At 40.5% G+C, this 72,089-nt stretch overlaps 1 long non-coding RNA gene across 1 annotated transcript; it reads right to left on the bottom strand.

Moving 5' to 3' along the window:
- Positions 1–24,215: 24,215 nt before the first annotated feature.
- Positions 24,216–36,213, bottom strand: LOC122457605. Its single transcript, XR_006277236.1, has 3 exons — positions 35,942–36,213; positions 30,678–30,682; positions 24,216–24,227 (listed from the first exon to the last, which is right to left on the bottom strand). It is a non-coding gene; the product is annotated as an uncharacterized LOC122457605 (long non-coding RNA).
- Between the last annotated feature and the right edge of the window lie 35,876 nt (positions 36,214–72,089).

Here is a 72,089-nt window from a genome sequence, read left to right on the forward strand (position 1 = left end):
ACAATTATTGTATTTTTGTCTGATATAAATTAATAGGTCAAGTACCACTTATTGAGTTTTGAGGCATTCATTAACATTTTAAAATTACCACATGGCACATTAATTAGATTATCAGTCACTTATTAGAAGTTCTGACATTTAATAAGAATTTTAATTTAATTTGCTATAGATGCCTTTTCAAAAGACAAAATTGATACAAATAGTCTTACCCAGTTTAACATGTTATCTGCTGTTCTGTCGTTGTGATTAGCACAACTACAGTTATTTAATTTATATGTAACCAATGACAAGTTATTAAAGCAAATGGATAATGTGCATTTTAAATCCTATCACAGAGGTGATGCATGAACACTTTTATATTCAAATCAGGAAAATGAATAGTATTTCTGCCTCTTTTGGCTCTCTTTCAATGTAAGGTTTGAAGATAAACCCTGCTCTGCTTCTGCTGTTCTGTCTTGATGACAGAAGTACAAACATCCCAGAATTTGTAAGTGTTGATTGCTGGTTTCAATCATCTCTTTAATAATACATTCTTGTTCTTCTTTGATAGTTCTGTGTATAGCCATTCCCTATCGTCATGAATCCTGGCACGAGGCAGTTCACTGGTGTGACCTCAATCTTGACCTAATTGCACTTATTATCAGTCAAGTTTTATAATACTAACAAGGTGCTTAGGCTGACATAAAAGGCCTACAGGGTGCCCAAACTTTGCAACTCTAATGCCCACATTGGCAGCTTGACAAGAACCAGAGGGCTACACTTCATCTGCACGTACATTTACATATGTTTCCCCAATAATAAATGCATAAAACCATAAGTTTCTCTTCTGCTTGTCTCTTTGCTAAACAAAAGCAAGTTTATTCATCAGAACTCTCTTTCTTCTCTATGGTATATACTCTCACAACACTTCAGTATAATTATCCCCCTTTTGGGGGGCATGGATCAGCGTTCACGTCGCACTCCCTATCAGTAACTGGGCCAGGCCAGGGAAGCTAATGCTCCAACCCGCAGACCACATTCGGTGATGAATCCTAGTTACGTGCCAGCTGAGCCGTGTTGTGCAGAAGAAGAAGAAGAAAATCCCACTTTTTTCAGATAGGCAACTGAAGCACAGAGAGGCGAAGTGACTTGACCAGGGAAAATTTGTGACAGAGTAGGGAACTGAATCCACATTCCCCACAGCCTAAGCAAGCACCCTAACTGCAGGACTATCCTTCCTCTTCAGACTACCATCTCTCTTCACTAAAGGGAGAGTGAACAGGCAGCTGTTGGCTGCATTTTAGGACAGCCCAGGCCACAATTAGCTTTTCAAACATATTTTGAACTCCCCATCCCTATGCAAACAAGGACAAAGCCTGTGTTTGAATCTCCTTACTGGAGAGAAGAAGAGGTCAACTAATATGGGCCTCTAAATCTTCCCTCCTGTAATATCATTCAAGGTGTTTGCTCTTTCAACTACCTTGCATCTACTTGGAGGAAATTCATTGCCATGACATCCCTACTTTTCCCTTATTTAAGTCTACACTTAAGGCTAATTAGTTTTCACTGACTTTTCACTGACATTAGCTAATTATTAACTCTGCAGGATAGATTAAATTTTAATTTTAATGTAATTCTAAAACATCATGAGCTACCTCAGCATGATAAGATGCTATAAAAGTTTTAACTGTTGTTATAAGTTGGCCACCTGTTCAAAACGTTAAAAAACTACACATTTAAATCAATCATACTGTGCTTGATGCACCGTCCAAGGCTAATGTTGATAAATTATATGCTATACTCTAGATTGATTCATTATTCTTTTTTATGGTAAATACATTGGACTTTATTTTGCAGAGTCATTTTAGACTGCAGTGTCATTTTTCAAATTCCTATATATTCTTCAATGTATGTTTTCCTTTTGCAACATTATATGGGCCACACAAAGCATTTAATGCACAGTCCAAAGTAAGGGGCATGTTGGATAAATACTATCTCAGCAGCAGTATCTGGAAGTATTGTGGAACACTGGAAGGACTAGTTTCATATAGTCCTAGTATGAATACAAAAATGTTCTTGTTCTTTAAATATTTAAAATGCACATTATCCATTGGCTTTAATACAACTCTGGGACAGGTCATTCTTTCTGCTGCTGTTCTAAATTGCACTGGGGCCAAACTCAGGTTAGAATCATGGAGATACAAAGATGGTTTTGCCTCCTCTTCATATCCTGCACCAAAAGAAAGCTCAGCCAAACCCAAGATTTGGGTCAATATCTTTTTAAAAAGAAGGGTTCAGGCAATACGCAAAGAAACCATGTACAAGGAAGGAAAAAAGCAGTATTACCAGTACCTCTCACCCTATTTTTTAAATCAGTTTTTAAAACACATAGGGGTAATAGTGGGAGGGTGGGAGGACCTGAGCACATTCAGTTATCTACAGTAGGTGGTCCCAGCACAGGCCCCACTTCCTTGTATGTTCAAGAGAGGTGCTCTGCCCTTTGTGGGCCTTCTTAAGTCTGATCAGATGGGGGATCAAAATGAAAATCATAAACCCCATTATATTTGGAGATACTCCCTCCCTGTTGCCCCTAGAAGGGGGCATGAAGAGGGCATGAAGTCTACAGTGCTGCCCACAATCCAGCACCAACAAAGAGAGGGGTTGGGGAAATCCCTCTGGCTGAGCCTCTAGGTCAGGCGTAGCCTTTCCATCTCACTCTGGAAGACCGCTGTACTCTCCTCAGGGTCAGTGTGAAAGTCTCCCTGGATAGGAATTCCCTCTACAGCTTCAAGAGTCACTCCTGTAGTGTGTCACTTAGGGCAATCCTGTTCCTTCCCCACCCTGATGACTGCAATTTCCTCCCTTTTAAAGTCAGCCTTCCTATCATACAAGATTGACAGGACTAGAGGGGCAAGGTTAGCCCTACCAGCAGGGCCCCTCTGACATCTACCTTCTCCGTGTGGGTTCTATATACCCTATCATGCATGGGATAATATTTTTCTAGAATACTGAAGTCAATGGACTTAGGTTCCTAAGTCAGTTAGGCCATGTCTACACTAAGAAAAATGTTTTCAACATGTCAGCATACACCATTTTTTCTACACTAAACCTGGCCTTGGATGATTTTGAAAAATGTATTCCAACGCTTTTAAAAAATGTAATTATTGTGTGTTCCCTTCTAGTACTTGCAAGTCTTTCAGTAACTAGCTTAGCCATATGACTAGGAAACACTATCTGGCAATATTCCAATAGGTAGTGTGACAGGGCAAGGCCAGATGGCTATAGGAAAGTAGCAAGAAACAGGCATGGTAGCCCCCGGTAAATCTCTGTTACCATGGTAACCAAATGGCAGTTGCTCCAGGTTAATCAAGACACCTGGGGCCAATTAAGATCCTTCCAGAAAGCAGTGGAGACAGCTGGGTTGATTGGGACACCTGAAGCCAATCAGGGGCTGTCTGAAACTAGTTAAAAGCCTCCCACTTAGTTAGGTGGGGGGCATGTGTCAGGAGCTGTAGAAGGGAGCCATACTGCTGGAGAAATGGAGCAATACAAACCTTATCAGGCACAAGAAAGGAGGCCCTGAGTTAAGGGTGATGTAGATATTGAGGAAGTGAGGGCTGCTGTGGGGAAGTGGCCCAGGGAATCACACTCATCCTGTTTCCAAAAAGTCAGCTAACAAGAGCTGCTACTAACAGGGTCCCTGGGCTGGAGCCCAGAGTAGAGGTTGGGCCTGGGCTCCCCCTTCCCTTCCCCAACTAATCACTAAGACTGGGAGACAACAGAGACTGTGCTGGGGAGGATAGCTTCTCCTTACCTCCCTTATGATGAAAATGGCTTACGATGAAAATGGCTCAGTAGGCTGTGACCCTTGAGAGAACGGCAACGTGGAGGGTCACAGTGAGCCTCTGAGGCTAGCGTAATCCGCCAGGAAGCATGGGACCTACTGAGACAAGGTTAGAGCTTTGTCACAGTAGGTATGGTGTATTTCTAGCTCAATCTTTGTCCACAAAGCAATGGGGTGTAAATTACAAGAGATATCACAAAAATGGAATTATGAAAGCTGACATACAATGTGAACTGCCTAATTTGAATTCTAACAAATATGAATTCATGAATAAAATTCTCATTAGAAAATAAGAACATGAAACGGGGGGGAGGGGGAGGGGGGGTGGAGAAGACCAAGGTAACAAGAACATTCTCAAAATAAACACTCATAATAACATAATCATCAATGGTAATTAATATGTGAGACCAGGTCCAGTAGAAACACAGCTACAAAAGATAATTTCCATATTTTTTCTTCAGGATAGCTGGAACTAAGGACCATTATAAAGCCTTACCTCCTTCTGCTCCAAGTGCAAGGTGCATTTCTTCAACCTATCTTCTCTAATACAAATGCATAGCAGTGTGTACATATAAGAAATTAAAAAGAAAAAAGCCTTTACAAACAAAGCTCTACACTGCACACACAACTCTCCCTGGGGGGAGAGGATGAGACAACTAATGAACGAAACATGACAGATGTAAGTCACAACTGCTTAATGCACAGGAAGGTACTCAGATACTGGTGGTGAGGGCAGTATAAACAACATAAGAACCTGGATAGGATAGGATTGATTCAAAGTATTGCTGCATCTGAAATGTTTTATACAGATTTAACACATTTACAGGTTTATGGCTATTTAAATTATTCCAGGCACAGATTTTGTGATGTGACAGTGACAGAATTTAAGACACAGTTTTGTTGCTAAGTAACCATAACAAGATAGCCTATGTAATATTAAATGTTGATTATTGAACATCCTTGAGACATAATGAACAAAGGTATCAAAACTATAGTCTATGTTATATTAAAGACCTGGTGAAACTCTTAATTAATTTTGTAGCAAAGCCAATCTGTAGTGAAAAATACCCAAGGTAAATCCAACCTAAGGAGGTGAAAGGCCAGAGAAGCTAGTTATGTGCTTGATTAAATGTATACAGACAAGTAATTCCAGAACATAAGCAAAGGTATAAAAGGATATTAACCAGATATGATTCAAGTGAATTGATTCAAGTGAATTTATATTACTTGTATAATGGACTTATTCGATAAATTTATAAAGTCATCAGGGTATGAATATGGAGAGACTTTACACATAACACCAGAAAGCTTCAAAATGAATGTTTCAAAGAGGAGAAACTACAACATAAGAAAAAGCAAAGGATTGCATCATGTTAGTTGGGGTTGTTACAGAATGCTGTGAGGCCTACTGAACTCCTAATTAATTACACAGACTAGGGAGCTGTGGATGCCAAAATAGGGCATATCCAGGAAAATCCAGCAGATGCTTCCATTTGTTAATTGAATTGTAAAATCCTAAAAATAGAATTTGTATAATTTAACACAATAGTATGTGCAAATTTGTGACCTCGGGTTTTGAGAATTAAAGCTAGCAGTTTTATGTTTTATGTCAGTTGAAATGTCCTGATTCTTTATTGGACTGTGAAAAGATTATGCATGAAGCATCACTTGTGTTCCATTGGAGTCCACAGAAACTCTTCTCATGAAGTGGAATTGGTATTCTAATTGGCTGCAATTGCCATTTTATAAAAGGAAACCAGGCAATGGACCACCCATCAAAGATGAATAAAAGAATCCTTCAGTTAATGGCTTTCCCCAGGACAGGATAGGAGATCAAGAATTAGTCTACTTTGCTGAAAACTAAGGGTCTCTTCCACTGATAACAAAGATTTCTCAAGATAAAGAAGAAAGACTGATAATAAGGTGTTTCAGTCTCTAAGGGAAGACAGTGCTGATATCAGAACAAGAAGACTACTATAATAATGGCATTTTGAGCTCAATTTTGAAAGAGACCATGCAAACCAAGATGGAAAAATCTACCTAACTGCCAGATCCATCTGAGGAGTTGCAAATACTTTTACATGCATATTTCCTTTCTCCCAATTCATGTTTGGTTATTTTACTTTACTGCTTCTCAAAAAGTACATACCCAAGTTATAAAAAAAAGTTGAATATGAATTAATTAAAGAACACCTACTTGTGTTTCATCAAAAAGTTTCATCCCAAGGAACTATAGATAAATCTTGAGGAAAAAAAATACAGTGTTGAGACTGAAACATTTATTACACTTTTAGCAAAGCACTGTTTAGGAAAAATCATGTTTACATGCAGAGAAATGATATCTGAAAAATCTGTAGGCATTCTTGCATTTTATCACATAACACAGCATTTGTAGTGTTGCATGAAACTGACAGCTTCTCATGGAAAAAGAGGCTTGAATTAATTGATTTTACATTATAAGCAAAAGCGTCATCATTAACATTTTTGGGTAGGACAACATAAAAGCAAACTAATATTAAGTTTACAAATTAATTGTGGTTACACCTACTGATGAGTTTTAATATATATATATATATATATATATATATATATATATATATATATATATTACAAGTCACTTTGAGCCATTAAATGGATATTTTTGGTTTAATGTGTGACATTTGTGTGTGGCTGTGTGAAAATTGCTTTAGCAAGGAATTAGCTGGGAAGGTATTTATGAATTAAAATAATATGTCAAGTAATATTGACATATTATTATGTCATTATATGACATTTCTAAATGTCAAGTTTTAGGATTGTGTTTGGTTGAATTGCCACAGATAGCCCAATCTCTTAATTGACCAAACTTGAATGGAAAATTGAGAATGGATCTCTCTTAAGAATTGAGAGATCCATGCCAGTGCCAAAATCACCTTCCTGGAATAATGCAGAATAAAGAAAAAGTTCCTTTTACCTGTCAATTTCTCTCAACCATAAAATCCATAACCACTAGTCCTCATCATAGAGATGTAGCCTTCCACTTCCAGAAGGGTGGATTTACAGAGTTGTTTATCAGGGTGGACATGCAGACAGATACCTCTACCAAGAATTCTCCAGAACAATCATTTCCAGTCCTGCTACCAGCAGCTCCAACGAGATGTGCTGAGGGAGGGCAGAATCTCTCCCAAAACAAACTACCCAAAGGCCCCTCCCTGAGGGAAGGGAGGACCTGCTGCAGAGACAACGTGAGAGGGAAGCATTCCCCTCTCATATGAACTCTGGACTGGATTGAGCCCCTTTATTTTTGTTTGGTCTACCAGAGCAGGGGAAAGCCTGGACTGAGCTGGCCCAGGAGAAGAATCATAGAATCACAGAATCTCAGGGTTGGAAGGGATCTCAGGAGGTCATCTAGTTCAACCCCCTGCTCAATGCAGGACCAATCCCCAACTAAATCATCCCAGCCAGGGCTTTGTCAAGCCTGACCTTCAAAACCTTGAAGGAAGGAGATTCCACCACCTCCCAAGGTAACCCATTCCGGTGTTTCACCACCCTCCTAGTGAAAAAGTTTTTCCTCATAGCCAACCTAAACCTCCCCCATTGCAACTTGAGACCATTACTCCTTGTTCTGTCATCTGGTACCAGTGAGAACAGTCTAGACCCATCCTCTCTGGAACCCCCTTTCAGGTAGTTGAGAGCAGCTATCAAATCCCCCCTCATTTTTCTCTTTTGCAGACTAAATAATCCCAGTTCCTTCAGCCTCTCCTCATAAGTCATGTGCTCCAGCCCCCTAATCATTTTTGTTGCCCTCCGCTGGACTCTTTTCAATTTTTCCACATCCTTCTTGTAGTGTGGGGCCCAAAACTGAACCCAGTACTCCAGATGAGGCCTCACCAATGCTGAATAGAGGGGAATGATCACGTCCCTCGATCTGCTGGCAATGCTCCTACTTATACAGCCCAAAATGACATTAGCCTTCTTGGCAACAAGGGCACATTGTTAACTCATATCCAGTTTCTTGTCCACTGTAGCCCCTAGGTCCTTTTTTGCAGAACTGCTGCCTAGCCACTCAGTCCCCAGTCTGTAGCAGTGCATGGGATTCTTCCATCTTAAGTGCAGGACTCTGCACTTGTCCTTGTTGAACCTCATCAGCTTTTTTTGGCCCAATCCTCCAATTTGTCTAGGTCCCTCTGTATCCTATCCCTACCCTCCAGCATATCTATCACTCCTCCCAGTTTAGCATCATCTGCAGTAGCCCTCACGCTGATTCACCCTAGACTGCAACATTGGGACACTTGCAGGGGGGTGATAGGAAGTGGCCCAGGAAGGGCGTACCTTAATCCTCCCCGGCTGGCAGAGATAGTCCTCAAAGGGCCCTGGTTCAGAGCCTGGTGAAGTGGGAGGGCCTGGCTCCCCTATCAATAACCCCTCTGCAAGTCACCTGCCTAACCCCTAACCACTAGGCAGTGCTTTGCTACCAACCAACACTGAGAAAGGGCCATCACAAGTACCCAGCACAATAGGGCTCCAAATGCTGACTGACAGTTTAGACACTCCTGAAATAATAAATAATGATAAAAATCATGTTTACATCCTATGTTCAACTCATATGATTGAACTTTATACAATTTATCACAACCCATTTTTATGGAATTTCTTATTTATTTTTAAATTCAGTTAATAAAACAATTATTTATAAATTTTGAATCTGTACTTTTAATCTCATGGTATCTGAAATTCAGTGAGAAACTTGGTATTGATAATAGATCAATTAAAATGAATGAATGAATCAGTGTGACACACTTCACACTAACGTAGTTAAGTATAAATTTTATGTGGGCCAGCCTCACTCCTTTGTGCAAAGCAACTTTTGTATAATACTGATAATCCCATTTTTGTGATTAGATTTAATTTTGTTAGGATAACCACAGTTTTTTTAATAAAAAGAAAAGGAGTATTTGTGGCACCTTAGAGACTAACAAATTTATTAGAGCATAAGCTTTCATGAGCTACAGCTCACTTCATGGGATGCAAATGCATCCGATGAAGTGAGCTGTAGCTCACGAAAGCTTATGCTCAAATAAATTTGTTAGTCTCTAAGGTGCCACAAGTACTCCTTTTCTTTTTGCGAATACAGACTAACACAGCTGCTACTCTGAAACCAGTTTTTTTAATGTTATATTATATCATTTGGGAATCTTTATCACTCCTGAAACTATATATGGATCTCACAAACTGAGAATAAATTTTTAAATTCCAGGTAGACTTAGCTTGCAGGGACTCCTGTCAGAGATCTGAGGAGGAAACTGTTTCTTCTAGTGAGTCAGTTTCTTGTAGTGGCCTGTTACAGTGTGTCAAATGGTAATGTCTAGAAATATCACACTCATTTCTGAAATGTTTTCACGTGTATTCCAGAGCCAGAGGAAAACTGCAAAAATAAAACTGCAATTTTCTAGTACTTCTTAGTGTAGGTGATGGGCAGAAATAGCAAATAAATTATCAGCATATCTGAGGTATACCACAGCTGGATTCCCAAGAAAGAAATGAAAAATACTGTCTTTGATCCCTATTTTAAAAAGGCATGCATGTAAAAGAACCACTCCATTTCCCATGATCACATGCATGAGAGGGAGTCGGTGTTAAACACAAACCAACTAAATGAAAGAATAATTTCCACTACTGTTAATTTAGGAAATCTTTTAGGGCTAGATTCACAAAGGAACTGAAGCAAATTCCCAAAATCTTAATTCCCAAAATCAGGCACCACTGGTTTTCCCAACACCAAATGATGTAGGCACCTAAACTCACTTAATGCCTTAAGTTTTCGCAGTAAAAGCTCTCTAGGCATCTATGTTTCTGCACTGCAGATCCACTCTAGACTTCCGGATAACTACATCCCAATGTGATGCACAAACCAGGGGAAGAGGCATTGCTCTGCCTGACTTCTGTGCATCCCCTCAGTGAGTTCAGGGCCTAAGTTTGAGGTGGAAGGGGGCACCTATCTCTGCTTAGGATTGTCAGCTGTGAACCCTCTTTGGCATCAGGCACCTAAGGCACTTCATGCAAGAAACTGGGAGAGAGCTTTGAAGAGGGACTGGATTCTGGATCTTCCACATCCAGGAGGAGGACTCTAATCACCCAGGTTATGGAGTCATTGACATTTGTTCTTTCCTTTTCTCTGGACTAATGACTCTAATTATTTAATCCTAAATGAACATCATCAATAGGACAGACTGTTGGAACCGCACATTGGAATAGCCCATCGCTCAATGGTGAGGGCATTCACCTGAGTGGGGTCAATCCCTATTCTAATCTCTTCGCTCTCCCGCTCTGGTGAAGAGGGAACTTGAACTGGGGGGTCTCTCACATCCCAGGTCAATACCTTAACCACTGAGCTAAGAGTTATCAGGGAGAGGCTATTTTCACACCACCCCCCATGCCTGATTCCAAGAGAGGATTTGCAGCTGAGCATCCCAAGCGGAGATAAACACCTCCCTCCAGCCCACACTTAGGTGCCAAACTCCCTGAGAGGGACAGGGCTTAGGACACACCCCTCTCCTTGGCATCTCTCACTGGCTAGCTTAGGTGGGGAGCCCATTCTGAGTTTCCTATGTCCATCTATTCATTGACTAGAAATCTCAGTGTTGCAATACTTCGGTCCCTTTGTGAATCTAGCCCATAGTATATTTCGTCCCTTGGGTGTGGGGGATAACTACGTACAGACTGTTAGTGGCCACTGTAGAAAGAAAGCATTTTTTATTCTTCTGATGAAAATGTAATTTACCCTGGATTTTAACTGCATGTGAAAAAGTCTTTTGTGTTTGCAGGCAGAAACTAAATAATGGGTCCACAGAGATCATCAGTTATATATTTATACACACCTATTATCTAATTATAGTAAATCAGGAATAAATGCATTGCTAATAAAGGAATTTTGCCAGTTTGGTAGGATTCTAGCATTTTACATTTATGACAAAAGTAGTAATGGAAAGTTTTTGATGAATAAAGGGCTTGCAATATCAAGTCATGTCTGTGACCAGTTTGATATTCAGTACATGGAGCTCAGATAAAATTCAGGAGCCTTGGGACCAAAAGAATTTCTAACCAAGGGGGTTCTTTGCCTCATTACTTCCTTTGGTGTCATGAAATTACTTCTCCTGGAGCCTAAGAGAAAGACCCTCACAAGCTACACAGGAAGCCAATGAACCATGGGGAGAGGAGAAAGGTCCAGAATGTTTGGGATGCGGAAACATCTTAGCCCCTCTAGTAGTAGTAGTAGTATATTTTTCGAGGCTCAGTGAGCTCAATTACCATTTTACACAAAGCCATTTCTGGAACAACTAGGGATCAGAGCGGCAGTTTATTTGACCCCTGATTATTCCTCAGATCATTCTGGTTTGATCTCCCCCATGTCACACATTCCACTTATAAGCGGCAACTGCCTTAAGATCTGTCTTGGAGTAACACCACTTACCAATATCAAAAATGTGCACCCAGAGTGGATGAATGGCCTGAAATGATGAGGAGATATATCCTCTTGTTCATGCTTTTATAGCATCCTGGCCTGTGAAGTGGCCAAATCACTCCTGAGTGCACTCGCGACAGATAGAGAGAAAGGGAATCAATTAAGACAGGCCCACCTACCTTAGAGTTTTGTCTTAGCTCCTATCATGATAACTGTAATGTATTGAAAACTGTGTTAAAACTACAAGCTATCACTGTAAATTATGAGGGGTTACCTGGTACTGCTTGTAGGGTCAGGGGCTCTGAGAGAAGCTGTGTCATCTGGGTCCTCCCGGGTAGTCTACAAAGATCCAGTAGGTAGCAAGATGGGTTGAGTTGTGCCTCTCTGCCTACTCTGTCTCTCTGTGTGTTGTTGTTGTTGTAGGGTTCTGAAATTTAAGAAATATAGTTGGATTATAGTGCAACCTTCCAAAAAGGGTATTTTTTTCTTCTACTTCTTTTGTGTACATCATGAACCATATGTATAATCGCTGCAGTTAAAATTAGAGCTGCTTGAGTTTTAGTCATGTTAGTATAAATGAAAAGGGGTGGCTAGCAGGGCCCCATAACAGTATTCAACGCATTATTAAATAAAAGGCAAATATATGAATTATGAGTTCAGACCATATTTCGGAGATTTGGATTCTGTTCCCAAACCATGGGTAAATCACAGCAGCTCTGTACCTCAGTTTCCCCACCTGTAAAAGAGTAATAATGCTTATCTTATCCTCCTTTACAAAGCATTCTAAGATCTACAAATGAAAAGCAATAAACAAGAGCTAAGGTTTATAATTAATTTGATTTTTGGTGCCAGGCTGCAGCCTCAAGTGAAAATTAGTTAATTTTTTTGTCTGTTCATTAGCTTTTTATTCTCCTTCTCTTCTAAGCCTCTGCATGATTTACCAGTTTGTTTGTACTCCGTTACTTAGTATTTTCATTGCTATAAAATAACAAAGGTTGCAATTTCCCTGATTTTTTCCTCTTTTCTTTCTTAGAAAACAATGTCAAATAACTGTTTAATGAGTATCTTGCTTTCTGAGACCTTTGCCTGACCCAGAAACTATGTATCACCAATTAGAAGTGTGCATTTGTAAATTGGATGCATGCACGCATGAAGAAACTATACCGTACTTGATTGCAGCTAAACTCCAGTGTGAAAACAAGGTTTGAAAAGTCAATTTGCTTATGTCTATACTACTAACATCTAGGGCAAAATAAAACAAACGTATTTCTTTGGCTTATTTTTTTCTGCTTTTAATGTCCAATCATGTGGTCAGATGGAATTAAAACTGGGCTTTTTGCTTGTCTGTTTTTTTATTCACTTTACTATAAGAGCTTTTTTTTTAGAGCAGGTCTGTTGTACGAGGTACAGAAACACAGAGAAATTATCTGTGTGGGGTTTTCTCGGCATGTTCTACATTGCTTATTTCCCAAAGACTCCAGAAAAATGGCCACACATATCTGTCTATAAGGATCTCAGATACTGTAGTGGAGGCAAAAGCCATAAAGTTCTAACCAGTTTTTGTAATAAAACCTCATTTTAATAGAGGAATCTCAGAAAGGCTTCTGCCCTCAGTATCCTTTTATTGATACAATATGCTATATAATCTTTTATGCTATCATATCTCAATTCTCTGATAATAGAACACATAACCTGCAACTATACATAAAACTGCTACTTGACACTGCTGTACATGGATTACAAACCTTTTTATTAATTATTATTATTATTATTATTATTATTAAAAGAATTAAGCCTGGATAAAGCATTCTCTGAAATTCAAATGCTGCAGCTAAATGCTAAAGATTTGCAAAATAAGCTTATGGGTTTGCATCTGAATGATCTGCCTCTGAATATTTCTGGTTGGAATCCAAGTCAGATGGAGAACTGGCCATCCAGCTGGCCTTAAAGATAGAATCATAGAATCATAGAATATCAGGGTTGGAAGGGACCCCAGAAGGTCATCTAGTCCAACCCCCTGCTCAAAGCAGGACCAAGTCCCAGTTAAATCATCCCAGCCAGGGCTTTGTCAAGCCTGACCTTAAAAACCTCTAAGGAAGGAGATTCTACCACCTCCCTAGGTAACGCATTCCAGTGTTTCACCACCCTCTTAGTGAAAAAGTTTTTCCTAATATCCAATCTAAACCTTCCCCATTGCAACTTGAGACCATTACTCCTCGTTCTGTCATCTGCTACCATTGAGAACAGTCTAGAACCATCCTCTTTGAAACCCCCTTTCAGGTAGTTGAAAGCAGCTATCAAATCCCCCCTCATTCTTCTCTTCTGCAGACTAAACAATCCCAGCTCCCTCAGCCTCTCCTCATAAGTCATGTGCTCTAGACCCCTAATCATTTTTGTTGCCCTTCGTTGTACTCTTTCCAATTTATCCACATCCTTCCTGTAGTGTGGGGCCCAAAACTGGACACAGTACTCCAGATGAGGCCTCACCAGTGTCGAATAGAGGGGAACGATCACGTCCCTCGATCTGCTCGCTATGCCCCTACTTATACAACCCAAAATGCCATTGGCCTTCTTGGCAACAAGGGCACACTGCTGACTCATATCCAGCTTCTCGTCCACTGTCACCCCTAGGTCCTTTTCCGCAGAACTGCTGCCGAGCCATTCGGTCCCTAGTCTGTAGCGGTGCATTGGATTCTTCCATCCTAAGTGCAGGACCCTGCATTTATCCTTATTGAACCTCATTAGATTTCTTTTGGCCCAATCCTCCAATTTGTCTAGGTCCTTCTGTATCCTATCCCTCCCCTCCAGCGTATCTACCACTCCTCCCAGTTTAGTATCATCCGCAAATTTGCTGAGAGTGCAATCCACACCATCCTCCAGATCATTTATGAAGATATTGAACAAAACGGGCCCCAGGACCGACCCCTGGGGCACTCCACTTGACACCGGCTGCCAACTAGACATGGAGCCATTGATCACTACCCGTTGAGCCCGACAATCTAGCCAGCTTTCTACCCACCTTATAGTGCATTCATCCAGCCCATACTTCCTTAACTTGCTGACAAGAATGCTGTGGGAGACCGTGTCAAAAGCTTTGCTAAAGTCAAGAAACAATACATCCACTGCTTTCCCTTCATCCACAGAACCAGTAATCTCATCATAAAAGGCGATTAGATTAGTCAGGCATGACCTTCCCTTGGTGAATCCATGCTGACTGTTCCTGATCACTTTCCTCTCCTCTAAGTGCTTCAGGATTGATTCTTTGAGGACCTGCTCCATGATTTTTCCAGGGACTGAGGTGAGGCTGACCGGCCTGTAGTTCCCAGGATCCTCCTTCTTCCCTTTTTTAAAGATGGGCACTACATTAGCCTTTTTCCAGTCATCCGGGACTTCCCCCGTTCGCCACGAGTTTTCAAAGATAATGGCCAAGGGCTCTGCAATCACAGCCGCCAATTCCTTCAGCACTCTCGGATGCAATTCGTCCGGCCCCATGGACTTGTGCACGTCCAGCTTTTCTAAATTGTCCCTAACCACCTCTATCTCTACAGAGGGCTGGCCATCTCTTCCCCATTTTGTGTTGCCCAGCACAGCAGTCTGGGAGCTGACCTTGTTAGTGAAAACAGAGGCAAAAAAAGCATTGAGTACATTAGCTTTTTCCACATCCTCTGTCACTAGCTTGCCTCCCTCATTCAGTAAGGGGCCCACACTTTCCTTGGCTTTCTTCTTGTTGCCAACATACCTGAAGAAACCCTTCTTGTTACTCTTGACATCTCTTGCTAGCTGCAGCTCCAGGTGCGATTTGGCCCTCCTGATATCTTTCCTACATGCCCGAGCAATATTTTTATACTCTTCCCTGGTCATATGTCCAACCTTCCACTTCTTGTAAGCTTCTTTTTTATGTTTAAGATCCGCTAGGATTTCACCATTAAGCCAAGCTGGTCGCCTGCCATATTTACTATTCTTTCGACTCATCGGGATGGTTTGTCCCTGTAACCTCAACAGGGATTCCTTGAAATACAGCCAGCTCTCCTGGACTCCCTTCCCTTTCATGTTAGTCCCCCAGGGGATCCTGGCCATCTGTTCCCTGAGGGAGTCAAAGTCTGCTTTCCTGAAGTCCAGGGTCTGTATCCTGCTGCTTACCTTTCTTCCCTGCGTCAGGATCCTGAACTCAACCAACTCATGGTCACTGCCTCCCAGATTCCCATCCACTTTTGCTTCCCCCACTAATTCTACCCGGTTTGTGAGCAGCAGGTCAAGAAAAGCGCTCCCCCTAGTTGGCTTCCCTAGCACTTGCACCAGGAAATTGTCCCCTACGCTTTCCAAAAACTTCCTGGATTGTCTATGCACCGCTGTATTGCTCTCCCAGCAGATATCAGGAAAATTAAAGTCACCCATGAGAATCAGGGCATGCGATCTAGTAGCTTCCGTGAGTTGCCGGAAGAAAGCCTCATCCACCTCATCCCCCTGGTCCGGTGGTCTATAGCAGACTCCCACCATGACATCACTCTTGTTGCACACACTTCTAAACTTAATCCAGAGACACTCAGGTTTTTCCACAGTTTCGTACCGGAGCTCTGAGCAGTCATACTGCTCCCTTACATACAGTGCTACTCCCCCACCTTTTCTGCCCTGCCTGTCCTTCCTGAACAGTTTATAACCATCCATGACTGTACTCCAGTCATGTGAGTTATCCCACCAAGTCTCTGTTATTCCAATCACGTCATAATTCCTTGACATCACCAGGACCTCCAGTTCTCCCTGCTTGTTTCCAAGGCTTTGTGCATTTGTATATAAGCACTTGAGATAACCTGTTGATCGCCCCTCATTCCCAGTATGAGGCAGGAGCCCTCCCCTCACAGACCTTCCTGCCTGTGCTTCCTCCCGGTATCCCGCTTTCCCACTTACCTCAGGGCTTTGGTCTCCTTCCCCCGGTGAACCTAGTTTAAAGCCCTCCTCACTAGGTTAGCCAGCCTGCTGGCAAAGATGTTCTTCCCTCTCTTCGTAAGATGGAGCCCGTCTCTGCCCAGCACTCCTCCTTCATGGAACACCATCCCATGGTCAAAGAATCCAAAGCCTTCTCTCCGACACCACCTGCGTAGCCATTCGTTGACCTCCACGATTCGACGGTCCCTACCCAGGCCTTTTCCTTCCACGGGGAGGATGGACGAGAACACCACTTGCGCCTCCAACTCCTTTATCCTTCTTCCCAGAGCCACGTAGTCCGCAGTGATCCGCTCAAGGTCATTCTTGGCAGTATCATTGGTGCCCACGTGGAGAAGCAGGAAGGGGTAGCGATCCGAGGGCTTGATGAGTCTCGGCAGTCTCTCCGTCACATCACGAATCTTAGCCCCTGGCAAGCAGCAGACTTCTCGGTTTTCCCGGTCAGGGCGGCAGATAGATGACTCAGTCCCCCGGAGGAGAGAGTCCCCGACCACCACCACCCGCCTTCTCCTCTTGGGAGTGGTGGTCGTGGAACCCCCAACCTCAGGACATCGCATCTCATGCCTCCCAACCAGCGGAGTCTCCTTCCGCTTTCTCCCCCCAGACATATCATCTGGTCCACTCTCCGCATTGGTACCTGTGGAGAGAACATGAAAGCGGTTAGTTACCTGTGTCTGTGTTACTGGAACCCGGACATTCCGCTTACCTCTTCTGGAGGTCACATGTTGCCAAGCTTCTTCACTGGCCTCTTGGCTCCTCTGTGCAACCTGCTCTACATCTTTAGAGCTTTGTGCCCCTAGAAGGCTATCCTGAGTTTGGTCCAGAAAATCCTCAGTCTCTCGTATTCAACGCAGGGTCGTTACCTGTTGCTCCAGACCTTCAATCTTCTCTTCCAATATGGAGACCAGCTTGCACTTTGTACAGACAAAGTCGCTTCTGTCCTGTGGAAGAAAGACAAACATGGCACATCCAGTGCAGGTCACAATAGCTGAACCCCCCCCCTTCCATATCACCTACCTACTATGAGCTTCCTCAGAGACGTTGGCAAGATGTAAGCCTCACTGGGCTCACTCCAGGCGAACTCCCAGGCAAACTCCTGCTGTGAGCTGCTCTGCTGTCCCCGCTGCTCCGCTGGTTCGCTGCCGCTCAGCTGGTTCGCGAGGCTCTGGCTATTTTTAAACAGCCAGGCTTCCCTGACGCAAACACACAGACAGATACTTGACAGATACTTGAGACTCATCCCCAGCTTAGAATTAGAACTATTAGTCTTGTTTTATCCATGCAGAAAACTAAAGATAATACTAAATCCTCTCCAACAGTACATTTATAAGTGAACATAAATGCCTTTTATAATATTGGGAACCTCCTACCCTGGGTCAGTAAGGCATAGCAAAGTTGAATTGACACTTCAAACTGACACAGGGAAATCAAAGTGTCAACCAGATTGCTCTCCTTTATAGTTGGAAGAAGAGCTTGGCAGTTGTTCAATACTTCACAACCTGAAGTCAAAGGATATAACCACTAATAGTGCAAGCAACTAATACTGCTAAGTGCTAGTATGGGGCCATAAAGCACTTCAATACACATAAAATAACTTTATGTGCTCCATATAAGTATAATCAGTGGGTCCATTAAGTGACATATTAAACGTAAACCATAAAACAAACATGAGAAAATCAGCTCTGTAATGATGTCAAACAACTAGTGAATCTTCAGGCCAAAATCATTGTCCATGTAATAAAATGAGCTGTCCTTTTAATAAGAGTCTTTTTCTGTACCATTAGTGCTTCAGAGCAGAGGACTTCAAACATATGAGTCCTCCCTTTCTCTAATCTTTGAATTATCCCTCATTTTTACTTTCCTTATCCTCCAATTTTACTTTCCTTGTTAGAGCTGAGTCAAATCGGCATCCCAAAATGAGAACACTTTCTCTCTAGGAATTACTGAGAGCACAGCTGAGTAGAGAGGTCCTTCCTCAGCAAACTGCTCTGACAGTGAGCACTCTTCATACTTTTCAGATTGCATAACAGGACCAATATCTAGAAAATGTCCAGATTTAGATCTGGTAAGCCAGGGGAATTATATGCTACCTGGGCTCCCAACACTCCTCCAATCCCGTGGCCACAAATGTGGAGACCATAGCCCTATTTTCCTTTTCATTCACTGTTATGTTTCCTTCCTCCACAATGAGCTAGTATATACTTATTTTGTTCTTTTTTCATAAATCGTTCCCTCCATCCCTTGATCATTTTTGTCACTTACCATTTGTCACTGTTTTTTGTTTAAGTTGACAGCAGGCTGACTAAACACACGTGTAGGCCTATCACATGTTGCCACCATGTCCTCCCAGACAACTCCATGCCTTCCATATCAGCACAACTTTCACCCATCCACAGCTATTAAAATCCTCCTGGGTTTAATTCCATGACAGTACAAAAAATGTCCTCTTAGCTGCCCACCTCTACAAATGCAGGTATCCTGGTTTTCACTCTAAAAAGCAGTTCACGTTAATCATCCCCATACTGTTTGCTACCTTCACTAATCACATGTCAAAAGGTACAAAGAACAGGAGTACTTATGGCATCTTACAGACTAACAAATTTATTTAAGCATAAGCTTTCGTGGACTACAGCCCACTTCATCAGATGCATAGAATGGAACAGATAGATAGATAGATAGATAACTTAAAAAGGTGGCAGTAGCCATACCAACTGTAAGAGGCTAATTAATTAAGATGAGCTATTATCAGCAGGAGAAAAAAACTTTTGTAGTGATCATCAAGATGGCCCATTTAGACAGTTGACAAGAAGGTGTGAGGATACTTAACATGGGGAAATAGATTCTATATGTGTAATGACCCAGCCACTTCCAATCTCTATTCAAACCCAAGTTAATGGTATCTAGTTTGCATATTAATTCAAGCTCAGCAGTTTCACACTGGAGTCTGTTTTTGAAGCTTTTCTGTTGCAAAATTGCCAACCTTTAAGTCTTAGAGTAGCTGCCATGTTAGTCTGTATTCGCAAAAAGAAAAGGAGTACTTGTGGCACCTTAGAGACTAACAAATTTATTTGTCCATTTTTTCTTTTACATAGAGACTGTCCAGTTTGACCAATGTACATGGCAGAGGGGCATTGCTGGCACATGATGGGATATATCACATTGGTAGATGCGCAGGTGAACGTAAAAGACAGTCTCTACGTAAAAGAATAAATGGACACAAATCAGATGTCAAGAATTATAACATTCAAAAACCAGTCAGAGAACACTTCTATCTCTCTGGTCACTCGATTACAGACCTGAGAGTGGCTATTCTTCAACAAAAAAACTTCAAAAACAGACTCCAGTGAGAGACTGCTGAATTGGAATTAATTTGCAAACTGCATATAATTAACTTAGGCTTGAATAGAGACTGGGAGTGGATGGCTCATTACACAAAGTAAAACTATTTCCCCATGTTATTTCCCCCCCCACCACCCACTGTTCCTCAGATGTTCTTGTCAACTGCTGGAAATGGCCCACCTTGATTATCACCACAAAAAGTTTTCTTCCTTCTCCCCCCCCCCCTTCCTGCTGGTAATAGCTCATCTTAAGTGATCACTCTCCTTACAGTGTGTATGATAAAACCCATTGTTTCATATTCTCTGTGTGTGTATATAAATCTCCCCACTGTATTTTCCACTGAATGCATCCGATGAAGTGACCTGTAACTCACGAAAGCTTATGCTCAAATAAATTTGTTAGTCTCTAAGGTGCCACAAGTACTCCTAACCTTTAAGTCTGTTACTGAGTGACCAGAGAGGTTGAAATGTTCTCCTACCAGTTTTTTAACGTTATGATTCCTGATGTCCGATTTGTGTCCATTTATGCTTTTGCATAGCGACTGTCCGGTTTGCCCAATGTACATGGTAGAGGGGCATTGCTGGCACATGATGGCATATATCACATTGGTACACCTTTTCATGTTCTCTGTATGTACATATATATCTTCTTACTATATGTTCCATTCTATGCATCCGATGAAGTGGGTTGTATCTCACGAAAGCTTAAGCGCAAATAAATTTGTTAGTCTCTAAGGTGCCACAAGTACTCCTGTTTTTTTGCGGATATAGACTAACATGGCTGCTACTCTGAAACTTATGTAAAGCCTGATCTTCCAAAGGGATCTAAAAGTTAAATCCTTATTAGTATGCAGAATCCCATTAAAAATCAATGGAAGTCCTTGAGAGTACTAGGATGTGTCCACCTGGAGTCCTTTGTGACATCTTAGGGGTCTTAGATGGTAAGGTCACTCAGCAGAAGAATGCCCATGTATATCTAGTGACCTGCAGTGTCCAGGGTGACTAAATTAGGATAATACCCCACTATTTAAAAAAGTTTGTGGACATGAACAAAATGTTAATGAAACACTGTTTTGCTCACTCAGGTCTTATTCCAACTAAAGTTCATTTTGAATGCATTTAACATATGTGTCTAGTGTTTCTTACTCTAGAATGTAAACTAAAAATAAAAACAAAACAAATAGAACTTTATATCACACTAAATACAGACTATTTCTATATTTGAAAATTTACTGAGAATTCAAGTCAAATACTGCAAGTCCCATACAGCCCAGTAACCCACAAAATGAAATCCATATCTTCCTGAGGTCAGAAAACTTTAGAGGGAAGTATTTTTTAAAAGATTATGTAGAATGAATAGAACACTCTAAGGCCAACATAGCCAAACCTGAGAGCATACAGGCACATAAATCCAGCATAACCAGATCTAAACTCCATTGAAGTCAACTGGAGTCTTTCCACCAACTTCAGTGAGCTTTGGATCAATACCTTAGGTAGCTCTAGATATATATATATATTAAAAAAGTATTTGTAACCTTAGGTAGTTCTAGATATATATATATATATAAAGTATTTGTAATTCCAAGCCTGGAATCAAAGATTGAAAATACCCTCATTATATGCCCAAGTGAGATGGGGCCATGGGGAGTAAATCATACATTTCTATCCTAACCTAACTTTTTATCTAAAAAATGGTTTCTGCCCTATATGATTGTGAATATCACATTCTGAATGTAAACAGAGGCAGGGCTGTGTTCCTGGACATGGGGACAGGCAGTCCTAATGCCTCTGCCCACTATTCAAAAACAGAGATGGCTGGGCTATAGTAAATTTATGAATCATTTATTCATTAAAAAACTGTCAAAAATTTCCATATTTATTTGATCAGTTTTATGCAGAACTCTGCAGGCAGCAGTGAAACGGACCAGAATTATGTCAATTTTACTCTAACGCTGCTTGGCAAATCTAGCTTAGTTTAAGGCATGCCCTGCACTATTCACAAGAGAGGAAGCCCTAAAAATACAAGGGTAGAGTATTGCAGATTTTATTCTCAGTTAAGACTTTCTGAGGTGAAAGTGGTCTCTTGCTTCTCCCTCCATTCTTCCATGGAGAAATGGTCAAAGCTGGATACGTTGAGCCAAAGCAAGGGCAGGAATTCCAGCACTTCATACTAGCATTTGGGGTAAAGGCATGGGCTTCTCATCTTGATGATGCCTCTGGTCTTCACTGAAGGCAGTATCTCATTCTTTGTATTGACTATACCAAAATAAGCAGGCCAAGATCCTTATTTGCTACATTGGAGCTACACCAATTTACACCAGCTGAAGGTCTGAAGGGCAGTTACAGCTCTCTGGCTATGATGAATCTAGTATATTTTCCATGCCAGAAATGGCAAATTTTGCTGCTGACCTGCAGCTACTACACAGAAGACATTAGGATTTTGTTACTCATTTTAAATGATTTCTGCACTTTTTTTAAATTATTTAAAAATATTCAAATGAAATACAGAGAATTATATGAAGGGAGGTGTTTTAATTAACTAGTGGAGATCTGGAATATCATATCATTTTTTATTATTGAATATACACACAGAGGCAGAGAGAATCCTTGAGGGGGCCATTTGGGATCTGGGGCAAAAATTGGGGATTAGTCTTGCTTTGAGCAGGGGGTTGGACTAGATGACTTCCTGAGATCCCTTCCAACCCTGATATTCTATGATTCTATTGTATGATTCTGTGCTACATAGGTAATGCAACTGTAAGCTATATGGATGTGCATACGTATCAAAATTAATGTCAAGAATGAGGCTTGAGTGATTCGTGTTTGTTTTTGTTACCAAAAAATATGACTGGTACCCCTAGATGGTATCAGTACTATTCACAATGTTTTGTGTTATTACAATATGTTTGACAGCAAAAAAACAATTTAACAGAAATCTTTTTTTTAATAAAAAGGTCATAACAAATGCACCTCTACCCTCTGTATATTTAGGTGTTTTTCAGGGGGAAGGGAAGAACTCATTTGTTGGTGATTTGGTATTCCAGGTGAATCCCTATAAGTGTTTTCCATAGCCTAATGTTTGATTTCAGAATATCTATGAATGACTTACAATGGGATTGTGGATAGGTCTGTACAAATCTTTTGCTTCAGATGTGAAATCCAATCAAACGTAGGTTGGATTCAAGGTCTGAAGTGTTCCCATGAATGTATGTGGAGAATAGCAACACATTTGCAATATTTTCAAGGCTACTGATGACAGAGACAAGAGGCCACCTCACCCAGATGAAAGAAATAAGAGGATGCCGGTCATCAGGCCATTCTTGAAGACACACATAAACCTAGAGAATCTTAGGAGGAGGCACGAAGGATGTGGGCAAAATGCTGGCCTTACTGAACCCAATGGGAGTTTTACCATTGACTTCAATGGGGCCAGGATTACAAGATGTTTTACATGGATGACTTATTGGAGTTGTTCTAGGTGATACTGCCAGCCCAGAGCACACAGCCAACACTCCAACACTCCTGCATTCCTAAATTCTTTTTGAAAATTATTCTTAGGCTCTTAATACAATTAGGTGTTGCAACTATGAGTGCCACAGTGCCTAAATACCTTTAAAAATCTCGGCTCTAATCCATTAGAGCTAAATCTTCAATACAACCAGGATTTGAAAGGTAATCCATGACATATTTCTTGTTAGAAGCTGAATATCTATCTCTAGATTTCAGTATTTTAATGGTTTCAGAGTAGCAGCCGTGTTAGTCTGTATTCGCAAAAAGAAAAGGAGTACTTGTGGCACCTTAGAGACTAACAAATTTATTAGAGCATAAGCTTTCGTGAGCTACAGCTCACTTCATCGGATGCATTTGGTGGAAAAAACAGAGGAGAGATTTATATATACACACACACACACACACACAGAGAACATGAAACAATGGGTTTATCATACACACTGTAAGGAGAGTGATCACTTAAGATAAGCCATCACCAACAGCGGGGGGGGGGGGGGGGGAAGGAGGAAAACCTTTCATGGTGACAAGCAGGTAGGCTAATTCCAGCAGTTAACAAGAATATCAGAGGAACAGTGGGGGGTGGGGTGGGAGGGAGAAATACCATGGGGAAATAGTTTTACTTTGTGTAATGACTCATCCATTCCCAGTCTCTATTCAAGCCTAAGTTAATTGTATCCAGTTTGCAAATTAATTCCAATTCAGCAGTCTCTCGTTGGAGTCTGTTTTTGAAGCTTTTTTGTTGAAGTATAGCCACTCTTAGGTCTGTGATCGAGTGACCAGAGAGATTGAAGTGTTCTCCAACTGGTTTTTGAATGTTATAATTCTTGACGTCTGATTTGTGTCCATTCATTCTTTTACGTAGAGACTGTCCAGTTTGGCCAATGTACATGGCAGAGGGGCATTGCTGGCACATGATGGCATATATCACATTGGTAGATGCACAGGTGAACGAGCCTCTGATAGTGTGGCTGATGTGATTAGGCCCTATGATGGTATCCCCTGAATAGATATGTGGACAGAGTTGGCAACGGGCTTTGTTGCAAGGATAGGTTCCTGGGTTAGTGGTTCTGTTGTGTGGTGTGTGGTTGCTGGTGAGTATTTGCTTCAGATTGGGGGGCTGTCTGTAAGCAAGGACTGGTCTGTCTCCCAAGATCTGAGAGAGCGATGGCTCGTCCTTCAGGATAGGTTGTAGATCCTTGATGATGCGTTGGAGGGGTTTTAGTTGGGGGCTGAAGGTGATGGCTAGTGGCGTTCTGTTGTTTTCTTTGTTGGGCCTGTCCTGTAGTAGGTGACTTCTGGGTACTCTTCTGGCTCTGTCAATCTGTTTCTTCACTTCAGCAGGTGGGTACTGTAGTTGTAGGAATGCATGATAGAGATCTTGTAGGTGTTTGTCTCTGTCTGAGGGGTTGGAGCAAATGCGGTTATATCGTAGCGCTTGGCTGTAGACAATGGATCGAGTGGTATGATCTGGATGAAAGCTAGAGGCATGTAGGTAGGAATAGCGGTCAGTAGGTTTCCGATATAGGGTGGTGTTTATGTGACCATCGCTTATTAGCACCGTAGTGTCCAGGAAGTGGATCTCTTGTGTGGACTGGTCCAGGCTGAGGTTGATGGTGGGATGGAAATTGTTGAAATTTTAATGCAACACATTTCCAAGAGAATGTGCTCAGATACATCAGTGATGGATATTTTTAAAGTGCACAGAGTTCCTGATTTTACAAAGCACATAAGCATGGTTTTAACTTTACAACCATTCAAATCAGTGGACCTACTCATGCTTTGCTGGATCTGGACCTCAGGTTCCAATCACTTGTGTGCATAAATGTATGTGTTTGCAGGACCAGGGCCTAAATGTTAAAGTGACTGACAGAATCTTGTCCCAGAATTTAAAGTGAGTCTACCTGCTATTTTTACTGATCATATTCCTAGACAGGTCTGTACATAAAGTACATCTGGAGAAATGGCGGTATTCACTTCCTACACTATCTACCTGGCAGAATGTAATGTAGCATCTGTCACTGCAGATGACCTCCTGCTCAAGGGCTGAGTGTCACATTTGGCTAAAAGTTTAGTTTCTGTGCCCTTAATCATAAAAATATCTCTTGTAAAATCACCCTTCACTTTCGAGCACAAGCATTGCTTACCTTGATGTTGGTGTTGCTGCTTGTATTCAATATCTATTGATCACCTTATTTTTTCCTCCATCTTAATAAGGGATGTGTTTTTGTAGCCAAGCTCTTGAGCACATGAACATCATAAAGATGAGGCACTCTTTGCCCTGGGAAAGGTTGAAGAGCTTGAACAGCTGTGGATGGGATAAAAATAATTGCTTCAAAATTCCAAATGTTCTGTACAAAAGATCTAAAGGAACAGTGTGCTGCATTAAAATGCACTCCCCTCGGAGTAATAGGATTCGCAAGAATAGTCATCAGCCAACTCTCCATAGGATGGCTTCTGTTTACTGTGATGGTTAATTTGAATGTACTTCTGTAAAACCCACCTATAACATTCTGGTATATTACTTGTACTTGAAAAAGTAGTGAGGTATTATCAATAGAATCCCAATTATGCTTTTATGTGCGGGCCCAAACTATGAATCTGATTACAATTTAATATGACAACATTTTAGGTCCAGTACATACAATTGTGAAATTTGAGGATTTCAAACAAGTTTGTATAGATGTATATAGCCAAAATTTCACCTTAAGTTATATTTGTATAGTTCAGCATTAAGGTATATGAAAGCTTTAAGGTATATTCATGGTTAAAGCGTTATAGATACATTTCAATAATAAAAGTGCCAAATTATGCCAGCCTCATTTATGTTACATGTTAATGTAAGCCCCATCCTGTAAAATTTCATGTACATGCTTTCCTTTATGCACTGAAAGTAATCCAATAGAAGTCACCACGACAATTTACGAAGCATAAAACTGAATGTGTGCATTGTTTTTGCAGCATCAGGGCCTTAATTCATGGGAGCTACTTTTAACTCAGTTTGAGCAAGAGTAACAAAATCTGACCTTAATGTAACAGGATTTTTATTACCAGGCTACATTTGTACAAAGCTACACCTGACCAAAATGCATGAAATATACTGTGGCAAACAAAACAAGAAATTCCACATGTAACAGCAAATTGCACATTTTGAGAACAAAATTACCATTTTGCATATGCAGTCTAAGTACATTTACTTTTAAAAAATGTAGCCCTCTTAAAAATAAACAAACACAAAACCCTCAAATATTGTCTACACACAATATGATTAGGGATAAACTATGTCTATGCTGTGCACTATCCTAATGATGAAGGCAACACGCCCAAAAAACTAATGTTATGCCCATCTCATCTCGAAAAGGAAACATTTCAGTCAATGGAGAAGTGGAATTATTCTGTCCATCATCCAAAACCAGCTCAATTTAAGTACAATGCATAAGTCTTTGCAGGCTAGATTGGAGCCATAGTTTGGATATAATCAGATTAGATTAGATTCAATCAGCCCAAGGTAACCATTATTTAGGAGATATTTGAAAGCATAAAAATTGAAGCAGTACTAATTGAAATGGTTTGCTGCATTGGCCTAACATCTAAATTGCCTTTCTTACTCATATATATATATATATATATATATATGGGTCAAGTCCCCTTGCAGGTTCCCCCAAAGGCACTCTCTTTCAGTAGACTTAACATCCAAATGTCTGTGCGACCACCTCAGTAGAAAAACCACATTCTTCCTTTGTAAAAGAAAAATCACAGTTGGATTCAACACAGATGCTATGCTGTGACTTTTGCTGGGGCCATTAGCAGATTCCCAACTATTCTGCACTGCTCAAAGACATATATAAACCAAAGCTTCCAATACTAACTGACTTTCAAATGGAAAGCATATGGGAGACAGTGGTAATCCAAAGACTACTGAAGACAATGGGGAAAAAAATCCCATTAACATCTTTGGATCAGAGTCGTGGAGTTCAATGAAAAGTTATCCATGTGTTGTCTGGTTTCCCTTCAGTTGGATCTGAGAAGATAAGAAAAGTTGTGTCTAGGGCCTGCTTCCAGAAACCTTGTTTCAGACCATATTCACTTCCTGTAAAAATTATTTTTGTAGATACGAGGCTGGAATGTAGATTAGCCAAAACCATTAAGATTTACATCATTATTAGTAATTACTGTGTAATGTATGGATGTAGGTCTGGAATGGTCTTAGAGGAAGCATTTTGTGTGCCTGGTTATGTACTTTATTATGTAATGTTTATTTTTGTATACTCAGTTAAATGCATAATAGGCCATGTAATGAGAAGGAAGGTAAAGGACAATTGCTAAACTTTACAGCCATTTTGTTAGTGGTGGTCAAGTTCGATCAGTCAGAAATAGCAGCTACAAATGGATGCTGCTAGACAGAGTCTGAATAGTACAATCTTTTCCTAACGGATGAAGCTCTCTCTTGGACATTCTTTTCTACATCTAATTGATCTAGAAGTTATGCCTCAGCAAGGAAATTTCTCTGTTAAACACCTTTCAGGTGAAGGTTATATTGCCATATACACAAGTAAGGTGGAACAGATGTGACTATTATTGTGGAAAGAATTTGTGTTCTTAGTTAAGAGAGACTGTCCTTTAGAGAATTTAAATGTCTGATACCAGGACTAGCTGCAATTATTGTTATACATGCTGTAGATGTGTAACACTATTTTTAATTGGAAATATCTGTGCTGAAACAGAATTCAGGTCTTAAGTGCAAAACATGTGGTTCCTTTATGTTCTGCATTGAATTTTAATCTTACCAAATTATTGCATAAATATATGGAATATAAAGAAAATGCTACTACTGCTCCATAATATGTGAAACCTACCCAGTTTCAGTATTTTATTCATATATGGTAAAGACATGGATGAGCCAGGTCAAAGAACTACTGCCTACCAAATTACTGTATTATTGAAAACTTCCACTATATCCAACCCTCAACAAAAATGTTGGAATAATACTATCAGAGCTGAAGTGAACCCATTCACTGCCCAGAAAACTGGATAAACAATGATTCTTGATCTGCGGCTTAACTTAACCCTGTGTTAAACCTGCCTCATATTTCCTAATATTCCATCCAGTTTTCAGCAGATCTATATCTATGCTAAATATAGCTCATCAGACACTCTGACTCATAGCCTAGTTCAAGACTAACACCACCTCCTTTGTAGAGATACAATTTCCCCCTAGAAATATATTTACTAAGGTTGGCCAGAAAACAAGAAGTCCATTACATGAAAAAATGTCACATTTTGGCATTTGTTTCCATTCTAATGCAGAATTAAACTGATAGCTTTTGAAAGGGATGGAGGAAGAGGGGGGAGAGAGACCAGAAAAGCCAATGGCCCAGTATATAGGTGACTCTGGTTCAAGTCCATGGCCTGAATTAAGCAGAACAGGGACTTGGACCCAGTTGTCCTACAACCTGGGTGAATGCTCCAGTTGACTATTATGGGTTGTTGTCCCTCTGACTAAAAATTCTACCCAACCTAAGAAATGGCTTCAACAGACTGGCATATTCTGACAAAAACAATTCCTGGCAAGCTGCATTGTTTACAAAGTTGCCCTGTGATCTTCCATGTGCACTTTTACTAAACTGAAGGCACATTTGCCTCCATAGCTGCAGCATTTATCAGAACTTTGTTCTAGTTTGTGTGGTCAAGAAGAAATCCAACCTCATTATCCACAGAGAATACTACATAGACCCATCTAATTGAAGACTGCCTTTGTCCACTTGGAGAACAGAAATCATTTACATCAAGGAAAGTTATTTCTTCAACAAAAAAGAAAAAAGTCAATATCAAATGCCCCACTCTTCACTGGTTTCCTGTTGTCTTATTGGCTTGATATTGGTCTACTCCTGAAAGGTATCTCTTGCGGACAGCCTCTGTTCGGAGATTAGAATCTGTGTTTTGTAGCTAAAAATCTATTGGTCCACTGACATCAGTGGAGTTACACTGTTTTACACCAGCTGGGAATCCGTCTCCTCTTCAACTAGCTGAAGTGAAACTCTGTCATTTCTTTCATTTCATTCCATCCAAGTGATCCTCACTCTCCCCTGTTGGAATGGTATTCAGCTGAGAATGTTAATAGGAGCTACAAGACTCTATTTGATTAGGGACTCAAAAAGTTTGATATTTCATTGGTCACTTATGCCTGTTCAAGTGTGACAGAGGAAAGAATACAAGTATCTACAGAATGAGCTTATCCATCAGAGAAATACCATTTATAGGCAAAGAAAATTGTCTCTTCTCTTCTCCATCTCTAATAATGTAGCTGAGCTAGAAATACAGAGCAAAAATTTCTTTCTTCCTGTCTTTTGAAATTTTTAAATATTCTTTTAAATCTCACTATCTCAGTTGACTCTTCATCTTTTTATCACCATTTGTCCACTTCTTCTCTGGTTCGGATATAACAACTCATGCTCAAACATTGAGCATGAATTCCATCTTTTCCTTCTATTGTCCATTGTTAACTAGCTGTTAAGTAGCCATACACAATGAACGAAGAGGAGCTCCATTTGATTATTCAATTTTTCTCCTGGAAAAAAATAATTTCTATATTATATATAAATTTCATAACTCATCACTGGATGAGAATAAGTAATGAGTTCTACGTTCACAATCTATTATTAAACACATATTATTAGAGTACAATACATTTAGTGTGGGAGATTAATTAACAAATATTCTTATGAGGTTATTATAATAGTTTGTGTGTGACTTATAGATTTAAATTATATAATAAATCAATCATCCTGCTAAAATAACAAATGACCAGCAGAACATTAAACCTTGGCACTCTCGTGGCATAGACTGGGAAGTTAAGACCCCAAATCTCCTTGAATGTCAGCTGTAGAGAGTGGTCTACTTGGTGATGGAGAAATACATACAAAATACCTGGGATTTATTCTCCACTGCCTTGCACCTTGTGTGGTCACTTACTCCTGTGCAAAATGCTACCAAATCAAAAGATCATCCTTTTTGCACACAGGAAAATGAGTACAGAAGGGGCAAGACACTGGAGAATCAGATTTCCTATCACCTGTTCGTAGATTCTTGTCCTCCAGCAGAAAGGAAAATCATTGACTTCAGTGGGACTTAAACACAAGCTTCCATGCTTCCATGTTTTGGGGTCTATGCTTGGCAGTAAATGTGTGTAAGATTAGACCTTACAATTGCAGCCCTTCCTCTTTAGCTCACTGCATCATAGTCTGTGACTCCAGGGTCATTCCCCATGTTTTTTTTCCCCTGCAACCATGAAATATTACAGTTTTTATAAGTTGTGGACTGAGTACAGGACTTTGAATTTTAATTCTGGCTTTAAAAGTAAGGCCATGGCCAACTTACTTAAACTCTCTAGGTAAGGTTCTCTATTTCTTTGCAGCTTGTGTAGTCATTTACATCTGTGGGGAAAAAAGCACAGAGAGCATGCAAGACATGACCACCAGTACAAATGAGTGAAAAATACTGATTTGGTGGCATTTTACATGCCACCTTCACTTTGCACAGGTGTGAATGTTTACAAGAGGTGCAAGTCCTTGCAGAATGAGTTCCTCTGTCTCAATCTGATGACTGATAGAAGTGCAAGTCCTGTGACCAGGTCTATTCTTTCCTTATCAAAAAGGATTTCTAGTATGATAATAGTTCACAATAGAGTTTCTTAGTATGTTTCTTATCTTATCCTTTAATACTGATTATTTAGGTTTCTTATGTCACTGTTTCTTTTTCCCTAGGAGCTTTGTGTACAAATTGTCTCTTCCACAGAAGAAACAGTGTTCCTACTATCTGTCTGCCACAAGGGAAATACGGTAGGAGTGGAAACCATCCCTGATTTTTCAAGCACAAAGAGACAAATTCTTCATAATCCTTAACAGATTTACATGCATTTTTACCACTGTGCCCTTCTTAAATTAAAAAAGTAGCATTAAAAATAAGTTTTATGTTTTCCTCCAAAGAAACATCAAATTAAAAAATTAGAAACATTTGTCTTTCTATAGCAGCTCAAATGAATTCTTTCCTGGGTATCTGGCTGGTGAATCTTACCCATATGCTCAGGGTTCAGCTGATCGCCATATTTGGGATCGGGAAGGAATTTTTCTCCAGGGTAGATTAGAAGAGGCCCTGGAGGTTTTTCTCCTTCCTCTGTAGCATGTGGCACGAGTCACTTGCTGGAGGATTGTCTGCTCCTTGAAGTCTTTAAACCATGATTTGAGGACTTCAATAGCTCAGACATAGGTGAGAGGTTTAACGCAGGAGTGGGTGGGTGAGATTCTGTGGCCTGCGTTGTGCAGGAGGTCAGACTAGGTTATCACAGTGGTCCCTTCTGACCTTAATATCTATGAATAAATCTATGAATAAATGAAATATTTTTTAAAAGAATTTTAGGATATCCGTGAAGATCCTGTCTTAGCAGTGCCCAGTCATTTAGATTGTTCTCTTATAGGTCTATTCAATAATAAATATTTTCCAATTTCTAATTAAATTGTCTCTGCACCCAACAGGTTTCCTGAGCATGAAAAATCCAAGCCCTCCACCTGCAAACCGATTATGTGGATTCATCAGAATTTTCCCTTCACAGGTAGGTAGGTAGGTAATTTTGGGATATAAAGCTGGAGTAGTACACAATCTGTTACAAAAGTGGACATAGCCCCAGGGTAAAAATAAATAACCTCACACAGCATTATTTTTTTATATTTAAAATATTATTACTTACTCTCTTGCCACAAGTCAATTTCCACTATCACTTCAGTGGCTTTGGTTAATCTGGATTGTGTTTACTATGGTAAATCTTGAAATGGCCAGGACTTACTGGTCTGATTGGTAGTGTAGATTTTTTCCAGTACTCACCTCCACTGGAATGATGTATTAAGGCTTTTGTGTACATACAATTGAGAGAAACCATGTAGCCCACACAACTCCAATATTCTCTAACACTCAGCTTCTGCATACAGAGCTAAACTGTGAACCCATTACTCCCACTGGCATGCAGTCACTCAAGCCAGCCCACTGATGTCAGTGCCAGAGGGAATGAGAGTTTCATAATCTCGCCTATAGCACATAGGGGTAAGAAATGTCATATTCTTTTTCATTGATGATGAGGGAAAAGCACTAAAGATCTAATGGAGCATTCTTAGATTTCCAGGATTTTTAAACTCAGACTTCTCAGTCAGGTAGAGGATTTATAGATATGCAGCTTAAGAGATCTGAAGAGCTTCTAACACCTGCAGCCACTGAGACACTTTGTTGCAGAATAGAGCCCTCAGAGAGCTGTTTTCTTCCACTTGTCTTTAATCATTCTTCTGTTTTCCCCTAATGAAAAGTAAATAAAGGTGCCACTTGCATTTCATTCCTTCCCTTCTGGGTCTGTCACTTGCCATGTGACAGTGGCAAAGAGGCACAGAAAAAGTTGTTTTCTTCTCACATTTCACAAGAATCTTTACTGGGATAAGGAAAACAATATTATCCCTAAAGCTATTATTTTTCTCTCTTTCTCTGCTTCACAGTTGAGCTAATGTTAGAGCTTTCCCTAGTCTCCCTCTTGCCTGGCTTCCTATTACTGTTTTAAAGAAAAAATCCTTGCCTTTCTGATTCCATTCTGGTTCCAGTAATATGTATTTATTAGAGCATACGCTTTCGTGAGCTACAGCTCACTTCATCAGATGCATCCGATGAAGTGAGCTGTAGCTCACGAAAGCTTATGCTCTAATAAATTTGTTAGTCTCTAAGGTGCCACAAGTACTCCTTTTCTTTTTGCAAATACAGACTAACACGGCTGCTACTCTGAAACCAGTAATATGTATATCTTCCAAGATGCTATTATTGGTTGTTGTTTTTTTCAAGAAGCATGTCTATCACCCTAAGAATTTTTACTTCCTTTATTTTTAACTTCAGGGCCTTATTGACAAACCTCATTATATTGAAATTTCCCTTTCTAAAGTTTAGTGTCACTGTGTGCCTTTTTGGTCTCCTACTTCCTCTCCCAAAGATATTGAGCCTAAATATATTATTGTTGCTATTACTTGGTGGATCAGCTACTCTCTCTTTTTGAATTAGCTCTTGTGTGGCACTGTACTTTAAGGCAAGAATAGCCTCTTGTATTATCTAGAACTATGACAGGCTTCAGAGTAGCAGCCGTGTTAGTCTGTATTCGCAAAAAGAAAGGGAGTACTTGTGGCACCTTAGAGACTAACAAATTTATTTGAGCATAAGCTTTCGTGAGCTGTAGCTCACAAAAGCTTATGCTCAAATAAATTTGTTAGTCTCTAAGGTGCCACAAGTACTCCTTTTCTTTTTATCTAGAACTAGTTGTTCCAAGAAGCAATTGTCAAGAATATGTCTCTAAAGTTTGTCCCATTGTGCTGTTTGACTAGTTTATTCATAGATTTTAAGGCCAGAAGGGACTATCAGAACATCTAGTCTGATATCCTGTATATCACAGGCCATAGAACCTGCATTAAGCCCAATAATTTGTGGCTGACTAAATCATATCTTTCAGAAAGCCACCCAGTCTTGATCTAAATATATCAAAAAATGGAGAACCCACCACTTCCCTTGGCAATTTGCGCTAATGGCTAATCACCCTCACAATTAAAACAAAAAACAAAAAACCTGTCTGGTTTCTAATTTGATTTTTCTGTCTTTAACTTCCAGTCATTACTTCATATTATGCCTCTCTCTGCTAGATTAAAGGACCCTCTAGTTCCTGATATTCTATCCCTGTGAAGTTACTTATACACTGTAACCAAGTCACCGCTTCATCATTTTGGTAAACTGAACAGATTTTTCTTCTTAAATCTCTCACTCTAAGGCATTTTCCCTAACTATTCAATTATTTTTGGAGATCTTTTTTGCACCCTTACCACTAAATGTGGATAGTTGAAATCCCAAATATTAAAAATTTCTCAGATTTGCTCCCGGTGATGTCTTTCTCAACATTGTTCACTCAATTCCTTTTCTTCATATAGAGGTGATAATAAGAATGTGGTGTGAGTACCATTAATGCTCAAGTCACAACAAGTCAACTGAGCTTAGAACCAGCTGAAAATGCCTCCTGTTTCTTCTGATCTGAGAACTTTGATCAATCTCAGTTATATATAATGTCCTGGTGCAACTATGTCCAATAAAATAGATGGTGTTCACTAGCCTTTTTCTTTATCCAGTTTTATCAAGATATGATCTCCTGATTTATACTTGGGTAAGCTTTTTGGTGCATTCTGAGAGTTTCTGAGAGTTAATTAACACCATTTGAGATTTGGTATATCAGGCTCCCATTCTTTAAGCAGAGTCATTTACAACAAAGATTTACTCTCAGGTTGGAAATATTGCTCTGATCTGTCCACACATATGTAACTGAGCTGGACTTAACACCAGTGACTGCCATGGGAGTTGTCCTACAATTTGGCAGAGATATTTATGTCTTTTGTTGTAGAATTCTCTTAGCAAATTGTTCTCTCTTCCTGTCCCTTTTTGTGTTGGTAATGAGGGCACAAAGCAAGATACCTGAAATCATCCACTAGCTTGGAATTCAGAGTTAGCAAATTCTGGCCTGTTGTCAGTGACTACCGGTACTTCTTCCAGAATGCGAAAATGAGAAAAAATACTTATATCTTTTCTGTGACCTGTTGACTTGTAAGTCAACTAGAAAACAGGATTTCTATAAATCTAAAGAAATAGTTAATGGCAATCACAGAAATACATTCTGTTTTTTTATGCAGGGTATTATGCTTTTCTAACACATATTGGGTAATTCTGAGGGTTTCTAATCATTTATACTATGACTCCATCTTGCAGTTTAGATCCTGCCCTATGTTGGACTATAACAGAGATCTTAGTACTTGCTCCAGCATTTTGTGAAGCCATGGTGCCCTTCTGCATTCTATCTAATGTCATCTTGCAAGTACTATGGGACTGCAGTATGATTGCCATAGGTAATCATAAATTTCACTTCAGAGAGTTCCCCTCACATTTCATAGGTGCTATAGACTGCTTATGGGATTCCATATAAGTATCAAACTTATCTTAAAAATAATTAGTATAATGGCTATTTTAATTTTAATTTCTGGGGTGAAACTGACAGGCCACTCAAAATATATTTCTAGATTATCCTTGCCTCTGGAGAATATGCATGATCAGTAATATTCCTTGATAAGGTATCAATAACCTTAACTTCCAAGGTAGCTATCATCATAACTTAATGTTTTTATTGCTGCATCTACCCACTGTGCTAAGCACTGTACAAACATATAATGAAAAGACAGTCCCTGCTCCATATCGCTTTAAGGTTGCAATCTCATTAAATGCATGAGCAATGTTTGACATCTATGGGTATAGAGTCCAGATTTTCAAAAGGTGCATTCAAGATGCAGATAGACACCTAACACTGAGTGGGATTTTCAAAATCACTAGGGAACCTAACTCCCATTTATTTTAATAAATCACTAGGGCACCCTCCTCTGCCTTGGTGGGTTCTGCGCTTTCTGGTGGATTTGCTCACCTCAGAGATTTATGGCAGTCCCCAGTTTGGCTCCTTTTGTTAGTGGCACAAACCTGCCGTTCACTCGGCTAACCTCATCACTGGCCAGCATGAGGAAAAGGAGGAGAACGATTCCCGCAGTCTCTGCTGGGCCACCTAATGGGTCAGGGGACAGGCCAGAGACCTTCCCCTCTGGTGGGACCCACAGTCCAGATCAACTCCTCTTATATCAAATAGGGAGTTGGGGGGATGGGGAGAACCCGGGCCCGACTCTACTATGGGTTCCAGCCCAGGGCCCTGTGGATTGCAGCTGCCTATAGTGTCTCCTGTAACAGCTGTATGACAGCTACAACTCCTTGGGCTACTTCCCTATGGCCTCCTCCCAACACCTTCTTTGTCCTCACCACCAGACCTTTCTCCTGATATCTGATAACGCTTGTACTGCTCAGTCCTCCAGCAGTATGCCTACTCACTCTCAGCTTCTTGCACGCCTCTTGCTCCCAGCTCCTTGCACGCACCTCAGTAACTGAAGTGGGGTCCTTTTTAAAACCAGGTGCCCTGATTAGCCTGCCTGTCCTAATTGATTCTGGTAGCTTCTTAATTGGCTCCAGGTGTCCTAATTAGCCTGTCTTAATTGGTTCCAGCAACTTCCTGGTTGTTCTGGAACAGCCCATTATCTTACTCACGGAAAGGGGATCTGCTTAATCTGGGGCAATATTCTACCTTCTATCACTCTCCTGTAGCCATCTGGCCTGACCCTGTCACAGTGCCTAAACTCTTCTTTAAATTCCAGTAGGCCTTTGCCAATAACTTTGAAAATCTGCTCCTAGTTCTTTACTGTTCATTAATGGTACCAAAGGTTTTGTGGCTTTTCACTAGCTTGACATTATCAAGATTCTGCAGATTTATTTTGAACTTCTCATATGCTGATGTGCACACCAAACTTTCATTCAATTTGGTTTCACCTGGCCTCTGAACCCAAAAGACATCTAGAACTACATGCTGCAGGCTTCCACTCATATCCATGTAACCAGATTAGCACTTAAGGCCTGATCAACACATAGATTTTGACCAGCATAACTATTTTAGTTAAGAGTATATGTTTTTACCATATAGTTATATCAGTACAACCCCTATTGGTATCAGTTATACTGTTATAAAGATGCCTTACACGGGTATATCTAATTCCCCTTCCCATATGGTATTATAGTAGTATAGTGACTTTTATATTGGCATAGCTGCATCTACATGAGGGGGGTATTTTACCACTTTATACAGTACAGTTAAAGTGGTACAACTTTCTAGGACAGACAAGGCTTTACATTATAAATAGCATGGGCTTTTTGAAGAAATAATAGATATGAATTTGCTCCAACATGTTATCATACCAAGAAATAGCAGCTGTTCTGATCCATTTTAGGTGGTGTCAGGTGACTGGGACAAGGGCAGTCTAGTCCAGTGGTCAGAGCAGGTGTCAGGCTTAGTGATCGGAGCAGGCATATTAGACTAGGTTCAGAGAGGTTCAAGGCAGAGGCAGGACAAAGGCAAAGCTGGATGCAAGGCAGGAGCAGCAGAACAAAGTAACACAGGAGCAGGCACAGTGGTGGGCATGAACACTGAGCAGCCAGTGAGGTGCTGCTGGCTTAATAAAGGCATTATACAGATGCTGATTTAACTGATACAGTAATTACATTCCACAGTTAGAGGTTCTGAAGTTTCATATTTGAGTTTCCTCAAAACAATTAGGTAAATACCATAAGGTTGTGGTGACTTATTAATGTTTAATTTATCAATTTGTTCCAAAACCTCCTCTAGTAATACCTCAGTCTTGGACAGTTCCTCATATTTGCCATCTAAAAAGAATGTAAATTTCCTTCACATTCTCTGCCGTGAAAGCCAATGCAAAAAAATCATTTAGTTTCTCTGCAATGGCCTTGTCTTTCTTGAGTGCTCTTTTAGTGCCTTGATTTCCTAGTGGCCCCACTGACTATATGGCAGGCTTCCTGCTTCTGATGTACTTTTAAAAAATGCTGTTAATTTTTGTGTCTTTTGTTAGTTGGTCTGCAAATTCTTTTTTGGCCTAATTATACTTTTACACCTGACTTGCCAGAGTTTATGTTACTTTCTATTTTCTTCAGTAGGATTTGACTTATTTTTGTCACTAGCTGCCTCTTTTACTCTGTTCTTTAGCCATGGTGGCTTTTTTTGGTCCTCTTATTGTTTGTTTGTTTATTTTCTTTTTGAGGGAAGGGAAGATACATATAACTTAAGCCTCTATTATAGTGTTTTTTAAAAATGCCCATGCAGCTTGCAGTTTTATTTTTGTTTAGCTAGCCTCCTCATTTGTGTGTAGTTCCCTTTTTGAAGTTAATTGCTACTGTGATGGGTCTCTTTGGAATTCCCCCCCCTACAAAGATGTTAAATGTAATTACAGTATGGTTGCTAATTACCTAGATCTTGTGCACCATTTAGGACTAAATCAAAAATTGCTTCTCCCCTTGTGGATTCCAGGACAAGTTGTTCAAAGAAGTATTAATTTATTGTGTCTAGAAATTTTATCTCTACCTTTCTTCCTGAGGTGACATATACCCAATCAATATGAGGATAGTTGCAATCCCCCATTGTTATTGTGTTTTTTGCCTCTGTAGCCTCTCTAATTTCCCTGAGCATTTAACAATCACCATCACCATCATGGCCAGATGGTAGGTAGTATATGCCTACTGCTATATTCTTACTGTTTAAGAATGGGATTTCTATCCATAGAAGTTCTACGGTACTGTTTGATTCATTTCAGATTTTAATATATTTGACACTTCGCTTTCTTTCACATACAGTGCCACTCCCCAACCAGCACTATCACCATCCTGTTAGGTGGTCAGTAGTATCCCCTTTAATAAACCCTCCCCTAAGAGAAGTCTCTGTCTGAGCCATGTGCTACTCCACATCTGTCAGCTTTCCCTCATCTCTTAGTTTAAAAACTCCTCCATTACCTTTTTTAATTTTACATGTCAGCTAACTAGTTCTGTTTTGGTTTAGGTGGAGCCCACCCTTCCTGTATAGGTGGAGCCCTCCTTTCCCAAAAGGTTCCTCAGTTCCTAATAAACCTAAATCCCACCTCCTAACACCGTTGTCTCATCCATGAATTGAGACCTCTTTCCTGGATCTCTTTGAGACAAGTTGATGCTTTCAGAATGGGTTGTTAAAGATAGATGTATCCTTATATCAGGGGAAGTGCAGAAAGGCACCATCCCAGAGAAGTAGCAACTCCTCTTGGAGTTCCCATACTGGCTGCACATCTGCTACTGCACTCCTTTGTAGGATGCAGTTTCCTTCTCAAATTCAGCTGACCAGTTCTGTGAACCAGTGAATGGTGAGGGATGTAGCTATGGCTCTCACTTCTGCCTACTTCTTCATGACCATTTTGGGGAGCCAGGCACTCAGGGGAAGTAGAAACAGAACAGCATCTTACCAACCAGGAACACCATGTAATTCATGTTGGTCTTTATGTGTACTGTGTAAGGAGACTGTGATGAGTTCCCCCCTTGGGGTGCCACCTGGCACTGGGGTACCAATGAGCCCCCTGACCCACCAGCCAGGACTCCCTCTCAGCACTGTACTGTTGTGATAAGCTACAAAGCTTTCCAGGCTTCACTTTCACCAGCATACATACTAGTAGGTACACACCCAGCTGCAGTTACAAGCAGGGTCTCTGACCAGCCCCTGCATGGGAAAACTACTCCCAGCTCTTCAGGCACGCCTCCCTTCTGGATTATAAACCCAAAATTATACTGTCTTGCACTGCACAGGGAACTGTACAGCATAAGCTCATTAAATTATTCCCCTCTCTCAATGTGGAGAGGAATATGCAACAGCCTTTTGCCCCTGAGTCATGTTGCACTTACGTGTGTGTGTGTAGGACTTCTGGGGCAACTCAGGGCTTGGGCTGTGGGTTTGTTTAGTTGCAGTAAAGACTTCCAGGCTCAGGCAGGGGTCCAGGCTCTAGAAACCTGAGAGGTGGGAGGGTCCCAAAGCAGCCCAAGCCCAGTCTATACTGCAATGAAACAATCATGCAATCCGTGTTCCATAAGCCTGGGTCATCTGGCATGGGCCAGCTGCAGATTTTTATTTGCAGTGCAGACATATTCTAAAAGGCAGAAAGGCTTGGAAGCAAAAGCTCATATCTCCTCACAGATCAATAACTAGACAGTGTCTTTCACTGGTCATGTCAGAAGAAGAGGGCACTGCTGAACATGGCCTGATAGGGGAATGGCTTGCACACAAGAGTGTAAAAACAATAATTTACTGTTATATTTTGATTTCCATAGTGGTCTGAAAACAGATTAAGTGGAAATCTAAAGCAGCCATAAACTTTCCCTTTCTTTCCCTTCCTCCCAGTTCAAGCATTCCTGTTGGGGCATGTAAGTTTCAATGCATGTAATTAGGTGTAAAGATGCATGTGGTGCCAATATGATAATTCTGGCACAGAATAAAGACTTCCTGTAAAACAAGTGACATTTGTAGGGTGATGCCAACTGTCTATATAAACCCTACTGTTGCTTGACTTCTATGCTGTCTTGTAAGCAGGCACAATGCCATCCAAACAGACGTGCATGACTTCAGTGAAGCAAAACACCATATATGTATCTCAAATTATCAAACATATTTGCCCAGAACACAGTTTCCACCCAGGAATGTCAAAGCACCCATCTGTCCTGTAAATCCAGATCCAATGAGTCATTAGCAACCCATCAGTAATTTGGATTGACTTCTAAAAAATATTCCTCTGAAGTAGACAGATAATTTTTAGCCCTGTTACCCCCTTTTAATGTTTGCAATTGGAGTTAGTCATTTTAATATAGTCCCCACTGTCTTTATTTCTATAGACCTACCCCTATGAAATTAGAAATGAGCAAATATTGGGATTATGCAATGCATCCGATGAAGTGAGCTGTAGCTCACGAAAGCTTATGCTCAAATAAATTTGTTAGTCTCTAAGGTGCCACAAGTACTCCTTTTCTTTTTGCGAATACAGACTAACATGACTGCTACTCTGAAACCTGCTTGGATACAGTTCAACTTTATATCATGTAGTATCTTTCATTCAAACTATATTCTAAAATGGCTTAACAGAATTAAATAATATGGAAATTCTGTGTTTAGATAAAAAAAAATCAACATCAGGAGAGGGATATTAAGTATTACTAACTCAGAAAAGTGATACCAGTCTAGATTTTAAAAAATGGCGGCCTAAAGATAGGCTTCTAATAGTACAATTTTCAAAGGCACCTAAGTGACTTAGGAGCCTAAGTCCCATTTACTTTCTATGGGATTTAGGCTCCTAAATCATTAAGGCACTTTTGAAAGTTTTACTCTAAGCCAACAGTTTGGCACCTAAATAAGTAGGCTTGATTTTCATAAATTCTCAGTACCCAGAAGTTAGGTGCTCAGCACTTCTGATTATGAGGTCACTTATTTAGGTGCTTAAATATAGATTTAGGAGCAAAACTTCAGACAGTCACTCACCTTTGAAGATCCTGGCCAGTATGTTTTGAATATCAGATTGGAATAGAGATAGAATGTTTCTGAGGGTTCTATGAGCATGCCATTCCAGACACAACCGCATCGGAAGAGAAAGATTTCCTCTGACAATATTGTGTAGAGAGAATCTTCATCAGACAACACTGGGATCAGTCAAATCCATCCTGTCCATTCAGTGGAAAGCAGAGTAAAACTGGGAGCCTGACAGGGATGCTAAACTCAAAGGGATTGATGCCTGAAAATTACTGTGTTTCCATCTGTCCCTGTTCAAAGGTGATATACGACAACAAGTTAGAAAATTAACTTGCTCCTTTGACACAGATACACAATAGAAAGTAATATTACATCTATTGTCCAATATCAAACTAAATATAGTGGATTGAATCCCATGGTTAGACTATCAAAAGACATTCCCCCCAAATTTTCCTAAGGGAACAGATTAGTTTTGCACAATGCCCTGAACATTAACACACACAAGTTCCATTGGATCAAGAAGGGAAACAAATTACAAAGCACATGCACTGAAAATTACTTTCCCCAACATTAGCACTAAGGGATTGAAAAACAAGAGCACATCAAAAAGAAAAAGAAAAGGAGTACTTGTGGTAGTACTTAGAGACTAACACATTTATTTCAGCATAAGCTTTCGTGAGCTACAGCTCACTTCATTGGATGCATGCAGTGGAAAATACAGTGGGGAGATATTATATACACAGAGAACATGAAACAATGGGTGTTACCATGCACACTGTAACAAGAGTGATCAGGTAAGGTGAGTTATTACCAGCAGGAGAGCAGGGAGGAACTTTTGTAGTGATAATCAAGGTGGGCCATTTCCAGCAGTTGACAAAAACATGTGAGGAACAGTGTGTGGGGGGGTAATCTTGTAGGTATTTGTCTCTGTCAGAGGGGTTGGAGCAAATGCAGTTGTATTGTACAGCTTGGCTGTAGACAATGGATCGTGTGGTGTTGTCTGGATGAAAGCTGGAGGCATTTGCATTTGCAACCCCTCAAACAGAGACAAACACCTACATTATCTCTATCAAGCATTCTCTATCAGGCCAGTCCTTGCTTACAGACAGCCCCCGAACCTGAAGCAAATACTCACCAGCAATCACACACCACACAGCAAAAACACTAACCCAGGAACCTATCCTTGCAACAAAGCCCATTGCCAACTGTGTCCACATATCTATTCAGAGGACACCACCATAGGGCCTAATTACATCAGCCACACTATCAGAGGCTCTTTCACCTGCGCATCTACCAATGTGATATATGCCATCATGCGCCAGCAATGTCCCTCTGCCATGTACATTGGTCAAACAGGACAGTCTCTACGTAAAAGAATAAATGGACACAAATCAGACGTCAAGAATTATAACATTCAAAAACCAATCGGAGAACACTTCAATCTCTTTGGTCACTCGATTACAGACCTAAAAGTGGCAATTCTTCAATAAAAAATCTTCAAAAACAGACTCTAACAAGAGACTACTGAATTGGAATTAATTTGTAAATTGGATACAATTAACTTAGGCTTGAATAAAGACTGGGAGTGGATGTGTCATTACACAAAGTAAAACTATTTCCCCATGTTTATTCCCCCCTCCCCCATTCCTCACATGTTCTTGTCAACTGCTGGAAATGGCCCACCTTGATTATCACTACAAAAGGTTCCCTTCGCCCCCTACTCTCCTGCTGGTAATAGCTCACCTTACCTGATCACTCTGGTTACAGTCTGTATGATAACACCCATTGTTTCATGTTCTCTGTGTATATAAAATCTCCCCACTGCATTTTCCACTGCATGCATCCAATGAAGTGAGATGTAGCTCATGAAAGCTTATGCTCAAATAAATTTGTTAGTCTCTAAGGTGCCACAAGTCCTCCTTTTCTTTTTGCGGGTACAGACTACCACAGCTGCTACTCTGAAAAGAACACATCAGTTGTTCTCAACTTTGGGAATATGGGCAGAAAGACAGGTGATTTCTCAGCTAGCTCTGACCCAAATATCTATCTGCAGCTTGAATTGTTCCTGAAAGTGGATAAGGAAACCACTTCCATATATTGTTTTCCACTGTTCATTCAGCTGTACTAGATAAGCTAATTATGATTTCAGCAGCAACCCTGAGACTGAAAAGAGGTTGCGCTAGAAAGATAAAAGAGATCATTACAAAACATTCTTACTGCATTAGCTGCAGTTTTACTAAAGGCATTAAATGACAGTGCTGAATTCACACATGTTTAGGTTTGGGGTATTTAAGCTATTTGTCTACATATAATGAAAACATAGTATTTTTCACTAACTGTCATTGTCATATTATGTGATTGATAGCAATATATATTGCAGTCAGGTCTGTATTGAATGATTAATTAATCTCAAATAAATGTCAAAGAGTTTTTGAAGTTGAATACCTGAAATTACTGTTTCTGAACAGTTAGATAAAAGTACGTGACTTTTTGCATTTGTTCCTTCTCCCTGATGAAGATTTTGAGTTGAAACATGTAGGCACTTTAAATTCCAGATAACTGTTAAGCGATGGCCTTAATTACTGTTAAAAATAAAAAACTGTATAAAATAAAGTATCTTAAATTTTAAGAGGCAATTAACTAGTGTGCATCTTGGGTATCAATATTAAATATTTAACATTTTTAGGCAAGATATCACTCCATTCTGTTTTCCCACGTCTATTATTTTGCTATTTGTACTTTATAAAACTGGTAAAGCTACAGCATTCCCTTTATTTTCTTTGTAATTCACTCAGGACTATGCAGTGGCAAAGAAGTTCAATTCCAGTGCTTCCTGTATCCGCCCACTACTTTTATTTTTCATAAGTAATAATCCCATCCTGTTACTGTTTCAATCACTGAATCCTCTAAGGCTGAGTCCTATGCATATCTGACAAGCTATACCGAATCCAGTGTGATTCCTTGTCAATATATCAGATGGCTTTTTTTGGTATCATATGTCTTACTTTCTTCTGTGGATAATGGCATAGTATAAGCTCTAGGACTTAGTCTAGCAGGTATAAAACACATTGCACAGCTAAAGGTTATTTTATGGCAGTAAAAGTAAATTCCACTGAAATTAGAAATGTATTTTGTCCAACAATGAAGAGGAATATCTAAAACATTGGCTGAAATAATGGAGGATCCCTAAAAGCAGTCCATTGTGCCCTAAGTCATTCTGTAGGTGAAAAAATAAGCTTCATACGTAACCCATTTTTTTCATGTCTTGTAATAAGCAAACTCTAAGCATAGCTCAGTATGTGATAGATTTCCTTCCGCAGGGTTTAGCCTTCCTAGGTCCAACCTATTGACAGAGTTCATTCCAGAAATTTATCAGCATGGGTCAGTGACAGATAAGTCACCGATATTGATACATCTCATACATTTTTACACAGAGTACCCTCTACTCCCTAAAAGAAAACTTCAGCACAGTTGCAGGAATGAGCAATGAAATATTAATTTACTAGGAATTAAAAGCACTTTTTGTGGCAACACTGCCTCTTTGCAAAGTCAGAATCATATTTTTATAATTCTATAGTGAACAAAACATTTAGAAAAGCTAGAATTGTACTATTAAATTAGTTTTAAGATTTTGAAAAGGCATGCAGAGGGGTAGTCTAGACGGTTTTGTAGTAGGAACCACAATCCCACTAAATCCCAATCTAATTGCATAATCTTGCTATGCACTGGGACTATTTGAGAACACCATAATAGAAGCGCAGATTAAATACACCAAATCTGAAAAGACAATCAGAGGACCATCAGGGGCCTTCAGCACTTGCCTGGGAGATGTGGTACATGTGACGTACTACCAGAAACAAGTATCTGAGAAGTTTGGGTGTATCACAGTGAGTCCACTGGGAAAAGACAATTCCACTAGTAGAAAAGGAACCTGGGAATATAGCTAATAGTGTTTCTACATTGCCATTGAAAGGCTAGGCTGAAGTACTGCTGAAGGACCCTGTAAAGCTAGACACTGCAGGAAATACCACCTAGCAGGGCCTGAGTGGCAGCACCCCACAACCCACTGATTGGTTCGTGAATGCCAAAAGAATGCCAAGAGAATGCCAGTATAGCTAAACATTTGAGTAATGGAGGCCGTTAGAGGCAAAAAGGTATCCTTTACAATTTGGAAGTCAAAATCTAGCAAGAATAACAGGAAGGAGTCCAAATTCTGGCAGGTTATGTATAATAAGGCAGACCAAGAAAGAATTTTAGAACCAACTTGATAAAGATTGTAAGGGACTGTGGAAGACTTTGTTACGGCCTAGCTAGGGAGCTTTCACTTTCTCGAGCCGAGAGGTTACTGTGGGACATAGATAGCTGCTTTGTTATTGTAGGAGATAGTTCTAGAAGGACACAGCTGCTGTGTTATTGCAGAATATAGATAGTTCTTGAAAGACATAGCTGTTTTGCATGGCCCTTCACCAGGTAGTAGAAAGCCCCCCTTTAAGAAGCACCTAATTCTATATTCATGAGCTGTTTTTGTGTAGTGCTTATTAACGCTGACTGTCTGCTTCTGCATTGGACTCCGTCCCAGGAAAAGCTCTGGTGTGCTGGCTTCCCTACCTTCATTACTGCAACGCTTGAAGTCCCCGTTGCAGGTGGGTCACTAACCTTCAATATAGCCAATAACTCACAGCTGTGTGTAAGCCTCATTTTTCTCAGAGTACTCCTGCCAGACCTGTGGTGCTTCGAGCACTGTGGCCCAGAACAAAGATGCAAAATTACTACTAAGAATTTTTTTTAAGTATAGCAGAAGCAGGAAGCCTGCAAAACACTCAGTGGGGCCACTTGATGACAAAGGTGCTAAAGGAGCACAAGGAAGACTACGCCATCAGAGTAACGTGAAATGAATCCTTTGCTTTGGTTTTCACTGCACAGAATGTAGGTGAGATACCTAAAAGAATAGCTCTGCTGTGGGTGACAAACCTGAGGAACTGTTCCACTTTGATGTGTCAGTAGAAGAGGTGTTAAAACAAATTGGTAAACTAAACAGTAAGAAGTCATCAGGACCAGATAGTATTTGCCAATAAGTTCTGAAGGAATACACATAGATACGAAACTGCAGAACTACTAACTGTAGTATGTAACCTATTGCTTAAACAAGCTTCTGTACCAGATGACTGGAAGGTAGCTAAAGTAAAGTCATTTTTAAAAGGGGTCCAGAGGGAATCCTGGCTATTACAGGCTGGAAAGCTTAACTTCAGCAGTGGGCAAATTGATACAAACTATAGTAAAGAACAGCATTATCAGACTCATAGATTAGCATGATTTGTTGGCGGACAGTCAACACAGCTTTTGTAAAAGGAAGTCATGCCTCACCAATCTATTAGAATTCTTTAAGGGTGCCAACAAGCATATGAACAAGGGTGATCCAGTGGATATAGTGTACTTGAACTTTCAGAAAGCCTCTGATAAGGTTCTTCACCAAAGACTCTTAAAGAAACTAAGCCATCATTGAATAACTGGGAAGGTCCTCTCATGTATCAGTAACTGGTTAAAAGATAGGTTGGTTTTGACAATGGAAGGTAGCAAACAGGTGAGTGCTGCAAGGATCAGTACTGGGAGCTGTGCTGTTCAATGAAGTCACAAATGTTCTGGAAAAGAGAGTGAACAGTGAAATGGCAAAGTTTGCAGAGGATACAAAATTATTCAAGATTATTAAGTCCAAAGCTAACTGTGAAGTGTTACAGTGGGATCTCACAAAACTGGATAACAAAATGACAGATGAAAATTAACATTGATAAGTGCAAACTAATGCACCTTTCGAAAAAGTCATCCTAGCTACACATATATAATGATGGGTTCTAAATTAGCTGTTACCACTCAAAAAAGATCTTGGATGCATTGTGGATATTTCTCTGAAAAATTCAGCTCAATGCACAGCAGCAGTCAAAAAGGCGAACAGAATGTTAGGAAGTACTTGGAAAGGGACAGAAAATACCATAGTGCTCGACCCCCTCAGCCTCAGGCCCCGTATCAACTCCACCCCTGCCCCACCCCTATTCCGACTCCTTCCCCAAATCCCCACCCCAGCCCTGCCTCTTCCCACTTCCTCCCCTGAGCGCACAACGTTCCCTCTCCTCCCCCCTCCCTCCCAGAGCTTGCTACAGCTGTTTGGTGGCGGCCAGAACCGGGAGATAGGCAGAGTGGGGACGTGGCATGCTGAGGGGAGGAGGTGAGGCAGAAGAGGAGGTGAAGTGGGGTGAGGAAACACTGGGAGCTTGGCTGCCAGTGGGTGCAGAGCACCCACTAAGTTTTTTCCTGTGGGTGCTCCATCCCTGGAGCACCCATGGAGTTGGCGCCTCTGGAAAATACTATAATGTCACTATAAAAATGTGTGGTGTACTCACACCTTGAATACTATGTCCAGTTCTGGTCACCCCATCTCAGAAAGGATTTAGTGGAAGTGATGACCAAGGGCATGGAACAGATTTTGTACAAAGAAAGACTAAAAAGATTAGAGCTGGTCATCTTAGATAAGAGACAATTAATGGGAACTATGATGAAAATCATGAATGGTGTGGAAAACATGAATAGAGAATGTTATTTACCTTTTCAAACAATACAAAAACTAGAAGTCACCCAAGGAAATTGAAAGTTAGCAGACAAGGACAGACAAGGAAATCCTTTTTCACACAAAGTACTATTAACCTGTGGAACTCATTGCCACTCGATACTGTGATGGCCAAAAGTATAACTGGGTTTCAGAAAGAACTAGATAAGTTCATAGAGGATAGGTCCATCAATGGCTATTAGCCATGTTGGTCAGGAATGCAACCCCATGATTGGGGTTACCCTAAACCTCTGACAACCAGAAACTGGGAGGGGAAGATAGGGGTATTTCTCTCCAAAATAGCCCCATTCTGTATACCTCCCCTGAAGCTCTGGTACTGGCCACTGTCAGAGACAGGATACTGGGGTGGATGGACCATTCATCTGACCCAGTATGCTCTTATGAATGAGGGATGCTTAATACAACCATTGGCTTTACCCAGGTCTGTGATTGATTGCACTCATTAACACTTCTGCATAAAATATATACATGTTATATTTAGTGTCATTAATATGTGGTTCAAGAAAAATGCCACTTAATTGTATTATGAAAACCTGATGAAGATGATGTATCTTTTACCTTTTGTTCTGCGCCATGTGGCCTTGAAGATTTAGTGTTGGAATGTTAGTGAATAAGGAAAGTTAATTATACAATCTCAATATCTATGACTGAACAATTTATGTTTGTGAATCTACTCTACTGCTTTCATAAATAATAAATAAACTATATATATAAAGAGAATATAATTGAGCAGAGTTTATAAATTCCTTCTGAAACAAAAGTGTACTCAGACACAAAAATGAATTTTTGATACAGAGGTCCCATCTGGTATTTGCTCTAGTTTTCCATATGCAACAGACAGTGCATGACAGCAGGCTGCTGTCCTTTAGTGGGGATGCATAAGACGCAACAAATTCTGTACTTTGCCTTTTTTCTTTAAGGCTGTTGAAGCATTCAACTAATTATGATTCTGTAATTAGTTCTTCAGTACTTTCACAGCAATTTTCCTCACATTTATGTGCTCCACCAGTGCACCTTCTCAAAAGAGGTTTAAATAGGGCACTTGTAAAGATTTTAGGAAGGGTACAGATGGAATCAGACTACAATACTTCAATGTAACATAAAAGATAATCCAAACACATCTAGTTATAAGAGAGAAAATAATTTAAAATAAATGTTTAATATAATAAAAAGAAAAATCAAGTCTAGTAGAAAATGGCAGTCTTGACAACTGTAACACAAAAACCAAAACAGAGAGAGACAAAGCAGGCTGCTTCCAAAGGCAGAGTGAATGAACTCAACCCACTTTGCTCTAGGCTGGCTCTTTGCTGATGGCTTGCTGCTAGCCCCAGAGCACATGCTTCCTTACAGAGTTTCCTAGCCTGCAAGCAGGATCAGGAAAACCCCTGAGAATTTAAAGTAATAGCTTACAATTAACATAGTTTTCAATATATCAAAAAGTCAATCAAATTTAAGTTTTAGAGAGAGGAAAATATAACCCATGTGTATTAGAGGTGCAGTATTTCACATTGTCCGAAAGAGAGTGGAGAAGAGACATGGACATTCATTGGAATACACTATGCATCTGTACATATTCAGAGAATCCAGTTAATTAGCTAGAAGGGTCCAGAAACAGGGTGTGGCAGCTACTGGACCTGCTTAGTAGTTGTTTCTGAAGCTGTATAAGAACCTTTAACTATAGAGCTATGATTTTTGTCAGGGAGGTGACGGTGGTCACAGAAATCGTGAATTTTAATAAAGTCTATGAAATCTTGGAAATGGATGTAAAAGCACATTTGATTAGGCCCCCACAGTGGCTTTGCAACCTAGGACATGTGGTCTCTGTGCCAATCAGGTTTAGCCCATCCATCCCTCCATGTCCATCTACAGATGGGCAAAACTTGGAGTGGTGCTGATATCCCATATGCCAGGTCGTAACACACAGAGCAGGGAGCCAAGCCTAGACCTGCCAGATAGGATCCCTGCTATGGGATGAATGTGGGATTGGATCACTCGCCAGCCTCCCTCCCCTGCCTTTTGTGTATGTTGATGTAGCAAAAACTACATTACTTGGTGACCTTTCCATGCCTTATCGTTTTCTCCCCTGCACCTCTGCCTTGAAACTTACTAAAAATTTCAATGTCAAAATAGTAACTTTAATTATGGGTTATCCACCTAACCAGTGACACCCAGTCACCCTCTGACAACTAAGCCAATCAGCTGAGGAGCAAAATCAAGCTGGGTGTTTACTCTTGTACAAGACTGTACTGAGGTTATCTGTCAAATATACCCCAATGCTATATACATATTAACTTCTCTTCTAAAGATACTCAAACTCCCTGTCCTGCTGTTTGGGAGTACAGGGGGCCATAGAAGCCTACAAGTGAAAGGTCTTTCTGTAAAAATGAGGGTTCTAACCTCATATACCTTCCCCCAAGAAGGGATGAGCTAAGGAATTTCTAGGAAGTACCCATCCTAAAGGTATCTTCATGAAAGAACTATTTGGTCCCACATGTGGAACTCACATAGCAAGAAATCACAAGGGACCCTGGAAAGCTAGTTGTTTAGTCAAGTTTCATAATTCAATAGTTATAAAGGACCAAACTGTGCTGCTCTTACACATGTTGGTGAGAATTATCTTAAGCCAGACTGTTCTCCAATTGAATTTTATATTTTCACTTAACTTTTAATACATACTAGAATTCCCAATAATTTCAAAACAAGAGACTTTGGGTTCCCCTATCCCCAGGTTGTGCTATCTCTTCCCTCTCCCTATAATCCTCCTGACCCTGGAAAATATGTGAGTGCATGCATATCCAGAAGTGCTAAATCTGAACACTTCATGTACCTGTGCATGTGCACCCCCAATACTTGTCTGTTTTGGCACTGGAGCCTAATAATATGCTCAGGTTATAAATATGGGTAAGGTTAATGAACCAATTATTTTTAGACAAGACATGAGGCACACAGACTCACTGTACTATGCCAGCAGTCAGTGACCTTTGAATTTCTATTTGCACCTATAAATTAATCTTGAGCAATTTTTAATAAGATTTAAGAGAATATTTGCATTGGTGGTTTTTAAAACTGAATGATACAGTTAAAATACTGTTTGCTGAAGAGCATTTTTGTTAGTTTTAGTGTATATGCGTAAACATAAACAGATATTGCAAAAAGCTCAGCAACATATGCCATGTTATATGGTAGCACACAGTTAAATAGAATAATCACAGCTATAAACTAGTACTTGTGTAATATAGGAAACCTTGGTCAATATAAATACAGCCAGTCTTAGTTTAATGGCAATCACAATGTATAGCAGAGAGCTAAATTCTTCTTTGGGTGGACACAAGATATAAGTGATCTGCTAGGTCACTCCAATCCTCAACTCTGGGAGCCAGCCTTACCCTTCTCTGCTGTGAGCACCCCCACTCCCGGGCTGTTCATTCACAGCCTCTAGCATGTAAGCTGCTCCCAGCTATGTGAGGGAGCACGTTTGGACAGCCACTCCTGGGATTGTGCAACCGAATGACACAAGCCAATATCTCCGGTCCTAGATACAATCCTAGGAACCTCCGTCTTGCAGTGTCCAGTTATGCCCACTGGATGTTGCAAGCTTATATGAGTTTGTCAATTTAACAAAGAAATTGATATGTACCAGGCTTGTTATCTCAAGGGGAGTCTCTGACACACTTCAAACCAAAATCACTGCTTCAGGTAGAATAAACAAACTAATTTATTAACTACAAAAGATAGATTTTAAGTGATTATAAGTCAAAGCACAAGAAGTCAGATTTGGTCAAATGAAATAAAAGCAAAATACATTCTAAGCTGATCTTAACACTTTCAGTGCCTTTACAAACTTAGATGCTTCTCACCACAGGCTGGCTGGTTGCCCTTCAGCCAGGCTCTCCCCTTTGATCAACGCTTCAGTCGCTTCGTGGTGGTGTCTGTAGATGGAGTTGGAAGAGAGAGCGCATGGCAAAGATCTCTCCCTTTTCATAGAATCATAGAAGATTAGGGTTGGAAGAGCCATCAGGAGGTCTTCTAGTCCAACCCCCTGCTCAAAGCAGGACTAACACCAAAAAAATCATCCCAGCCAAGGCTTTGTCAAGCCATGCCTTAAAAACCTCTAAGGATAGAGATTCCACCACCTCCCTAGGTAACCCATTCCAGTGCTTCACCACCCTCCTAGTGAAATAGTGTTTCCTAATATCCAACCTAGATCTACCCCATTGCAACTTGAGACCATTGCTCCTTGTTTTGTCATCTACCACCACTGAGAACAGCTGAGCTCTGTCATCTTTGGAACCCCCCATCAGGTAGCTGAAGGACGCTATCAACTCTCCCCTTACTCTTCTCTTCTACAGACTAAACAAGCCCAGTTCCCTCAGCCTCTCCTCATAAGTCATGTGCCCCAGCTCCTTGATAATTTTTGTTGCCCTCCACTGGACTCTCTCCAATTTGTTCCCATCCTTTCTGTAGTGGGGACACAGTAGACACAATACTCCAGATGTGGCCTCACTAGTGCTGAATAGAGGGGAATAATCACTTCCCTCGATCTGCTGGCAATGCTCCTACTAATGGAGCCCAATTGCCATTAGACTTCTTGGCAACAAGGGCACACTGCTGACTCATATCCAGCTTCTCATCCACTATAATTCCTAGGTCCTTTTCTGCAGAACTGCTGCTTAGCCATTTGGTCCCCAGCCTGTAGCAGTGCATGGGATTCTTCCATCCAAGTGCAGGACTCTGCACTTATCCTTGATACCGGCTGCCAACTAGACATCAAGCTGTTGATCACTACCCATTAAGCTCGACAATCTAGCCAGCTTTCTATCCACCTTATAGTCCATTCATCCAATCCATACTTTTTTAACTTGTTGGCAATAATACTGTGGGACACCAAATCAACCATGACAAACTTTGCATTGGAAACCACACAACCATATTTTAAGGATGAACATGGGAGCACAGGGTATTCCCCTGTAGCACAGAGCATCACAATCAGGAAGGAGATATACAATACACCCAGAATGATTGTGCCAGAAACTTTCACTGGACCTCTGTTACTGGAAGAATGTAAGGCAAAGAGAAGAGTGATTCCCAGCACTATGCACAATGAAGTGGTGTATCCTCTCCCCTGTGAATGGATGTTCTGGGTGCAGTGGCAGTCCAGCCAGAGTGGATAGGGGACAGATTGTCCTCTACTTTGGCAGATGAGCAGTACAGCCATAGATTCCTAAACAGGGCAGAAGGTTGTGACAAACAACTCAGCAATCATTGCCATGAGCATGCCACAGTGGGAAGGCAAGCATTGGCTTGTGTTTAGATTATATTTCTGTACTGAATTGTGCATGTACACATGGCAGCTGTACCCAAATCCAGTCAGAAACATCCTGCTTCCCATGTGCCAACCTATTCCGAGGTCTAGATGGCATAGACACAAAAACACACCCAATATTGCCCAGCAATGAGTTCTCGATGGACAATTAGCAGCGCTCTGTGTTGATGCAGAAGCACCATTGTGCTCCCTGAGACAGACATCCCCTGTTTAAGTTAGGACACTGTGTGCCATGTGTGGCCAGGGAAAAGAAGCAACCCAGAAGCAGCAATGGTTGCAATGTGAAGAAAGATGTTGAATTACATGACAGAGAAAAAGTATCTAGGTGAGTTATAGCTAGTTGTAAAGTGGCAGACTGTGAAGTAAATTTCAGTAGCAATAAAATCCAGAGGGGGCTGGTAATAAACAAACTAATGAGTAGAAAACAGAAGCACAGTTTTAAAGGATAGCAATATCACCACCATGAGCCATGGTACATCTCTTTGCTAAGGGGCACAATTATCACATTTACCACTCACAGTTAACCTAGCAAATGTAATAAGTGATAGTCATGCAACGATATGCTCCCTAGGATCAACTCCTGGTTGGTACAAAGGTTGCTATACAAATTCATGTTTAGCACCTTATGGTTGAGTTTTGCACTTGGAGGAGAAATTGGTGATACCACCAGGTATTTTCTTAGTGTAGTGTGTTATTTAGAAAATAAACACAAATCTTTTTTTTTCTCTGAATAGAAGTAGCAGCAGATTATTCACTGTAGAGCTGGGTGACATTTTTCAGCAAATAGTAAATTTGCCAAAAAAAATCAGTTTGGGGCACCATAACTATTCACAAAACTGGTGAATTGCTCAAACGGGGGTGAGGGGAATGAAAAATGTTTCTGAAAGAATCAAAAATGTTCTGTTTAATTTTAAATAATATTTTGTTTCAAAATTTAGTTATTAAAGTTATTAAAAACAAATGAACAAAAAGGTGAAAAACACCCCCAAAATGAAACAATAAAATCCCCAAATATTCCATGCAGGTACTTTTTGAGCTAAACATTTTTGGTTTTGGATTTCTTTTATTTCGTTCAAGAAAAACAAACAAAAATCAACTTCAGTTCAAAACAAAACAATATTTCAGGGGATTGGAGGGTGGGGGGAAGGGGTCATCCCCAGAACTGAAGCAATTATTCACTAAATTATCATCCACCAACCCTTTCTGCAGAAAATTCAGGCATGGCTCATTTGCCCTGTTCCCAGAAACAGCATTCTTATACACACATACATCCAACCAGTTCTTGCCCCACAACCCAGAGCTGAACTGACTTCTTAATATACCAGCCCCTGAGATTTATATCTGGTAAACTCAGTGAGACCACAAGGTCTGGCCACAACCACATCCTGTGCAGCTGATCTGCAATACAAAGGAGACATAAAGCTGTAACAGCTACACCAGGGAGTGAATTAATTGGTATTGATCTAAAAATGACTCCCAACTCAAAGCACTTTTTGATGTAACATATAACACCACGAGAATGCTCAGCCCTTTAACAGTTAAATATGAGAATCATAGTCCAAATTCACCAGGGCCCTCTGACTATTGTGTGCTGCTTCAGTGATGCACCATAGCCATAAACTTGTGAATACTGGCCAATTCAGGGAGGTTAATGGCTGTTTTGTGTTGTCAGAGTGGGTGCAAAGCTGCAGGAGTATACCATTGAAACTTGCTCTAGAACCTTACCCTGAAGGGCTTACAAATTAAACAGCTGATGTTACAAAGAAAGGAGAAGGGAGCAGCCACAAGCCACAAATGTTAGGGAACTGTTGGCCCCTTACTAAAACTTTGTGGGTTTTTTGTTTGGCATTCTCCACTTGCCAGGAGTACGGGGAAGGGCTGAAGGACACTGAGATTGCCAAAGTCTCTGGTCATTCAACTAGCTCCATACCAGGGCCAATGGGAAGTAGTCAGAACCCCAAGTCAGTCTGGTTGACCAGGTAACTGGGCCACAAGGGGGGTCAGTGAGAGGAGCAGGGCCCCACCGAGAACAGGTGACAAACCCAGCCAGGCAGGGCCCCACAGAGGAGAGTGAACAACAGCACCAGGGACAGGAGCTGTAGGAAGAGACCTGGGGAACTAGGGACCCACAATAAAGGGAACAAGGGACAGACACAGACACCTAACTAAGGACAGCGAGTGGAGCGGGGGGGGGGGTGTGGCAACCCAATAATGCATACCCATACTGCCCTGAGACCAGCAATGCAGGGAGCTGTAACTAGCATTGGCCTGGGAATTCCCAGTTGCCCCTGGGCCAGGGAAAAGGCAGTGAGTCCTATTGGTCTACAGGGGATTGCCCGGTACAGTTCTCAGGCAGAGACCTCCATGAGCTGTGCTCAGCCCAGGCAATGGCAGCCTGACCTCACTGCAGGCAGGGGATTGTGGTACTCAGAGGAGCATGTTTTTTCTCTTTGTCTCCCTTTCAGACGATCCTTTACCACTGGGAGTGAGTGACGCACCCTCTGGTGCATTCAGTCGCTTGGGAGGTGAGACTTCATCACTAAAGCCCAGTGGAACAGCATCTAGTGACCTCTCAAACCAGGGTCATTGTTGTAGGGGAAGATTTTGGGCTTGCACAAAAAGGGGTCTGGACACTGCTGAGATGATTTGTATGGAACTTGGAGAGAAGCTATAACCCAGTGGGCGGGGCATTGGCCTCTTCACACATCCCTATCAAACCACCTGGCCAAGTTTCACCATCCCCTTGAAGAGCATGTTATTGTTTAAAGTGTGGTAGTTTTTTGTATGTATACATATAGAGTAAATAGATTAGGATGTCTTTTCATCTGAGTATAGGAAACAGTGTAAGGATTGTTTTAATACATTTGAAAAACTTTCAACTGTTTAGTATGTTTTGAAACATGCTAACAAGTTTTCTCCTGTGTTTATGCTGCTCCTGAGAAAGATAAGTCAGTTTGATTTGATTTGGTGTTTTGTATATGTGCCCTTTTTAACAGTTTAGTTCAAGATTAAGCTACTAGCCCAGTTATTGGGCATCTATCTATTAACTAGGTGGGAGCACTCCACCTCACAGATGGATCTGACTTGGGTAAGAGGAGCAGCTGAGAAGGAGGTACCATGACGAGAGGGCGAGGTGATGGAAGCTCCCTGGCCATAGTTTCCAGTGGTCAGCCTCAGTCCTGGCCCAGCCTCACAAGCAGTTGTGATGTCCCTCAAGAGGACGGGTAATTGGGCACCAGCCTTAAACCCAATCCCACAGTGTTCTGGGACCCAGTAGGCAAGGCCCTGCTGATGTAGTCTTGCTAGCTAGAAGTCCCCTGGAGTTGCTGCTGTCCCATCCCTTCCCACAGACAGGGAACCACACCTAGCCTGTTTCTCTGGGTAACATTGAGAGTGTGAGAGAGGGGTTGCTTCTCATTCCACTGAGATAACTTAGGGTGGGGTTGGGTCCCATTTTACAATACCCTTGCCCCTAACCATATTAGATAAAGCATTGGGATTTGCACATATCTTGCCATTTGGCATCTATTGTTCTGGGGTTTAATTTGGTTCAATTTAAAAAATCTCAAGTACTGTACACTGGTATTTCATTCGTTTAAGGAATAACTATGATAAAGTATATCACTGTGAGGTAACTGGATATATGTTGACTTTTTAAAATCCATTCTTATTCATCACTGGCCATGAAACAGACAAAGTCTCAGAATGGTCTCAGAATCGTCTGGATGAACCATAGCTACACACAGCTGTGCATGGCCTAGGCAAAGTGCTCTAGTCTTCCCCTGACATCCATAGATGCCAGGAAATAATGACACATTGCGAGTATAATGTGCAGATGTTAGTAATCATGAATTCAGTGCTGGGCATAAAGGAATGTGGAGGGAGGGAAGCTTGACATTGGCCAACAGCCGTGTCTGCGGCCAATAGCTTTTGTACTGCTATGGGCATCAGTTTCATATGTGTCCTGCAGTATTCTGTGCTCATTCTGGTCAGACACAAATGTAATGACTCTGGGTGACATTAAGTTGCTATCTAATGCTATCTAATGTTGCTATCTAATGTCTGTCTGATTTCTTGAACGTAGTGGTTATTCTGCATGCTTTAGTGACAGCCTCTCGGGCCCATTCACTCTGCCACATGTAGATAGTGTGCCACCGTTTTTTCACAATCTCTATTGTCGGATAGGTTATTCTTTTATAACAAGATAGTGAGTGTCATTGCTCAAGTTTTGGTGGTTAGCTGGGCTTACAGCATTTCCACCTAGGAACTGGAATTCTGTACTGTTGATTGATTTTTCCCTTTTCTCACAGAAGATAGCTATTGAGTAACGCAAGATTTTGCACAGGCAAGTACACATTCTCACTGATATTTTTATTGACGTATTTAATATTTGTGACTCAATCCCTCTAAGTTTATTGCACAACTATCATTGATTTCGCTGGATGAAGGAAGAGAAAGTTTACTACAACCAAGATTATTTTCCAAAAGTATACCTAAATCTGGGCTCCTAAATCCAATATTAGTTATCCAAATAACCAGCCTTAATTTCAAAAGAGCTGAGTACTGATGGAAGTCCATGTTTCAGAAGTGTTGCCATACAAAAGAAAAATCCAGTAATTAGTTTATTACTAGAAGAATGCATTATCCCCATGGATATGTAACCCATCGGTGAACATATATTGCAGGGCCTCTCTGTGCTGTTACAATCTCCAGCTAGACAACCTTGCCTTTTTAGCCCCAGCTGCCACAGCTCATGCGTTTAGCTTTGACAGTCCCTAGTAGGTCAGCCAATAGGCCACCAGTCACAGATACAGAAGAAATTCTAAATGGGTCTGATCCAATGCCCATTGAAACCAAAGGAAGGACTTCCTCAGGGTTCAGTGAGCGTTGGATCGGTCCTATTTAATGCACTGGGTATGGAAAATTCTAAAACTATCAAACTAGATCTAGAAAAAAAGGGATCTTAGAAAAAACAGTAGAATAAAGCATGCTTCTCCCCCAGCCCCCAAAAATCAAAATGGAAAGAACAAATGGAAACTTTTCATAATCCAAGCATTAGGAGGGATAAAAGCTAATATTATGTCTGTCAGCTTGGCAAGTAATTGAAGCAGCACTAGAGACAGTTGACCACCAAAATGGTATCCTAGCAACATACAGTAGTCCAGTTACACACAGTGCTATCAAGCCAAAATTATCCTTTTCAATATCTTAGCTTCAAGAGAGCAGGGATGAAAATGCAGGAAAGGATGAATGTGGTGAAGATAGAATGAGAGAGTGGGGTTTTAATTTAAGCAAGCATTTTAGAAAGTCTGTGCAAATTGAATAAAGGATTCTACATTTTTCTGACAAGTAAGACAGCTTACTTTTGGTCAGAGATCTTCAGACAACTATTATTTCCATTTATTTTCAGAATATTGAATGTGTATATTTTTGCTTTGTGTAATACATTTATTATATCAATGTTTCCCTTTAAAAGTCACTTAAATGTTTAACACAGTGCAAATGGGGAGGGGGTTGAAGGGAAATTATATTTTAATTGCTTGACATTTCTAGATCTTTTAAGAAATCTCTAGGCAAATCCACCTATAAATTACAGCTCTCAAACACAATTATTTCTTATATTGCTTCAAATAATAAAATCAGGGAAATACAACAACGTTGATAAGCTCTGAAACTTGAGCACTTTCAGAATGTTATATAATAAATTCTCTTCAAAGATTCTATTATTTCTATGACTATTGATCCTACTGTATTGACATCATTTACCAGGATGCTTAATGATTATCCTCTAGATGACAAGTGAACCAGTATGCATAGTAATTGAAAGGAAGGACTCTATCTTCATCTTTGAAGATAATAATCAGTGGAGGAAGATGCAATACTTACAAATATGAAGAGCCAGAACTTCAGCCGCTGACAGACCATACAGTTCCAATGACTCTTGTCAAAATACGCTAATTTACACCAGTTGAGGATCTGGCCTAAAATATTCAGACTTCTGAGAATATAGTAGGATTTGGGAGGATTGTTTTGTTTGTTTGGTTTTGCTAATGCCCACAGAAGGTAAAATTGTTTCCCGTCACTAACGGATGTCCTGCCACCTAAGTAATATTTCTGGAAATACCATGACAGTGCTCCAGCCTGTTGATTCAGTGATTCCTTTAGCTTATTGCCCAATTATTATCCTTCTGGAGGATACTGAACCACAGAAATGGTATTTTAAAAAGTGTTTTATGAGATCCTATGCATTTTTTGCATCCATAAAAGCTATATTAAAAATGGTTCTAGATGCAGAGCCAGGATATGTGCCTCTTTGATGGTTTTGCTGGGGGAAAAAAACAGAAACCCACAGTTTTTAAACTGAATTTAAGAAAATAAAATAATTCTTAACATAAATAAAACACAATTTTATTCAAACACCCACCTCCTCCTGTAATTTGTAGTTTTGATTTCTTTCTAACCTGGCAGTTTCAGTATAGCTCCTTCCCTTTGTTATTCATGCAGGTGACAGCCATGCCCCATTGCCATTTTGGCAACCTCTAGTACCTCCTGGAAGAATTTCTTCATCCCATCAGTTGAGATCTTCTTTAGCTTCCAAGGAAACAGTTTGCCCCTAGACTTATCTTAACCCACTAGGACAATTTATCCTTTTCTGTCCAGTTCTAAGGCTATCTCCTACTTTGGCTGAGTAGGGTGACTAGGGAAAGGAGCAGCCCCACACTCCCTCAGACAACCCAGGGTGGAGAGAGGGCAGGTGAAGAGGGTGCTAAGCTCCTGCCCAGGAGCCTGCAGGGTCGGGGCAAACAGATGAAAATAAATACCAGCTTCTGGAAGAAGCTGGAATAATTCCTAGAATGTATTTCTTAATGAAATTCTAAAGTAACTTCTACGTAACTTCTCATAATCAAGGTGTGTGCAACAGGAAGTTCACTATAAATGCAGATTGCTTTAAAAGCAACTGATAGACTAAGAATCCAAGTATGTCCCATGGATTTTGTGCAGCACCAAATTGATGTTTCAGGGATAATAGTGACTTTATTTGAGGGCAAATGAGGGCTTAATAAAGGAGGGCTTTAAAAAAAATCTAGTCAAGAAAGGATTGGAACCAGCTAGCCTTCACTTACAACCCTGGGGCTATCAATGGCTTAGACCCAGAAATTGAGAGTTTTCATTGCCAGTTCTTCACCATTTTGGCCTTCACTAGTTCTAACATGCGGGAGGGAATTTTCTTTGTTGAGATTCCTTTATCTGTACTCTTGGTTGGGAAAAAATCTAGATTCTATAGCACATCGGATATGTGAAAACTGCTTCGCTTTCTTGTGTGCAAAAGAGCAAAATAGATTATACTAGCTAATATTCCTAGTTTGGTTGCTAAAGGAAGCTCCACTCAGAAGCCAAGGTGACAGGTAGGATTTCTGCCATATACATCTAGTGGGTGAAATACAAACATCTGGGACATTCTGAAGCCATCAGAAATACTTTCCTTCTTAGTTCTTATCTATTAGCTCACATTCGTTCAAAACCACTCCTTTTCAATGAACCTCACTTGTATTCCTTTCAACTATATCAACTCTCTTTTTTTTCATCTAGTGCTACCAGGATAAAACCCATTTGTATAACTAAAAAACAGTTAGCAATGTTAGACCACTTAGGACCTGTACACCTTCCCCAAACCCCTGGCTTTCCTAAAGATGTCATTCAGGAGAAAGAGAGATTTATTAAATGTTTTTATTGGGATGCTCATATAACCTATATTACTGGGGACAAAGAGATGATGACAGAAGCAATTAACATGCTGAAAGAACTGTAAAATTTATGTGAAACACCGTCTGCTTCTCTGTATTTATTTTCCATGGGATCAAAATAAATTAGAAGTTAATAGGCAATTTGATGAGTAAAATTCCTATGACAAGGAAGCAGCTATGGCCGAGATTTTAGGAATTAGTGGTAGTGGATTCAGATTACCTGATTTGTAGTTATGTTTTTCTTAGAAAGCATTTGCCTTCAAGAAACTCAATTTTGAAAGACAATGAAAAGAAATTTTTTCAGAAGCCATAATGTGTGAATGCAGGATTTTCACTCTATTGAAGGACATCAAATTTTTATTAATTTCTGGTGCCTAAAAGAACCAAACTTTTTCCATCTTTTTCCAAAAACCAGCCAGATTGAGAGCCAGAATCTTTAATGCAGAGGTGCACCTTGTGAAGATAAGCATATTGTATTGTTTATCTGAGTGGAAGGCTGCTTAGATCAAATGGGGCACTGTATTTTAAGACCTGTGTTCTCCACAGTTTCTCAGATTGTAACCTCTCAAAACTCCCACAATCCCTTTTGTCCCTTAAAGGAAAAAAGTTTTTAATTAAATTCTTGCATAAACCTCCAGAACAAAAACACATCATGCAGACTTCAGGCATCAGGCAAATTGCCAATGCAGCAGCCTTCAGCTAGGTGAAGTATGGATGCCCCTGAGCTAGGTGAAGTATGGATGACCTGATTTAGGACTTGAATAATGCTATCAGCTAGTGTCTGTTGAAAGAGGGTTGTTTATCTGGGATTTGGTTTTGGTTTTTGGTTTTTGCTTGGGTTGGATTTTTTTTCCTTTTTTGGAGAGGGTGTATGTGCATGTGTGCACAAATTAGTTTACTAATGAAAGTACTATACATTTTTAGCTCCTCTATATGTAGGCCTTCATAAACTGGAAAAACTTGAAAAACTTGTAAAAGGTAGATCTTCTTGTATCTGAAGATATTACAGATTTGTTAGAGACAGTTGTGATTATTCATAGGACTGGAAGAAAAATGAGGGTGACAGATTTGTTTGCAAAATGTTTTAACAGGCACTTTTGGAAGTAAGAGTACAGCATTTCTTTAATTCTGCTGTACTGAATAAAGCATGAAGTAATTCCATTCTAGACAGGTTTGAAAAATTGATTGACTTTTGATTATTCTTATCCAGTTCCCATAAAGTATGTTTGTATTAGATCGACAGTGTATCTAATTACTTTTTGCTATGTGTAGGAGTATTTTGCATCCCCCTTGAGTGTATATACAATCTGGATTAAGCAAGAAATGTGGCCTTGTATGTGCACAGAAATCCATTGACTTAAAAGGAGTTTTGTGTACATGTGATTGCAAAATACTTCCACAACTCAGGAGTTACTTCAAATTGAGACCATTTCGGGCTCCTACAATATGCAAGTTTATTAGCAAGTGCTTGACTTTACTGGCTTTATGAAGATGTGTATTTGTCTTCAATGTGATTGTCTTTCTAGAGGTTTAAAAGTGGCTGACTCATCTAGACTGGACGTGTCCAAAGAATACATGCTCAGAGTAAATCTGAAATCCCAACAATTTGCTATGATTTTTACTTATGTGAATTGTTGAAGGCATAGTATCAAAGAGTTTAAGATTGTAAAGAACAGGGTATTGCATATCTCCTCTCTCTCTCTCTCTCTGTTAAGGTCTCTGTTTTGGCTGAGATATCCTTTAAGAAGTGTCATGAACAGTAGACAGTGCACTGGACTGGAAGGCAACAGCTGTGGGTAATATTCCTGTCTCTACCACTGACACACTTTGACCTTGGGCACATAACTTAAATTCTCTGCTCTGTTTTCTCATCTGTAAAATAGAGATGAATGATGCTAACTCATCTTTGAAAAGTACTTTGAAATCTATGGATATTTCTGCTAATATAAGCAATTAAGAAGTTAATGTTCAGATTTAAAGTGTCTTGAGGTTTCAGAAATATCCCACTGAAATGAATGGGGCAGTACACACCTCTCAGAGCTATTGTTTCATGGAATCTGCAGACTCAGGAAAACACCACTGCATCAATTTATACTCAGTTTATGTTTTCAAAGGTATCTTTTCAACCATAAGGACTAAATTCTGGAACATAGTTGTGCACAGGGGATGAATTCCAAAGCACGCCCCACAGCCACAGAATCCTGGAATACAGAGGGCCCTAAAATTATTAATTTTCAGCTTAAAGTGGGGATCCTGGCTCACTTGCTAGGTTCCCACTATCCTCTTGTTATGACCACACTTTGGTCGCAAGCACATCTGGAAGCATCACCCATCCACCATTCCAACATACAATCACTAAGCCTACTTAGCATCTCAGGGTCTAGTTTAGGAATTGTCATGGGCTGGGTTTGGGAGACACAATCTTTTGATATATAGAGCCCAGGGTAAAGAAACAATGAAGTAAAAGTAATGAAAGGATGAATAAGGGAATTCCAGTGATAAAGAGATGCTATTGGCATGTTCCTTTTTAAAAGAAATCTCTTTTTGAAACAGATTGCTGTTGGGGGGGATGGAAAAATCCTGCAATGATCACCTACCCAGAGCACTTTATTTAAAAGAAATACAGGATTGTTGTTTCTGAAGATACCTTATTACCAAGTTCTCACACTGGGACTGTATCAAATGTCATCTACTGTGTCAGCTTCTCATAATAGCTGAAGATACTCTGCATGCCAACTGTGCTTTCAGATTCTAGTAGAACTGCTATCAGAGGAGACTCAAATTAGGTAACCATGCAAAACGTAAATCATTAAACTTTCAGAACCAAGCTAAGTCCCCCTCAAACAAACCAGTCTGCCCTTTGGTAAGTGATGTGTTGCTGACTGCCAAATCTGAAACAGGTAATCATTGTAAGGAAAGATTTCAAAGACCTTTTGACTTGATTCATTTCTAGGCAAACGTAATTATATGCACCTTTGGCTGGACTTAGAGTTCAGCAAGCCTGGGATCAAAAACAACAGCACATTATTTAAAATAGAGGAATGACACAAGATTTTTATTGACTAAAGAGAAACCATAAGAGCTTGGATGTCCTTTTTATACCAGAGGTAATCTAAAATGCATGTCATTTGCCATTACAGTCAAATTATGATACAATCAGTAATTCAATTGGGTGACATTTTATTGTGAGGAACTATTCAGTGACACCTGATGTTTGTACAGTAAATTGTAAATTAAACAGCTGAACACGAGTGCAAATATGGTATAATATATGTTATAAAAGAAATACTCTTCAGTATGTATTGTGACGGGGAGGGGATAGCTCAGTGATTTGAGCATTGGCCTGCTAAACCCAGGGTTGTGAGCTCAATCCTTGAGGGCACCATTTAGGGATCTGGGGCAAAAATTGAGGATTGGTCCTGCTTTGAGCAGGTGGTTGGACTAGATGATCTCCTGAGATTCTATGAACTTTTCTTAATGGCTTTACATTTTACCCACTCCTATGTTCTCATTTACATTGTAATACAATATTGTTGGGGTTTTTTTATTTGGCATGATTAAAATACCTCTGTTATAAAGAAAATCTTTATTAGAAAATCATGACTTTGGAAAAATCAGTAATCATTGGTTTTCTTTTTTATAATCCAGTGATCATAAATATATTTTGAATTACAATCTCTTAAATATTAAAAGATTTAAAATATATTTTCAGATGTGTTAACTACCCAGAAAAAAATCTCATTGTTTTATGTAGTCAAAAAGCTGCAATAAAAGATTGTGTTGGATAATGTAACAGAATGACACTTTGAAAAAGTTACATTCTGAGATATTCTAAATGCACTAACAATTACAGACAGAGTCAACCTGACCCTCAATTTTTCAGAGTTAATTGAAATACTGACATGGTGTTTAGGATGACAACTTGAATTTCCTTTTTTACTCTAGATTCTCATAAGTTGGCCATGACAACTTGGCCTTATTGCATGAAAAGGTAGCAGGAATCTCCAACCTAGAGTTGCCATTTTATAAAGAGAGAAAGCAAACAAAGAATATTGGGGCGGCATTTGAATTATACATTGATTATATTTGATCACAGTGCCTGTACTTCTCCAGCATTACTGAATATCAATGCAATGCCTCATTAATCACTGACAAAGAAAACACTAGGGCTGTCAATTAATCGCAGTTAACTCACGCGATTAACTCAAAAAAATGAATCTGATTAATCACAGTTTTAATCGCAGTTTTAATTTAAACAATAGAATACCAATTGAAATTTATTAAATATTTTGGATGTTTTTTTACATTTTCAAGTATATTGATTTACAACAATTACAACACAGAATATAAACTGTACGCTGCTCACTTTATATTATTATTTTATTACAAATATTTGCACTGTAAAAATGATAAAAGAAATAGTATTTTTCAATTCACCTCATACAAGAACTGTACTGCAATCTCTTTATCGTGAAAGTGCAGCTTACAAATGCAGAATTTTTTGTTACATAACTTCACTCAAAAATAGAAAACAATGAAAAACTTTAGAGCCTACAAGTCCACTTAGTCCTACTTCTCATTCAGCCAATTGCTGAGACAAACAAGTTTGCTTACAGGTATAGGAGATAATGCTGCCCGTTTCTTATTTACAATGTCACCTGAAAGTTAGAACAGACATTCGCATGACACTTTTATAGCTGGCATTGCAAGGTATTTATGTGCCAGATATGTTAAACATTTGTATGCCTGTTCATGCTTTGGACTCCATTCTAGAGGACATGCTTCCATGCTGATGACACTCGTTAAAAAATAATGCATTAATTAAATTTTGAACTCCTTGGGGGAGAGTTGTATGACTTCTGCTCTGTTTTTCCCACATTCTGCCATATATTTCATGTTATAGCAGTCTCAGATGATGACCCATCACAGGTTGTTCGCTTTAAGAACACTTTCATTGCAGATTTGACAAAACGCAAAGAAGGTATCAATGTCAGATTTCTAAAGATAGTTAGAGAACTGGACCCAAAGAATTAAAGAAGGCACTCTTTCTATATACAAAGAAATCAGGGGCCATTTCATTTATATTCTACTGCCTATCATGCAGGGTGCTGGGTGTCTCTGATGAGGCACTGAGAGTTTATGCTCCCAGGCACTCAGGCACTTACAGTATCAGGCCCATATGGCCAAATTCTCAATAGTGGGAATAGCTGGGCTGTATTCTGGGAACACTATATGAGATAAAATGTGTGAGGCTGTGGAGCTGCTCTATGGAATTCACCTAACATCTCTGCTGCAGGAAGCTGGGATGAGAAGAGAGGATACATTCACTGGCAGAGATTTTTGGCCTCTTGCAGCTTACTAATGCTGTGTGCCTATCTGCCTCCAGCACACTGCTTCACATGCAGCACCTATGGAACGGTGGTGTGGAATGGACAGGGATTGCAAATCCTCTGCCCCTTCCCTTAAAAACTCAGGCATGTCTCCTGTGCAGCAGAATTGCTTTAGGTTGGTTCAGCCTGCTTACCCATTCAGGCTGGTGAATTCTCTGGGATGGTACAAAACTATGTCCCCAGCTCCTTCCTACCACTCCCTGCCCCCTTTGAGATGCTGTCTCAGTGCCAGCCCAAGCTCAGGAACTACAATAGTGACAGGAACTTGCAGAGGCTATGCAAGGAGGAAGGAGTCATGCAATGCTCCCTATGCACCCATATCAGGGCCGGCTCCAGGCCCCAGCGAACCAAGGAGGTGCCTGGGGCAGCAAACGTAAAGGGGCAGCAGGATGTCGACCTCTGGGGTGGCAATCCACCCTCGGTGGTGGCGGAAATTCGGCAGCCGCTCCATCACTCCTCCTCCGTGTTCAGCGGCAAGGTTTTTTGCTTGGGGCGGCAAAAACGCTGGAGCCGGCCCTGACCTATATAAGCACCTGTCATATGTATTCCTTTGCTTTGTATGCTTCTTTTGTTCTTCATCTGCTGTATGATTGCCAGGCTTTATGATCTCTTGAGTTATCCTCTCAACACAGTTGAGATAGTTTAAATCAAAAGTTACCAGTTGTAATGGGTATACAAACCTCACACTGGGCTGGAAGGGATTAAAGGACAGGGCTGGAAGGGCCAGTTCTGTTCTTTAATACCTTCCAGCCCCGCAGTGATTGCTCCAACTGGAGGAAGGATTGAAAAGGGGGCAATACAAATCAGAAAGGAGGAGGAGGATAGAACTACCATGAAGGATCCCCACAAGGGTGCTAGTGAAGCCTCCCTGAAGGACTAAGACTGTATGCTGAGCCCGTTTGGGGCTGATGGTTTGATTGCCTTTTCTTTTGCTTTTCACTTTATTTGGATTGGAAGCTGGAGGAGAATAGCAGATGGTAGGAAGGGACTCAGGGAGGGTAACTCAGAGGGCACCTTTGGGGGCTGTAGCCCCTGAATTTGATATTCTTGTGTGTACCTCAGAATTTGACAATACAGCAGTCAGATATTTTGTGTGTTTAATTACTGCCAGCTGAAACTCAAACATTATGTAGGTAGGGATAATCTTAGGTCCTGAGAGGCAAGGATGTGCAGCTGCATGTTTGTAGCTCTGCTAGTAGAATGGGAAGATGAAATAAGAAGTGAGTGTATTGTAAGAACAGAAGGAATGTTTGGATGGCTGACCTTGGTCTTGAGCACATTTGACATGTAAATTTTATTGTAGTTATAACTAAAAATGTTTTAATAATAAAACCTAATGAGTAGTTTTGCTAAAATCAGGGGTTACTATGGCGACCCATTAGGAGTCACTATAGGTCAGGTGCTTTGTTTAAAGTTAGCGATAAAAAAATTAAGTGAAAAAATTTGCTTTGGATCAGTCCAAGGAAGTTTTCTTTGGGCAAGGATCTGGTATCATAAGCAGTCAAATGGAAGGAAGGAGGGTATTATAACTGATACTTCAAAACCATTGCTTAACTTTAGGTAAATATAAATGTTTTAAAATGTTCTAAACCTACTGCGACAGCATGTGTGTGTGTGTGTGTGTGTATGTGTGTGTGCTGAAGATCAAATAAAAAAGTAGTTTTAAGTGAAAGCACTCCTGCTTGTATCAATCATTTATCAGACATATGAGCTGAGCCCCATTGATTTATTCCTGACATCGCATGGAGAGATACAATAAAGTTGCCATTGCTTTGGGTTCTGAAACCTGTTAACCCTCCGAGGGTCTTGGATTGGAGCCTGGTGCAGTGGATGGGCCTGGGCTCCCCTACTACTGTTCACCTCACCTCAACATGAGTAAAAGAGGATCTAAACTGCAAGACCTGCCCACAAGGAGGTGGTGCTAGGTGTGCTAACCACTGGGTTACCTAACCTCACCGAGGACTCTCTCACACCAGCCTACCGAAAATTATGTGGTTCATTAGCTATTTAAAGATTTTACATTTGATACACAGTTTTGGCTTCTATTTCTGGAAGGTCATTTCAACACCTAAGAGTTGCTGAATTGTTTATTGATTTCTTAATTATTCAGTGCTTCGACTTACTTCTCGTGTCTGTGTTTCTTTCTGTCTAAAATTTAATAAATCAAAATATCAGAAAAACAAAAGAAAACAAAACAAAAAAAACCCCAACCCTTTGTCATACCAAGGGCCTGATCTTGATCTCATTTTAGTCAATGGTAATTTTGCCATAGACTTCAATATGAGTTCTCCTTAGTTCAGGAAACCATCCCTATTTAGGAAAAGTATTTTCAGCAACTGTAAAGTCTAGTTGCTGAAAACTAGGGCCTAGTAGGTCCACCCCAGTTGTGATCTTAACTGTGGGAAAGAAGGAAAAAATCATAACATGTCACTATAACCTATAACAACAAATGCTGATGGAAAAGGTGTACAAGGGAGACAGACTGAATTAGTCTAAACAAAAAAGTCTACTGATATAACTTAATGACTGTGTTAAGATGATGCCAGGTAAACGAGAGATTTGCGGTACTGGAAATAAATGGACCAAAAATGTTGTGTTGAAAATGAGGTCTATTTGGTGGACAAAATAATGAGGGGATAGGTTATTCCACCCATCACTCCATTTCAATTTCCTTAAAAAAGACTCTGGTGGGAACTACAATCAGACACAAATGCTGTCTGATTGAAAGATGGGAGAATGGGAAGGAGCTAGCGAGCTTCAATGTAATGTCTGTCACCTCCACTATCTTCTGGGATCCACTGTGACACTGCTGGACCTGCGAGGTCCTTATCCTGAGACATGTCCTGACCAGACCGAGCCAGGCCAAAGAAAGGGACCCAGATGACATCATCATCTCCACTGGCTCTGGCTAAATCTTGAACCTATCTGGGATGTGAGACTCTGTCACACACACCCTTGGGTGACCTTTTACCTCCCCACCTTCTCTCCCTCTCCTTTTTCTTTCTGTTTAAATAAGAGTCCAGTTTAGCTAGCCAAGACTGCATATTTTGCAATATCTGTGACTGGAAAGGCAATTAAAAGCAAGCCGTAAACAGCTCGACACTGATGCAAGTTTGCCAGGTCTCAGAGTTGCTGGTAAAACAGTGTGTTATGCCTGTGTTTTTTTTTCCAGCAGTGAGACTGCAAGACAAAATCAGCACCAGAGACAGAAGCTACGTTTTCTATCTTTGCTGTTCTCTTCTGATCTCTTTTGCATCCGTTTGCCTTGAGTTGTCTTTTAGTAAATGAATTGGACTTTAACAATAGCAGCTACAAGTGCTGAGCCCATTTCAATGGTCTTATCTTTTCCCCACAAAGGACAGTTATTATCATCTTTAATACCATATAAACGACTGTTAGACAAGGTTTTTTTCTCTATAAAAAGGGAAAGGGAACAAACTATATGGTTAAAATGAAAACTTTATTTAATACGTTACATTTCAAATGCTTTAACAGTTTTCCCTCCTTTTCTGTGTTTTCAATGAAAGGTTAAAATGATTTTTAATGATATGTTTGCCATGGCACTAAGAAGGCTGAAGTCTCTGTATATCAAACCTCAAACTGTTTAATGCTGGACAGTGACATGGTCATGTTAACACCTTTGATTCTTTGGACCTATATATTCCATCTAAATTAATAGAACAGATCTCGCTGAAGTCAGTGTCTGGTAGCCCAGCTGCCACACCCTTCCTAGCTTGTAGATCTCCAGGTCTAAGGAAGCACCCTTTGTAGGTAATGGGAGAGGCAGAAAATACAGCTATGGAAGCAGCTGGTCTCCTTCTTTACGTTATGAAGGTAGATCTGCACATGCAGGTTTCCACCTATAGATGGGTCATAAGGGCACAGTCTGGCCCATTATTGTTATTCCTATAGCACCATTGGTGTATGTATAGTAGTGGTATAGCCAAGATAGGACATTTTGGTGGGCCCTGACTTTGGGTGGGTTGGCAATGGCAGGAGGGTGGGTGGGAGGAGGGGGGGTAAGAGGAATCGGGGGCCCGCCTCCCTCCCTCCCCTCCAGCTGGCCTTGTGTGGGGCAATGGATGCTCTGGTAAGGACCCATCCGGGGATCCCAGGTGCACACCCAGCTCCAGGAGGAGATGCTGCTTTCTAGCACGCATGGCTCCCCACACCCATCCCTGTCCAAACGCCCAACGCCAGGCCCGGCTCCCTGAAGTGGCATTTTTTGAGGATTTCCTCTGCTTCACTGGGCCACCTGCTTGCTTGCCCGTCCTCCTCCCAGTGGTGGATTAGCCATTGGGCCAACAAGGCTGTGTCCAGGGGCCCCAGCCAAATGGGGGGCCCCCAAAAAATGGGTACCTCTGTGCCCCGACCCACTCTGCCCGGCACTCTAGCTGGGGAGCGGATCGGGGCATGGGGGCTTGCCCCACTCTGGTGCCCACCCGCAAGCCCCCATGCCCTGATCCCACTCCCCAGCTGGAGCGCCTGATCCAGGCCCACTCTAACCCCGGCTGGAGTGCCACGAGAGTGAAGCGGGGAAAAGGCTAGGCTCAGAGCAGAGCCGGGGCTTGGGGTGGGCCTGGATGCTAAGTGGGTGGGCCATGGCCTACCCAGGCCCACTTGTGGCTATGCCCCTGGTGCATAGCACTGCAGACATTAGGGAAGGTAGGATTCTGGCCCAGGAGAAGTTATGATTCAAGTATGACCCTGATACTCCTGTTCAGGCACTGATACATTTACATATAAAACAAATCACAGAGACACACTACATATTGATATAATGTCACTGACATAATGTTATATCATGTCAGTAAACAGATCCTGCAAATACTAAGTCGTATTGGAATACCCAGGTGCTTAAAGTTAAGCATGGATGTGAGATTTTTCAGGTATGGGGATCTTTGAATGTACTTAAATATATGGCCAAATCCACTGAAGCCATTGGGATTTCACTGGTACATCGGGATGCATCTTAGCCCACAGTCTAAAACATGTAAGAAAAAGAATATCCGACATGCACCATAACTGGTATTGAATTAATAGCAGAGCTGGTTGAATTATTGGTTGTGAGTTATTTATCTGACATCTTTTTGCATTTTTACTTCTAATCATTATTTGACTTGCTCTATAGCTAGTCAAACAATAATCAGGAATTAATTGCTTTGGGTTTTTTCCCATCCCATCAATAGCTGAATAAGTTATTCACAAGTAACTATTGTCCTTACCTGATCATCTCTATTTATTATTAGGCTGTTTGTTTTAATCTCTAAATATAATTACATTTGGAAAAGTCTGAGTTTGTCTTTTTCACGAGATCATCACCAAGACCCTGATCCTACAAACACTCATATGCATATTTAATTTTACACATGTGAGATGTCCTCTTGTAGCAAGTTGATGGGAGTAAGTACCTGACGGGGATAAGTCATGGCAGGATCAGTGCTTCAGATTGGCATAAGTAGTAACAAGTCTTCTAGTGATGCTTTGTTCTTTCAAGATATGAATGACAAACCAATATTTAAACAACTTTTTTTTTAAATATTCGTAAATAAATCTGCTGAATAACAGTTCTTATCCAAGTGGGAAATGTATAGCACTGATTAGATCCAAATAGCTCTGCCAAAACCACACCAGTCCTGCAGCCTCCATTATTCAAGCTCTAGGTTCCCCCAGAATGTAGCTTCCCCACTGTGTTTTATTGCCAAATTATGTACAGTATGGTTTTGTGATATGGACAAATGTCTGCTAAGAACTAATCTAAGACCATTGAACTAATTTTGCTTGTGACCTGAGCCAGATTTAAACCGAAACCTCTGGAAGGTGAAAGGGAAATATATTAACTCATGTTATTATGAAGCTTGCTCCAGGGCAGGAAGATTTCAATAACATTTGAAAAAAACCTTAAAATTGAAATATGAATAATTTACAAAACAAGAAACCTCAACTACT

The sequence above is a fragment of the Dermochelys coriacea genome, chromosome 1 (assembly GCF_009764565.3).
Source record: "Dermochelys coriacea isolate rDerCor1 chromosome 1, rDerCor1.pri.v4, whole genome shotgun sequence".
NCBI classification, from domain to species: domain Eukaryota; kingdom Metazoa; phylum Chordata; order Testudines; family Dermochelyidae; genus Dermochelys; species Dermochelys coriacea.